Consider the following 72,089-nt stretch of genomic DNA (forward strand, 5'->3'; position numbering starts at 1 on the left):
ATACAAACATTAATTACATTAAAACAAGACACAAGATAATCAAACAACAAATCACTCACAGTTCTCAGACCTAATCAAACGCCAAAAGCTTGATTAAATAAATAAGTCTTCTATTCCTTTTTAAAAATATCCACACCTGATGAGGTTTTTAGGGATAGTGGCAACACATTTCTAAAGTGCAGGAGCCGCAACAGAAAAAGCACGTTCCCCATCGAGGGAGAGTCGATGTGTCGATAACGCTTTGGGAACGCATTCTGCGTGAGTGCGTCTGAAGCATCCATGTCAACTAGTCCAATGGCGAGAGTGAGCGTCAGGAGTGACGTCACAACCAGGAATTGATAAAAACCCCAACCGGAGCAACCGGTGTTAGCTTTCTGTGCCTCAGCAAGCGATCTGTGTCAAACCTGTCTGTCATATTTACTGTTGTCTTGTTCAAAGTTTATATATCATGGCGAAGCAACTATTCAAACCGTGTGCTTCTCCCTGCCCGCGTTATTTAACGGGTGGGGATACACACGAGCTTTGTGTAGTTTGTTTGGGAGTGGAGCATGCGTTATCAGCCTTCGAGGAGACTGATTGCCCGCATTGTGAGAAGCTTTCGCTTCGCATGCTCCGCTCCCGCTTGTCACTCTTTGATGAGAAGAGCGGCGAGACTCGCGCTCCTCAGGGTACAGGACCCGCTTCTGCCGAGGCAGAACGGAGAATGCATTCCTGGGGTTCGCAAATGGATCTCTCAGCGGGGTTGGAGACGGGTCTGAGGGCTCTTTCTCCTCCCTTACCTGGGAGATCCATAGCTCAAACTCCGGTGTCGGAAGCCCGCCCCGCGGCTTCTTCCGCCCGGGGGGAGAGCTCATTGCTTCGTTGCTCTAGCTCCGAGGAGTTAGATGTAACGGGCAGTGAAGGTGACACAATCAGGGGGGAAGAGGATTCGCCATCTCTTTCCCCAGCATATGAGGAGTTGGTTGATGTATTAACATGAGCTGTAGATAAGTTACATATATCTTGGCCATCTGATAAACAGAGCGCTCGTCCTAAAAGCAAATTAGACGAGCATTTTCTGTCTTCTAAAACATCTCCTACATCACGGGGTCTCCCTTTTTTCTCTGATCTTCACAGTGAGCTGTCTAGATCGTGGAATAAGCCATATTCATCACGTCTTTTCAGCCCTCAAGTGCGCATTTATTCTGATATAAGAGGGCTGAAAGAAAATGGTTATGAAGCGATGCCCCGGGCGGAACAGACGCTCGCGAGCTATCTTTCCCCTGGTTCAGCGTCATCTATTAAGAACCCGACTTTGCCCACGAAGCCTTTAAAGATCACATCTAATTTAGTGGGTAAAGCTTACACAGCAGCAGGTCAGGCTGGAGCTTGCCTTCACTCGATGGCTTTGCTTCAGGCTTATCAGGCTGAGCTGCTGGGGGAGTTAGATAACAGTGAGGGAGTCAGCCATGACGAAATTCGCGAACTTCGTCGGGCTACGGATTTATCTCTCAGGGCGACTAAAGACCAGCACGTGCTATTGGTAGATCTATGGCTGCTTTGGTTTCTACAGAAAGACACCTTTGGCTTAATCTTTCAGATATTAAAGATAAAGATAGATCTTTTCTTTTAGACGCTCCCATTTCTCATGAAGGTCTGTTTGGAGATTTCAAGAAAATAAAAAGCAATCTGAAGCTTTTAAAAGTTTTCTCCCTCACTGCAAGGCAGCCCCAGCCTTCATGCTCCTCATATCGTGTTTTTCAAAAAGAGAGTGTTGCGTCTCGCGCTCCTCCTCAAAAATCACGGGGATCGAGCCAGCACTCACAGCCAAAGAAATCTAAGCAGAAGCCGGATCTGAGGACCGTTCTTCTCGCTAAGAAAGCTTCGGCTCAGAAGAAAAGGTCCTGACGCCAACTGGGTCAGACCTGTGAGGGCAGCCCCAACCGAGACGGTGCGGTGTACACCTCAGTATATGTGCCCGTCCGGTCTCGGTGCTCTCACGGGGCCGTCATGCCAACCCCGCCACCCTTGGTGCTTCGGGGCGCAGCGGTCTCCAGCGGGTCTCTGGCGCTGTGTCTCTCAGACGCTGCGTCGGGCTCGCTCCCTCTGAGGGGGGTTCAAGAGCAGTTAGCTCGGGTGGTTCCTGCGCTTCGGCTTCAGGTCCCCGCACTAGCTGTTCAAATTACACCAGAGGCCAGCCTCGAGAGGCTGGTTCCCTTAGTAGAATGTCTGACAGAATGGAAAAGTCTGCCGAATATATCTCAATGGGTCCTGCAGATAGTAGAGAAGGGTTACAGAATCCAGTTCGGTTTTCGTCCCCCTCGCTACAACAGGGTGTTGCTCACAGTAGTGCATCCCGAGCAGGCTCTGGTCATGGAGCAAGAAGTGAAATCTCTTTTAGCGAAAAATGCTACAGAGCAGGTGTATCCTCCCGACAGGGCATCGGGTTTTTACAGCCGTTATTTCATTGTTCCAAAAAAGGATGGAGGGCTGCGTCCCATTTTAGATCTTCGTCTGTTGAATCGTACAGTTCAGAAATTAAAATTCAAGATGCTGACACTCAAACAGATCGTGACTCAAATCAGATCCGAGGACTGGTTCGTCACGATAGACCTAAAAGATGCGTACTTCCATATCTCCATCCTCCCTCAGCACAGGAAGTTCCTAAGGTTTTCTTTTGGGGGCAAAGAATACCAGTATCGGGTACTTCCCTTCGGTCTAGCTCTCTCACCCCGCACATTCACGAAATGCGTAGATGCAGCTCTGGCCCCGCTCAGGCTGCATGGCATAAGTATTCTGAATTACTTGGACGACTGGTTGATTTTAGCGGAATCAGAACAGTTGGCGGTTCGGCATCGAGATGGGTTTGAGGCTCAATACCAAGAAGAGTGTGCTATCTCCATTACAGAGGACCACTTTTCTTGGGGTGGTATCGGATTCGGTCACGATGCGAGCCGCTCTTTCGCCCGCTCGTGTAGCCAACATCCTCACAGCCACATCAGAGCTAAAGCTAGGCCAGTCACGCACTGTAAAACAGTTCAAGAGATTGTTGGGTCTCATGGCAGCAGCGTCCAATGTGATCCCCTTTGGCCTGCTGGGCATGAGACCTTTACAGTGGTGGCTCAGGACCAGAGGGTTCTCCCCGAGGGGAAACCCACTTCGTACGATCAAGATCACGCGGCGGTGTCTCCGCGCCTCGGTCATATGGAGAGAACACTGGTTCCTGTCCCAGGGTCCGGTATTTGGAGCTCTTTGTCATCGGGTTGCCATCTCGACAGATGCTTCCCTTACCGGCTGGGGAGCGGTAATGGAAGGCCGCTCAGCTCAGGGTCTGTGGGAGAACCATCATCGCTCTTGGCACATCAACTAACTGGAGATGATGGCGGTCTTCAAAGCTTTGAGGCACTTCCTGCCAGACCTGAGGGACCATCATGTGCTGGTCCGCACAGACAATACATCGGTGGTCTCTTACATCAACCGTCAGGGGGGTCTGCGCTCGCGCCCACTCTGCAAATTAGCGCACCAGATCCTCCTGTGGTCCCTGGGGAAATTACGCTCTCTGAGGGCAATGTATATACCAGGGACTCAGAATATTGGAGCAGACACCCTGTCGAGGCAGGTGCTGAGGTCAGGGGAATGGAGGCTTCACCCCGAGGTGGTGGAGCTCATATGGGAATCTTATGGCCAAGCAGAAGTGGATCTGTTTGCGTCTCAGTACACGACGCACTGTCCACTATGGTTCTCCCTTACTCATCCAGCCCCCCTCGGGTTGGACGCTATGGTACAGACGTGGCCGAGGCTACGTCTGTACGCCTTTCCCCCTGTTGCTCTGCTCCCAGGAGTTCTGGAGAGAGTCCGCCAGGACGGAGTAAGTCTACTTCTCGTAGCTCCACACTGGCCGAGTCGAATCTGGTTTGCGAACCTGATTCATCTCCTCGACGGTCCTCCCTTGGAGATCCCGATCAGGAAAGACCTTCTATCTCAGGCCGGGGGCACTATTTTTCACCCCCGGCCAGAGATTTGGAAGCTTAGGGTGTGGCCTCTGAGGGGGCGCAACTCATAGAGAGTGGTCTCTCAACTGAGGTTGTGGAGACCATTCTTAGCTCCAGAGCTCCAGCTACGAGGAAACTTTATAGACTCAAATGGAATGTTTTTTTCTTCTTGGTGTTACCAACATCAGTGTGACCCCGTCCACTGCTCTGTTGGCTCAGTTCTTGAGTTTTTACAGGACCGATTCACTTCTGGTCTTTGTCCATCCACCTTAAAGGTTTACGTGGCGGCCATTTCGGCTTTCCACGCCCCAGTGGGTGGTGCATCTCTGGGTCGTGACCCTCTTATCTCTCGTTTCCTTCGTGGCACCTTGAGGCTGAGACCTGCAACTCGTACTAGAGTGCCGGCCTGGGACCTGGCTATAGTTTTAGAAGGCATTTCTAGGGCTCCTTTTGAACCCCTAGATTCTGTCTCTGAGAAGTTTCTTTCGTTTAAGACTACTTTTCTCCTTTCTATTTCGTCCCTAAAAGGAGTCGGAGACCTTCAGGCTCTCTCGGTTTCTCCCACCTGCCTTGAATTTGCACCTGGGATGGTCAAAGCATTTCTCTACCCTAAGCAGGGATACGTCCCTAAGGTACCGACCGTTGTTCCGAGACCTATTGTTCTGCAGGCTTTCTGTCCTCCCCCGTTTGCATCATCGGACCAGGAAAAGTCTAACCTCTTGTGCCCGGTGCGAGCATTGGACACTTATGTTCATCGGACTTCTTCTTTTTGGAAATCCGATCAGCTGTTTGTTTGTTTCGGGTCACCTAAGATAGGTCTTCCTGTCACTAAACAGACACTTAGTAAGTGGATAGTTGGGGCTATCCTTCTTGCCTATGAGTCTTCTGACCTACCGTGCCCTTTGGGGGTCAGAGCTCATTCTACTAGGAGTATGGCGGCCTCTAGAGCCTTATTATCTGGGGCCTCTCTTCAGGATGTTTGCGATGCGGCAGGCTGGTCCTCGCCACTCACATTCGTCAGGTTTTATAGCCTAGACCTGGACGCTACTCCCGGGTCTCAGGTTTTTAATTCTTGAGCCGTTGTTTTTTTCTGGCTGACACTCAGGCACTTGTAATATGGCGGTTTGGGTATTCTCGTTTCCAAAGCGTTATCGACGCATCGTCTCTCCCGTTTTTATCAATTCCTGGTCGTGACGTCACTCCTGACGCTCACTCTCGCCATTGTAGTAGTTGACATGGATGCTTCAGACGCACTCACGCAGAATGCGTTCCCAAAGCGTTATCGACGCATTGTCTCGTTCCCTTCTCGGGGAACCGAGGTTACAGACGTAACCGAGACGGTCTCCACTACTCCTCAAGCGAGACCGTGTGATGGTTAGGTGCATATTTTCCGAGAGGAACAAAGGTGACATTGAGACTGATAAGGAATTAACATATCTTTTATGTACTCAGAAGCGTGATCATGTAGTGCTTTAAAAACAAACATCAACACCTTATATTGTATTCTGTATCTAACAGGTAGCCAGTGATATCAATAAAGGTGTTATGTGATCCAGTTTTCTGGTATTTCAGGCTAAAATATCAGTGTTAATAGAACCCTAGTATCTAGTATCATCTGAAGAGGATAGATAGACATATGAATATACAAAATCTAATGTTCATGCTTTCTATTAGTGTTCTCAACTCAAACCACCTGGTGTTACAACCCACCTGGTACTTTACATTAATTTCCATGGTTTAGATTAAGTTGTAATTTTTTTTAAATTACATTCATTTGTAGATAAAATGGACACAATGCAAGTTTGAGACAGTCTTACAGATTAAAAAAAAAAGTGTTGAATTGCTTATTTCCACAGCATGATCGGCTATGGTGCAGTAAATTATGTGATTTTTATCACCGGGTTTTGGAAGCTATGATTTCCAATATGTATCTGTGCACTGCACAGATCCTGACATGGACAATATTTTTTTTACATATTCCTTAATTGCTAAGATGTCCCTTCTTATTTCCTTTAGGTGCAGCTGTATGGATATCTGATTCATGTAGTGGTGTTTGTGTGTTGGTTTTTTTAAAAGAGTTTTTCATAAACTAAAATTCCCAGAGGCTTCCGCTGGTGAACATTTGAATCCCCTACAGTTTTAAAATAAAATATTCCATTCAAATTATCTATAACAAGATTATTAAATATTCTCTTCTTGGCTTGCACAGTGCTCATTTTTATGCCATTGTAAGTTTGGCTTTTCTATTTCGTTGTAGCCAGTGCTATTGTTGAATATAATAAGTGCTTTAGTCAGAGGAAGCTGCATAATTCTTCCAGTGGAGGTTCTAATGATATGCTGTTTGATGGGGCGTGAGAGTGCATTTGCATAATGCTCTGTTGGTGTGAGTAATGCGTAAATAACATCCTTTTTCTTGGTTTTCGTCATTACTTTCAGTATTGTATCATTCTGAAGAAGAAAGAAAAGAGATGAGGATGAACATCCTGATGTTTCATGCTGAGCTGAATTCTCTTGAGGGTGTTTGTACAATTGTTCTGAATTCACATGCATGGTAAAGCAGCAGCAGACAGATTTCCGAGCTGTAGTGACTACCAGTCAAAATTTTGGACATACTTCGACTTAAGTTTCTTATGAGCTTTAAAACCTATGAATGTGCCATGCCAGGACCAGCTGGAACCAAAATGTTTTACCAAGATCGTGCTTATGGCCATATACTGTATGAACAAGTCGTCTACTACTGGCTAAACAACAGCTCCACCTTCATGCTTCAAAATGCTGGACAGACTGCAACTCTTCCTTTCTCACTTAATGCTGGTGTGACTAAATGGATGGATGCAAACTTTTACTGACACCAGTTCACAAATCTGACTTGTGATGTACACTTCATTTTGACCAGAGGAGAACTGGTCCCCTGACTGAGCCTGGTTTCTCCCAAAGCACTGCAAACATGAAGGTGACTTGACTTAAAAAAAAAAACGTAGCTTAATTAAAATGTCGTCACCATTTACTCTCATGTCGTTTCAAACCCTTACAGAATGTTTTTATCTTTGGAATACAATTGAAGATATTTTTATCAAATATGAAAGATTTTGGTGGCACTTTATTTTACAGTACGTGTACTTGTATGTACTTACAATGCACTTACAGTGTACCTACATAAGATAGTTCTGGTAATATAAGGTAACTACATGGGGTAGTATTAGGTTTAGGAGTAGGTTTCAGGGTTAGTACCTGTTTATTGTAATTACTATAATAAAGTAGGAAGTATACATGAGAAACAGGACTGGAAAATAAAGTGCTACCAAGATTTCTGTCCCTCCATTGACAGTCTGTTCACCCAAAAGTCTGATGCATCAAAACGTTTGTCGAGATCAATAAATCCATATGAATTTATCCGTTTATTCCAAGTCTTCTGAAGAGACACGATCAATTTGAATTTAGCAGCTTGAAATCACATCACATTTAGCCTGAGAATCCACAATTTATTCAGATGTAAGTTATATGATTTTAGCTGCAACAGTTTAAGTACTAAATAAAATATAGTTTTGGTAAAAAAAAAAAAAAAACATTCTTATGTAGCAGGATGAGTGAGAGTCACGGACACAGACAAGGCTATTGAATTGCCAGACAAATTCCCTGGAGGGTGATTTATTGAACAAAGTGAGAGAATACTGTGATCGGTGCTCTGGAGTGGCCGTGCTCAGAAACCAGGCTTCGTGCAGGGTAGTCTGTGTTCGTGGGAAGTGAAGCATTGATCCTCAGTCGCTGGAGGCTGTAAGCACACAGAGAACACAACATAAGTTCTGGAGACCTAGCTCACCCTTCCCTTCTCTTTCTCAGTTTATATTGCCGCCTGCCTATTGCCGTGCAGGTGTACACAATCAGCAGTTGTTCCTCGTTGAGGGTTCTGTGAGCGGTGTATCCTTGGCGACGCTGATTCTGTCCTAATTGGCTCACCACACTTACCTTTTTTTTTTTTTATCTGCATGTACCGATTTAGAGCATTGACAATCATATAGTATCTGGGAAGAAATGGATAAAAAAATTAAATTATCATAGGACTCCTAACTTATCCATTATTGGTATTGTTACATCTCTCCCCATGTAACAACCATACTAAGTCTCTCCCATGATGAACAGATTTAGGCTTTTTTTCTTATATAATTAGCAAACATAAGCTCAACTAAACTTGCTTTTCGCACAAGAACAAACCTCAATGGTTCTTGTGGAATCATAAACGTGATGCATATCTCATGAGAATGAACTTTTGTGGTTCTCAAACATCAAGTAAACATTCATGAGCTTCTGTAACTATTGAATACTCACTACATATGGTTTAATTCTTAGATTTTTTTTATTAACATTTTATGTAGAGTTTTGGATGAACAGATTTTTAATGGAGGGACAGAAATCTCTCAGATTTGATTAAAAATATCTTAATTTGTGTTCCAATGATGAACAAAGTTCTTATGGGTTTGGAACAACATGAGAGTGAGTAAATGATAAAGAATTTTAATTTTAGGGAGAACTAAGTGTTTAATTCTAGAAATTGAGCTGTCTATGCATCTGACATCACTCTAATTATGGGTAAACAATAAAATCAGCAAGAACAACAACAATTTTGCATGTGTGATAGTACAAGAAACTAAAAAATATATATATATTTGTATTGTTTGGTTAATTTTTTTGTGGACGAAATCCTGTCATTATTAATAGGAACGCTGAAAGAGGAAGAGTGGTCCTCCTTGCAAAAGCATCATAATTTTTGCCTGTCTTTGCCACCGAACAGAATCTCAGCTCGACTCTGAAGATGACATACAGTATAAGATATTTGTGATTTATTTTTGGTCACTCATTTCTACGCTTCCATTTGATTTATTCCTTAGATCTGATGGTGTTATGTGAAACGTGAAACATAGTAATAATAAATAATTAATGAGGTGTCCTGCCTTTTGTCTGGCAGAGACGTTTAATTACAGAGATGTTTTTTTTTAAGTTCCTGCTAATGTGTTTAATCAAAATCACCCACGTTTTCCCACTTCAAGGTTGTTGCAGATGAGATAGTCCTCTATTTTTTAAAAAACTGGGTGCATCTCGCCCGAAAGACTGTTTCACTTGCATACAATGCCAGATAAATGTTCTTTCAAACCTAACAATAGTCCTCATCTGTTTTACTTCAAGGACTCCAAGTCTTTGTCACGATTGTTTTGTATTGTGGCCCATTAATGTGACAGAATTCACTGAATATGTAGTTCACAGCAAGGGAGCTACTAAAACACCCAAGTATCACCATCCGTCTGCTGCACACATGCTTGTGTGTGTGCCTGCTGATTGCTATATTTTCTCTTCCCTGTTTGTGTGACAATTGCAGGACATCACTGACATTCCTTTAAGCAATGGTTTTATTCAAGGATATGGCAGAATGACTTGGAACCCAGTGGTGAAAATCCAGGCAAGACATTCTTTCCTGTTTTTGCACATCTTTTTTTTTTTGTGTGTATCGATCATTTAGGCTTTTAGCAGTTTTTCAGCTCAAACTGTTCGTTAAAACCAACCCATGCCTTCTGCCCCCAGGGAAGCATCTAAACCCCAGCAAACAGAGAAAGCCAATTGAATAGATTTGTTTGCTTCAGCCCCTCAGTGTAAAAGCAAGTGTTGATGTTTCAAAATGGAAAAATAACATGGAATAATATTTTTGGTCTTATTGCATTTTCTTCTTGATTTCTTTCAACCTTTCCTTTTTTCTTCTTTTTTTTTTGAGAGAAGATACAGCCTTTTAAGATGCATGTAGGGGGCTGATACTCAAATCTACAGATATTTAAAATCTTATCAAAAACTATATATATGCACATGTACAGTATCTACAGTATAAATGTCACATCATTGTGACATTCCATATTTCATAGATGACTCTTTGTACTTTACCAGCCTCAAGAATATTCAAGCAGTGTTTGGGTTAAGCTCACAAAACCTGTCAAGATGATATCAGGGTCATATTTCATCCCAAAAACCAATGGAAAGAAAGAAGACATTATATTTTGCTTAATGAAAATGGATTTTTTTTTCTTTTCATTGCAGCTATTACATAATGCGCAAAAAAAAAAAAAAGGATAATATAATAATATCTTAAAAAATCTGTTTAAAAATGGAAATGCTTTAGACATTTGTATTGCATTGTAATATTTATTTTAATTAATAAATAATGTTTGTATTATAGTAATAAAATGTCATGAGAATTTCCATTGAGAATATATATATATATATATATATATATATATATATATATATATATATATATATATATTAAATGTGTGTATAGATCTGTGGACTCTGAATGGGATATTTGTTTTCTCTCTGATCGTGATGCATACTTAATTACATTGTGATATTAGCATAACGTTAGGTCCGTATTGAAGTCTTTCATCTTTATAACTAATTGGTACTTGCTTGTTCTTTTCTCAGAGCATTTTCAGAACAGTCCACATAGTCTCCATTTTATCATTCTGTGGGTTTTGTTAGTGTTGTTATTCAGTAGAACCTGTGTCAGTCTGTATTGTACTGTCATTATGGGTTTGAGAAATGTCAGTTTTGTGGTCAGCTTAATCTATCAGTTGCTTGCCATCTTTTGATTCTGTATGTTATTTTCACTGTTTTTGTACTCCCATACAAAAGATGTGAATATTTTTGTATGGGAAAAAATGAGGTGTGTTCAGGTGAATTGTTGCCGTGTTGCTATTTTGAGGAACTGACAATAGACTGCGCAATAGACCAACTCAAACCTGATCTAAAGTCTGGCGCAATATTTTTTCTTTGTTATTTAAAGATCGCGTTAGTTATATGCGCCTATAGGCAGTGGAAAAACACATGCATACTTTGCTTATTACACACACAACATTTTTAAAACTGAAAAATTACATTCCACCATGTAAATGGCGAACCCGCCATGGTGTGAGCACAACTGGCTTTTAAAGGGGATGGAAGATAAGACTTACTGAGACATTACGCCCAAAAAACACCCATTACTCATTAAGAGAATAAGGACAACCCGTTTAGGCCATTCGCCCGGGCGCACCGACCGTTTACCCGTCATTAAAGTAGCTAAATTGGATCCGGACACGCCCTGAGTGCACCTGCGCCGTGCTCATTAGACCATGTGCTTAGATTGTTAAAATAGGGCCCATTGTAGCAAAAACCATGTTTGTCCTAGTAGCAAGTAAAGCCTTCTTTAATGTAGTCGGGTTGGTAAATGTCTTATACCTGTGTTATTTCAGGGGGCAATAACATGACACCTTTTCTCAACGTAAACATTTTTTTGCATTTGGCTATTCATTTTCATTTTATTTTTGTGGGCCTGAAAATACAAACATTTGAAAATGGGTTTCAAAGTGCAAATTTTGGACAATGATACCATTGTCTTTATAAACTACTCAAACACGAAATATGTGAAAACAGTGAAAACTTCAAAAACACAAAGGAAATACATTTTAGTACTACATTTCTCGAATTCTTAGTATGGGTCACCATACTTGGTTGCATGTCACGTCACTTTCACTTTCACATTTTGATAATGAAGACGTCACACCAGCCAGCCATGTTGACCTCTGCCTAATTTGAATAGAGCTTCTACCAAATGATAGATGAATGTGTTGCAAAATGCCATAGAGCTTAATTGAATGCACGGCCTTTGACGTTAACAAGGAGATATTTTGCATTTTATTATTTGTATTTAGTGTTCTTTTCCTGCTGTCCATGACCCTGTCAGATCAGACTTGCGGCGAACAACCTCAGACCACTGCACTTTCATGATTTATTCCAGCATTTTAGCATGCCATAATTTTTCTGCTCGTACCCACAATGAACCGCATTGACACATTGGAAATCTGGTCACCTTATGTGGCAACACGAGTCACGCTTGTCTGCGAGATAAAAACATGAGGAAATTTACTTCATAAAGCTGCTGTCAATCATGATGCAGAACTCTGGAGCAGCAGATGGTTTCACAGATCCAAAAAAAAAATTCATCTGAACCCCAGCAGCTGAGATAAATCGCTCTGAACAGACTCCTGCAGCCGTGGAGAAGGATCTCAGATAATGGGTCCTGTCCAGGGTGTCAGCCTTTCAAGCACCGCACGTCTCCATCTCTTCAGTGCTCATCCATCACACCAGGAGCGATGACGGAGCAGAGGACTGGGGAGGTCACTCTGTTCATCGTTATTCGCCTGCCGATAAGTGCCAGCACTTGTCTCTTGAGGACCGTGCATTTAGGGCACTAAATCTGCCACAAATAAAGTAGGAGGAGACCATATGCTGTCAGTCTTTAGGGGTTGTTAAGAGCCTCTTTGCATGTTCAGGTGTGATGGAAAGTTGAAGGATGAGTTGGAGTATGACATGTGAATTAGGCAGGAAATAATGTTTATTAATGACCATGTGACTGATATTTCAGAAGCAACTCTGCTTTTGATGTGGAATTTAAAATGTGTCTCAGGAAAGGTAAGAAATTGAATACTGCTAAAGGCATGTCCTCTCCATTGACATATGTACTGTATGTATTTTAGCAAATTCATTTGAATATCCTGAGTACACCTGAAGGTAGCACTTGTTTGTCTGCTTCACGTGATGTCTTTATGGAATAGATCCAACCAAATTCAATTGGAATGTCACATTTGAAGGAATAGCTGCACCTCTGCTGTCAGTGCCGATGGAAATGCTCACTGGTGTATTTCAGTAGTCTCTTTGCAAACTTGTGTACAGTACATGTATAGCATTTATATAAATGTAAAGCATTTATAAATCATGGTAGAATAAATCAATATGCTTATTAATGCTGTTTAAATAAATCATTGTATATATATATATATATATATATATATATATATATATATATATATGAGTAAATAGAAAAGAACATCATACACAGACTCCTTAACAAAACTCTAATGCAAATATCTACTGTGAATAATAAAAATGGCAACAACAACAAAACATTATACAGTATATACACCATTCAAAAGTTTGCAGTCACCAAGGTCGCATTTATTTGACCAAAAATACAGTAAAATGGTAATATTGTGAAACATTATTGCAATATAAAACAACTGTTTTCTATTTTAATATATTTTAAAGTTACATTTACTTCTTGTGCTTGCAAAACTGAATTTTCAGCATCATTACTCCAGTCTTTAGTGTCATATGATCCTTAGGAAATCCTACTAATATGCCAATTTGAAACTTTCGGTGAAAACAGTTGGTGCTTATTTATTTATTTATGTATGTATGTATGTATGTATGTTTTACGTAAATATTTATTTGATGGACCAAAAGATAAAACAACAACAACAACAACATTTATTTGAAATATAAATCTTTTGTAACATTATAAATGACTTTACAATCACTTTTGATCAAATAAATGCATCCTTGCTGAATAAAAGTAATCTCACCAACCCCACTTTTTAATGGAAGTGTATAATATATGCTTGTACATTATTTATGTATGTATGTATAACTTTTATTTTGGGGTAAAATATGACCGTGACATGTTCTTGAGGAGTTACATTGGGTTCACTTTTCTAAATAATGTGAATGGAAAGTTTTCTGCTTTATATTAAATAAATAACGTTTTAAAATGTTCCATTGCACAGTTGAGATCCAGCCAACTGCAATTGAGTGTGCTACAAAAACATAACAAAAAGTTTGGTTTCTTAAACTACGTCTTTTTTGTCTATTTTAATTAATTCAAACATGGCAAAATTGATACAATTGTGCAAAATTTTGTTTCATCTTAACTACCATTTGAACCAAAGACATCAAACATTGAACAGTAATGACTTCATATCACACAGCACAAAACAGTGCCCCTCCCCCTCCCCCCATAAAGGAATTTTCAGTTAAAATTAACTTCTCAGCGAAAAAAGCAAAACATCAATGGCAAAAATAAATTGGTTTGCTTTCTAACTACAAAGTTTTGCAGCTTCGTACTCTTTGTAGAACGGCTGTTTGGCACTAAAAATCTGCAGTGTGGTGAGTATTCTCTGTACCTCGGAGCTGGACAGTTTGAGTCTATGTCGAAGTAGGCAGGAGAACAGATCTAATGGCAGTGGTCCAGGAGGCGACAGTCTATTGACCCGATATCGGATCTCCATTAGCTGCAGCAGAGCAGAGTCTTGAGATCCCTGAGTGTACGGATAGTCCAACTGCAGGATCAGATCCTGGATAGCCTCGGGATCGAAGTGCATGCTATAACCATACAGCTGCATGCTGTTGATCTTCATATATCCAAAGTTCTGAGTGGCATCCGTATCCTCCAGAGGCTCGAAGTAGACCGTATCGTTCCCCTGTGAGGACTCGGTCTGAATGCGGCTCCTCAGGTAGAAGTGAACAGTCTCAAAAAAGCTCTTCCACCGGTTTCCCAAAGTCAAGGTCCAGTTGAAGCAATCCAAAGGAATGTCCAGCTTGTTTTTTTCCCAGTCCGGGTAGCTATTTTGATTAATGGGCATGGTCCAGCTTTCTGAATGGCTACCGCCAAAAGGGTTGACGTAGACGGACAGCACAGGCTCCAAGGTGGAGTTCTTGGTCATGCAGATCTGCAGCGAGATGCCCAGGAGCATATGGATGCGATTGGATTTGAACTTGTTGCTCTTTAGAGTAAGCAGCATCCTCTTTCTCCAAGATGGGTCAAACCAAATGTTGAGGCGAACGTCGTTGCTGACGAAGATTGCGTTTGCAGTGATGCGGCTGTCTCTGTGTTGCAGTAGGTAGCGTAGCTCCAGGTCTTGTAGGTCGGTTTCAAAGCCCAGGTAGTGGTCTGTAGGGTTGGGTACGGCATATTTACAAATTCCATGACTGAGAACATAACCTGGGTTGCAGCTGGAGCAGCGGGTGAGGTTGTCCACCGAGCAGGAAGAGCAACGGTGGCTGTCACCCACCTCGCACGGGATGACACCTTGGCACGAGGGGCTTCCATATGGACATGCGCAAGTCTGTAATTCCTCTGTGTAAAACCCCAGTTGGTTATTCTCACTGCAGTACAGGATGGACAAAGTGAACTGTAGCCAGTAGTTCAATGGCCTGTGAAAACAATAAAAAGAGTGAGAAAACAAGACTAAACAAGATTTTATAGCTTGTAATGTATGCAAATAATTGCTGGTTTCATAAGGCAGTGATTTGCAACAACCAGTGTCTGTCAATAAACAGTTTTATTTAAGCAACAGAACTAATTGGTTTTTAACCTTGAGCTCTGCTAATATCTGCCTTTGAAAGCACTGTTAGGGCAAAAGTAATCCATTAGTGCAACAGTAGCCTCAGAGGCTGTAGTGGGTGGTTAAACAATAGATTACTCATTAGTCTTTTTCACCCGCTTGGAGATCGGGCTTGGCTAAACAATAGCGCTTTTCAGTAGTGTAATAATCATCCCAGAGGAAAACTGTATTGCTCAGAGGTTACCCTTTCAAAGCTCAAAAGACTTTAGAGATTTTAATTTTGTGTAATTTACATGTCATGAATTCATTAAATAAAACTTTCTGATGCCAAGTACCCCTAATATGAAAGACTCCCTTTTCTAAAATGTAAAGACAGATCTATTTTTAATATGTATAATATAAAGACAAATGTTGTTTGCAAAATTAAATAACTGGCTATTTTTGTGTCATTTTCATGAAGCCGAAATAGATTATTAAAATATCTGGAAAATACTGACTTTGTTTTATGAAATTGAAGAGATATTTTCAATTAAAATGTATTTACATAATGCTTTTCACAGTAAATATCATTCCAAAGCAGTTTAAGGCCTGGGACACACTAGATGATTTTCAAATCCTAACCAATTTGAAAGCCATTGGAGACCACAGACATGACAGTTTCAACTGATTTTTAGCCTTTTAGTCCTCTGAATGCGCAAACTGGATGATTCCACCAGACAGTGAGACCACACATTTGTTGATTGTAGGAACAATTTTACAATGACTAGAGAAGAAAAACACAGTCAACCTTGTCAGCTAGCTTTCCTGATGAGCGTTCTGTTGTACAGTGAAAAACTAAATAGAAAAATAATAATAATAATATAGTTCTTTCTCAGTACTCTACTTCCATGGCATGTTTGTGCCTGCTAAGTTTCAAGAAGCATCTGGTAGGTGACGTTTGCTCAGTCTCATTGGCTATCAATGTATCACGTCAGAGGCAGCCCCATCAACAGTCGTAAATATCTAATGTTTGATATTTATGAATAGAGTTTGGGGATCGCGATTGGGAGCAGTTAAATGATCCTAATGACACCACACAATAGAGGATTTTTGACAAAAAATTGTTTGCGATAAGCCTCAAATCAGGCCATGTTCACCGAAAGATAGACAGAAATAAAATTAAGCTAATTTGGTAAACTAAACTTTTCAAAATATCTACTGTGTTCCACAGAAGGAATAAAATCATTGAAATGAATTCTGTCATCATTTGTCATTTACTGTCCTTTCAATTTCATCGCTATCTACAAGAAAAAACTGAGAGATTAACTGAATCTTGTGACATTTCTTTACTGTGAGACTGCATGGAAAATCATACAATTTCAACTCAAATCCTGTAAACCTCAAACTTTTGCTGTTTAATGATGCACAAACATTCAGAATTCCTTATAGACTTAAACTTTGCAGCCTTTCATGTATCTTAATTTGCATAGCTTGCATAATTAAATAAAAATATTCGGATTCACAGGTTTAATGTGTGCCTATAAATATGATTTACCTCTCCCTTAGAGACACTATTTTGGGCTGTGTGCGGCATCTCTTGCTGAGGCTGAAGAGCTTGTTAGCAGTTTGTCGGGTCTTGGAGAGCAGGAGGCTAATACGACTCTCTAGCTGCCTGTAGCGTTGCTGTAGAGCACTGTCTGTCCTCCACAACTGCTGGATTCTTGAAGAATTTAGAGCGCTCTGTGTTGGTAATTTACCCAAGAAGTTCTGGAACTCATCTGATGAAAAAGTAGATCTGAATTAACACAATTTTTTCTGAAGATTTTCAAAAAATAGTTGTCAGTAAAAGACCCATACTAGGACCTAACCTCTTAGCATTAGCATACACGCACCATAATTGGTTTCAGATTAGTTGAATACTAACTGTTCATCTTAAATAAATATATAAAAAAGTAATACTTGTTTGTATGTCCTATATGACAGGGTCTGGACAGGGTGTGAGACTGTCTTGCACACAATTGTCAATGTTATTATTGTCAAAATATGACACACATCTTAACCATACCATATTGGTGAAATGACACATAATATAATATAATATAATATAATATAATATAATATAATATAATATAATATAATATAATATAATATAATATAATATAATATAATATAATATAATATAATATCCAGAAAAAAAGAGCAGTGGAAAACACAAAGAAAAATGTCTCAGGTTATGAATGTAACCATGGTTCCCTGAGTAGGGAACAAGACACTGAGTCCTCTAGGGTGCGCTATGGCAAACACCTCGTCGTGACCCATGTCTGAAGCATACATTGAAAAAACACCAATGAGTTAGCCGGCGACAGCCTCTGACATCACTAGAATAAGCTATAAATAAGCGTCCGGAGAATATGTCATTCACTTTTTCATCTAAAGCTTGCATCCGAAGCATGGCAGGGAGCTAAAGGACGCAGTGTCTTGTTCCCTACTCAGGGAACCATGGTTACATTCGTAACCTGAGACGTTCCCTTTCAAAGGAACTTCGAACTGCGTCCCTAGGGGTCGCTATGGGGAACAGTATACCCACGCCGCCATGCTGAGGGGAGTTCAGGCCAGAATCATGGCAAACACTAAGTACCAACTCTACCATTTCCATAGGAGTTGCCCCTGGGACGTTTAGACGGCAGTTCATGACATTATCCCTTATGGCCAAAGGCCTAAGCTACATACCCAGTTATTTGTTAGGGCATCGGCCCGTGGAAGAACTAAAGGCTTGGAATCAGGAAGGATTCCTTTAAAGGGATACGGCTAAGAACCCAGTATTTATATAAGGTCTTGCCTGTCACACAGGGGCTACTGCTTGCTTCCGCATAAGCTTGCTGAAGGAGCCGTCTCAACAGATCCCTAGTAGCAACAACCTGTTTAGATAGGTATCCGAGGATACATAAATGGAGTGGCGCCCAAGATGAACGGGGCTTTTACCAACTCAAGAAAGGGCATGAAGCAACCGCGCGAAGCCCTTACTATATAGAATTTTAGAAAGAACGCAGAGACACTAGTGTGCGAACTTACTACAGTGTGGATTTCAGAAAGTGTGCAAAGACTTCTCGTGCAGACTTACCATGACATGGATTTTCAAATAATGTTCTAAGGAGGGGCTCCCATGGCACTCTGATCGAGCAGCTCACAGATGGAATCGTGCATCTCAAACAATATGTGGAGTACTCTGGGTAAAAAACAGAGAACTCAGTCTCATATGAGAGGAGAACTCTGGATCCAGAGTAGCGCACTCATAGGCAAACCTTCCTGGAAAAGGGGAGTGCTGCTAAACTACCACGAGAATCGCCCAGATTGCCCCTAACGATGAGGGAAGCAATGCTTGAAATGTACAACAAATACATGCTGGCTGAATGGAGCCCAAGGAACCAAGGCCTAACCATCTCGAAAAGGGAATGAAGCTGGCGCGTAACCCTTACTGTACAGGATTTCAGAAAAGTGTGCATGCACACTTACCACTTACGTGGATTTTAGAAAGTGCACAGAGCTTAGCGTGTGTACTTACAAGTTCCTAAGCCTCGCAGAGGCGCTGGACCGCAAGGGAGAGGCAAGCTAATATTTTGCAAACCTCTGGCGAGGAGAGCATCACCCGAGGCAGTATATACAGGAAAACTTCCGTAACTACTACCTCCACTTCCCACTGGATTCGACAGCACAACTAAGCAGCAAGGAGGCCCCTCAGGGTGACCTGGCCGGACATCCATGAAATTCCCTGCAATGCTGTGCCAGGTCTGATGATCAGCGAGGCTCCCGCAGAAGCCTGTGATCTTGGCCATCAGTAAGGTGGTTGCTATGAACATAGAACCAGCCAAAAACATCATAGGTCCAGCATAGGAGACTGTTATTTGAGAATTTTCCTACCTAACCCAGGTGGAGAGCTGGTGGTTACAGGGGAATTAGGCAGGGAAAGATAAAAGCAGAAGTTAAAAACACCCAAAAGGAATGAGTAGCTACCTAGGTATCGCTCTGATTCGGACGAGAACGCTGCCTCATCTGAATCACATCCCTAAGGTCCTGCTTATCTCCTCGTGACCCACGATTCCTCTTAACCCTGCCTGTAGGTGGGGCAGGAGAGTGAGCCGTGACCCTAGCCTTCTGCACCCATCTTTGATCCTCAGATCGAGACGGTCCAAGACCCCTATGTTGTTTGGGCTCGGACCTGGACCTTCATGGAATGAAGGATTAAAGGGCAGTTGAGCACGCCCTTGCCTCCCTGAACTTCTCGACCACCATCTCGACGGAGTTACTGAAAAGTTTGGAAGGCCGGAGCATCGAGAAGAAAGCCCCTTTCTTTCCTCTCGATGTCTGCCAGGTTCACCCACAGATGTCTCTCTGTTACCACCATGGCCGCCATAGACCTACCCGTGGCGGAGGTGGCCTGCTTGGTAGCACGGAGAGAGAGGTCTGTGGTGCGGTGCAGCTTGGCTACCTGGTCAGCTGAAAGGCCCTCGCCTTTATCCAGGTCCTTCAACAGATCAGCTTGATAAACCTGAAGCACTGCCATCGTGTGCAACGAAGCCACAGCCTGACCTGCTGCTGCGTATGCTCTGCCATTTAAGCGGATGTATCCTGTAATGGCTTAGATGGCAAAGAGGGAGGTTTAAGAGAGAATGTTTCCCCCACAGAGAGATAGCTAGCCAGCGTCTCTTCTACAGGAGGCATCCCCTCATAGCCGTTTTCGCACATCGCCTCGATATTGTCATAACTCGTATGCTGAAACCGATGGATGCGAGAAGAAAATGGTCTCTTCCATTCTTTTTCGACTTCTGCATGTAAATAAGGCAAGAATGGAAGGTTCATCTGGGCTGGAGGGCTATGGTCAGACAAATAAAGCTTGTCAAGGCGACCTTGCGGCGTCACTTTGCTGGCACGGTTCAATGGCAAGTCCAACTTTGCCGTGGAACGATCCATAACCTTGAACAGCTCCACATACGCAGGGCAGGAGGATTGAAAAGGCTAAGCCTCAGCCTCAGCTTCTTCACCACCCTCAGACATATCCTGCTCTTCCTGGGCAGAACCCAGCAGAGCACTAACTTCAGTATCAGAAAGTGTTAATGACAACACATCTTCCTCCTGAAGTTTACTCTCGTCTGGCGCTGAAGAGCGCGAAAGGGAAAGTCCCTCTCTAAACTCCTCAGCGAGATCCACTTGCGATTTCCACAAGCTCACTTTCCTCGGTGCCTCAGCAGTGGCGGGGCCTGAACCGCGGGAAGCAGATGGCTGTCCCTCTTTCCTCGAAAAGAGAGACAGACGAGAGCGGAGCTTTTTAATCAAAAAACGCAGATCGCCCCCTCAAGGACATCGCGTGCGTGCTCTTCGCCCAAACAAGAGACGCAAAGAATGTGTGTGTCATCAGGTGTTAAATAACGCAGACACGGATGTACACACTGTCAAAAGGCCCTGCTAGTGGATAACATGATAAACAGAGACAGATCGCTCTTACTGTGGTCGTTTCTCAGATGCACGCTTTAAACAAAACAGTCAATGAAGACGAAGAAGAGAATGACATATTGTAGTGACATCAGAGGCTGTCGCCGGCCAACCCGTTGGTGTTTATTCAATGTATGCTTCAGACACGGGTCACGAAGAGGTGTTCCCCATAGCGGCCCCTAGAAGAAGCAGTTCGAAGTTCCCTTGAATGGGAACTAAATAAAAAAATACACCACAACCAGCTATGCTGCCCACATCTCATTAACAGCATTCCTGTACATATTTTTGGTCTCTTTTCCATTCTAAATAAACATGAATGAAACATGAATGAAAATGTAATTATTATTTATTTATTTAGTCTAAAAAATATATATATTTTTTTAACTTGTAAATAAAACAGATTACTCGAGTACGTTTTTACAAGAAAAATCAATTTCAGTTTTTTACTTCAGAATTTTATATTTAATTAAATGTTTTGCTTGCTCTTTATTTGTAATTGTTTGTGAAGTTACTAACAATATCTATTTTTGTAATGTAGGTCGATTGTACAATGTAATAAAGTATGTATTTCCTAGTGGACTAAAGATAACATATAGGTGAAATAACACAATTATAATTGGCAAATAATTTATATAAATATTTAGATTTATAAATGATTCAACTTAAATCAAATCAATATTTATTTATTTTCATGAGAAGCCATCAGTGCTATTTTGATTAATATCTTAAATGAGCTTTAGTTTTTATATTTAGTTTTTATTTAAATTTCAGTAAAAAAAAAATGATTTTTTTTTTGTGCTCTTGTAATTTTTTAACAAATATTTCTATTTAGCTTTTAAATTGTTTTTTTTTTGTAATATAAATAATTAAATTTGTAATTAATTTGCAGTCACTTACATTTACTTTATTTTAGCCAGTTGCCAAAGCAACATTTCTAATCTCCATTTAAGTCTTCCTCAATTATATATAAATTTGTAATTATTTTATTATTACAATTTTTGGATTTAAAAAATTACAATTGTTAGCTTTACTTCATAACAACACTGGTAGATGTGTAACGAGCAGAAAAATGTACAGTCAGCTAGTTAGTATTGCAAAATAAACCCTTTATATAAGAGAATAATTGGTCAATGAGGATGTGTTTAGTAAAGTTGGTTGCTGGTTAAACTAGTTAAGCAAGCTAGCAGCCTAATGGGGACGAAAATGTCCCACAAGAAAAAGAGAAACACAAAAAGTTTTGGCACCTGACTCTTGAAATTCTTGGTTCTCCTGCTTCCAGGCCACCCTCATGCGCTCCAGGTAGTTTTCCTGGGAATGGATATCAGCCTCAGGGCAGTTACACTGTGGAAACTCCTTACTGCATTGGCACCAGCAGTCATTGTCTTTGCACACAAATTGGCCTTCAGCATTGCAGCCTATGTAGCCTAAGGCAGCCTGAATGAAGTTGCTCTTTAAATAACTAGGCAGAATAGCTTGAAGTCCTGTAGAAATACAGAAGTGTGAGATAGACCACACATGCCTCCACTTATCCAGTACAGCAAGCACAGTCAACTATCAACATTCAAGATTTGTATATAATTAGCAGGCTAATTATAGACAACGGCAGCATCAAGGCTTTGATCGTGTAGCTACCATGGCTCATCACACAAACACATCCTCTGGAAAACATTTTAGAATTACTGTAGTGTCGGAAGTAGTAAGTGTGGGAATGTCTATCTCTCTACCTTGCAACTGAACTTTGTTCTCCTGGCTGTGAACCAGAACAGAGCTGACAGAGTCGAGGTTGTCATAGTTACTGCAGCCCAAAGGACCAGTCCTGGTCTCTGTTACCTGGAGAGAGAGACAACAGCAATTACGTCTTTGTCTAATAAATTAATTAAAGTGACTGGTAAATCTCAAACACACCTGACCACTGGGTGAGTCATTGTCAATGTAACCATAAACCAGGGATGTCAAACTCAATTCCTGGAGGGTCGAAGCCCTCCGGTCCTCCGGGAATTGAGTTTGACACTGGGATCCTACACTCAGATTCAGGGATTTTCACTCAGAAATTGCTAGTAAATTTCACAAACAAACCAACAAATACTAAATAACACACTGACTTAAAGAGTGTGCTTTTTAGCTTTTAATTCATCAAATCCTGAAAAAATTATTAAAAAACTAAAATAAAATAGAACGATTTCTGAAGGTTCATGTGACACTGAAGTAATGATTACAGGATATTTATTTAATTACTTGCTTTTTCAGCACTGGAATTACAATTTTTACCAAAATTCCTTATTTCCCTCATATATATTTTTATATTTCCGTAATAGTCTTGCTGCATTCATTCACCTTTTAAAACATTATCTAAATTACTTTATTTTAAAAAGTTTAGCCCGCTCCCAAAACAACAACAAAAAAAGTCAGCACTTTTTTACCTTTGCAACTGCAACAACAACTATGTAGGCCTACTTCTGTTTGTGTAATGATGCAGGAGTTGGTTGTATCTGGTCCTAATTCATCATGAAACTAATTAGGTTAACACCACTGTATTTAATTAACATTTTATTATCTTTGCATCTTTGTGCAGTCCAGCGAGCACTGTTCATATCTGTATTCTGCTGTGGCATAACATTATGGATTTTATCCAGCAAAATAATTCAAAAGCTGAGGTAGTTTATCATTTATGAAAAAAAAAGCTATAAAAAGTATTCAGATGGCATGAAGTCAAGGGCAAGAATCAGCAGATTGTGAGAGAGACAAAAAGAGAAAAATCACAACTTCATTACACCCGCAGCAGACTCTTAAGCTTCTGTTAATGCTGCTGGAGGGCAATTCATTAAATCCTAAAACATCTCTCTGAGGTACGAGCCAGCTCATTGTCCCTGTCAAAGGCCAAAAACACAATAGGCCTGTTGTTGCACTCTGCATCTAATTGCACATCAAAGAAAACACTGAGAAATACAGTATTGTTTTCAGGACCTAGTAAAAGATAGAAACAGAAGGTTTGTTGTTAATTGTCAATATGGAGGAGATATTGTTGAATATGAATTATTAATTTATAAACAATTAATTAGTATACATTTTGAAGGGATTTTAACAACATGATATTTTACAAACTGATGTGCAAAAGGTAAAAAGGTCATAAAAATAAAATTATCTGATATTTCAGAGACTTATTGACTTTGACCTGTACAGTCATGATATAATTTTGCCAGGCCCAAAATGTTTTTTATTGGGCTCATGAAGTATTCTAATTTGTTGAGAATCATCAAAATCATCTAAATTAAAAGAACCAAAGACTTAATCTACTTCAGTCTGTGTGCATTGAATTTATTTAATACATGAGTTTCACAATTTGAATTGAATTACTGAAATAAATGAACTTTTCCACAACATTCTAACTTATTGAGATGCACCTGTATTTAAATCACGATCAAAGCAAAGATGCTGCATACATGCATTATGAGCAGTTTTTAATCCAAATCACATTTTATAGTTTCAAAATTTGAAGCAAAAACAGAATGGTTTAACTTCAGTTTTGTGAAATTATGCATAAAAAATATCAGCATGAAACAGAAACAGCAGATGAGCTGAATGAGACGCATATTCACTGTCTGCCAGCAGGTGGCGCTTAAAGCGTTTCCTTGGTTTCCGCTGTAGACAAAGCAGCGCTGCACTTATGAACTTTAATATGCATTATACAGAGGCAAGAGGAAAAGAAAAAAATACCTTGAAAGGACAGTAAGTTCCCCTCAGACATACATTCATATAAACTCCTTCCCCTAATTGAATTGTGATTTATTTAGCATCTCAACCGATTTTAATCGTCACATATCGATTTTCAACCGGCTCGCAACCACAATCCTTACATCCCTAATAGAAAATGTCACTGATGTCACTGTATGTATAAATTGCTCATTTTAAATTACAATTGTATTTTTATTATTATTTTATTACTATTATTATTAATGTAGCTATCAAAGCGTCACATCACTGACCCTTGGAACAATATGAAGGTGACTAAATAATGGCTGAATTAAAAAAAAATTGTGAACTGTTCCTTTAAAAGCACTGATTGACATCAGATGACAACATTCAGCCAGACACTGGGAAAACAACACCAAAACCATATTTTTCCCCCGGCGAACTCAGAGACACTTTAGTAGCAAAAATTGATTTTCGGTATCTAAACGATGGCATCCTGTGGTCAAATTTAATTTAGGTGCCAGAAAGAAGCATCGTGAGTTCATGTGAAGGTTAATGTTCTTTGGCCTTATCTTTTCTGCTTTACTGAAAAGTAAAAAAAAAACTTTTAATAATGCGACTGTGCTTAATGTCTCTCTCCAAACACTCCAAACATGCAGAGCGAGTATTTCATCCCTACTTTTATGGTCAATGTAAAAATTAAAAGCCAATACAAACAGCAAGAAATCTCCACCTGATAATAAATAATCTATAACATTAAAACCTATTATTGCACACATGCACATAATTATTTTTCAAAACACATTTAACACCATTAATTAGTGTAGAGACAGATAATTGTTCAAACCACCGCTGAGGTCAGTTACTGATGCCATCTGCGACTCAACCGAACACCCAGCTAAACTAATGAGGCAGAGAGATTCAGCAGCAGTGCATCACAATCAAACCTCTAATTTATGCTCTCAAATACTCTTTGAATACAGTCCTCCCTCACCTGCTTCTCCATAAGACTAACACTGAAGAATCACCCCACTAGCTCCATTTAACCTTATAATGCATCTTCCATACATCTGTTTTCTTGCCTCAGAGCCCACTTCATGCTAGATGCAACTAATGAGTTGAATTAGTCAATGCAGAAAGGTATCTAAATGGAAGAGCCAGGCTGATCCATCACCGTGATGCATGTTGTGACTAACGCAGAAAGGCGCTTTGTCCTCATTAATAGCAACTTAGCCTGGGATCCTCTTAGCAAACGGGCTCAGACCCCAAAACGGTTCGCCTGGCTGAGATTGTGAATGACTGAATGTGGCAGGACAGAGTTCGAAAAGGCTTTTGGATGTAAAACTGCTGCCTGGGATTAAGTCGCTGCTTTACTGATGACTTTTTGAGAATTCTTCAAAGGAAACCTTGGGTCATTCGAATCTGAAGCACTTGAGTGGTTTAAGTATGGATTTATATTTAAAGGCTGTACTTGGCACTGATGCTTTGAACAAAGCCTGAGCAAATGAGATCAGTGTGGAGTCTATCATGAACGCCACAGGCGCGAGGTTATGCTGCTGATAACTGCGCATTGAATAATGAACTCACCTCCAAGGCATTAATATTTTATGCAAGAGGAAGGCGTTTGCTCGTATTGCCTGTGGTTGTACGCATAAACCTAATGTAAATTCACATAATTTCCAGTTTTCCTGTCTTAAATTACAAAGATGTTGATGTGAGACTTGACTTGAACTCCAATTTAGAGACTTTTGCAGGATATGAGTCTTTCAAGAAAAATATTTTATCTGAATTGTGACACTGTTTCTATTGAATTTACAGCCTGATCTCAAAATCAAAACGTACATATTTAGACGTAAATTAAAACTGTCCAATACGTATGTGCCTTTAAATATTTACAGTGTCGTTTAGGTATTATCTGGACGTAATTACAGGTTCGATACATATCTAAATTTACATAAAAACAACCTCAAACACGTACTGATAGAATGTGTTCTCTGACCAGTCAGTTATCCATTAAAATTTGCTCATGAAGCTGCTTTTCAATGCTTATCTGATTAATTTGTTTAATACTTATGTATATTTTCCCTTTTTATAATTTTTTTGATAAATGTAAGATCCCTAAACCCCACCCGCTCCTAAACCTTCCCATTTTATACAGAATGTTAAAAGAATAAAACATAATGGACAGAAATTTGTAAGAAAATGACAATTTTAGTAAAAATATAACATTAAAACTTTATTTTGAGCCACTAATGTTAATCCTACACCTACCCCTAAACCTACCCATAACCATTTCTTAAAACTACATAACGTTACTGTTATAAATAAACGAATAACAGACAAACAAACGTAACGTTAATCATTTATTTTTTCGAAAATATCAAAAGTTATTATAATAAAATAATTATTATAAATAATAATGAGTTCCAGTTGCAGTCCTCTCTGGAGGTAATCGTTTTTATAGGGTACAGAGCAGAATTTAATTTATTAATCCGTGAAATTATGAATCTGTCTTCTCTCCGTGAAGGTGTACTGGCGCAGTACTGATTTCAAATGTCTATTAACTGAAACACGGCATGTCGCAATCTGTGACGAATTAGATGAGAACCAATGAGCGTTCGATATCAGTGCCATAAACCATGTCGTGACGTTTGTCGATGGTGGCGCACTGGCGCTATTTTCAAATTCGAATCATAACGAGTGCAGGCTTTGACTGTGACAGTCGCTGTTGCTGAGAATGAAGATGAAGATTGATTGATAAAGGGCTGAATTTGGATATGCTCCTTGCAAACATCTGGATTTTAAAGATATGTAGTACATCAAACAAATAAAATTGATGTGATTTGTAATTTTATGCTGTGCTTTTGTGTATCTATGGTTGTATTGTCAGTCTTTGGATAGAAGAAAATCGCACAGCAAAATATTACAAAATGGTTAAACAATTACATAAATTGTATTCAGTTTAAGGTTTCAAAGTTTAGTCTCGCAATGTGCATGTGCTGTGAGGATTTGCAGCGCGTTTCGTTATATGCATGTGTTGTGAGGATTTGCAGCGCGTTTCTTTATATGCATGTGTTGTGAGGATTTGCAGCGCGTATCGTTATATGCATGTGTTGTGAGGATTTGCAGCGCGTTTCTTTATATGCATGTGTTGTGAGGATTTGCAGCGCGTATCGTTATATGCATGTGTTGTGAGGATTTGCAGCGCGTTTCATTAAATGCATGTGTTGTGATGATTTGCAACACTAGTGTTGTCAAACTAATGAAGATGTTTTCTTCATTTGCTGGTGTTTTTTCAATTTGCATGTGTTTTCTTAAATTGCAGCCTGTTAAGCTCTCTCAGCCACCATACTTTTGACATGGAACAATACAAGAATTACAAGAATTAAAAAAAGAAAGAAAAAACAAAACTTTAAGGTTCCCATCTTTGGTTGATCGATTTTCTGTCAAAGAAATCTAAATGTCTTAGTGAGGCAATTACAGAATGGACTGAAACTACAGGTCCTCGTCTTTATACTGTATGTTAAGAATGAAGTTACAAATTGTTTCAATTTCTGACTATGTTGAACAGATGAGTTTACTGCATTTTGTCAAATTGTAACATTAAGGGCTGGATTTACTAAGCAGGGCAAATTAGCATGAAATTGCAATCCCATAAAAGTGCTGATGAAAGTGTAAATTTCTGCAGTTGATATACTGACAATGGACAAATGAAAGAAAAAAAAAAACGCACCCAGATGATTTCCATAATGACCAATTCCATCTACCAAGACAGAGCAAATTAGCCACTATCTCAGTTATGTCAAGTGCAGAATGGGTTAAGAAACTTTATAGACGTTAACCCTCTGGAGTCTAAGGGTATTTTTGGGGCCTGGAGAAGTTTTGTCATGCCCTGACATTTGTGCTTTTTTCAGTTTCTTATAAATATCTAAATGGGTAAAGTCCAATCTCACTGTAATGACCTAAATACTGTACCAATAAACTGACTAGCGCAAACATTAGTAAATAACGTGGATTCAATGCTCTCCTCTGTCTGAAAGAGAAACTCCTACTAATGCAAAATCAATAAAGTTAAATACCTGTGTTCATGCCTTTTCATCCCTAATTTTTCACTCCTCTGTAGTAAATCCTGATAGTAGTTTTTTAATGCCAAAAGAGGGTTTACACCGGCACGAGCTGTTAAAAAATCTGGCTCATTGTTATGTACAGCTAGTGCATGATTAGTGCATGAGTCCTCTGATGATCTGATGTCAAATAATGCTGGGTACGCACCAAAAGATTTTTTACATCTTATAAGATTTTCAAAATGTGATAAATCACATACCTGAGGATAAAAAAATCCTAGATTTAACTGATTTGCTCCTATAGTGTGTAGTGTGCCTTGATGTGACAAAGACAGCACACCACACGCAAACAGATTTTCAACCAGTCTCGACTGTGAACACAGGAAATCTTGAAAAATCTCGCGAGACTTCAGAACAAGCATGGTGGACGATATGCAGGAAGAAATTACAATGATAGTGTTTGAAATTATTTTGTACATGACATGTTGTATAAACATTCGTGCTGTTGCCACAAATCAACAAGCTGATCCTCCATCTCTGCTGTCCACATCAATTTCACTTTGTGCTGTGCCATGACTGCTTCTGTCTTCCATCATCTCGCTTTCTGATTGGATATTGTCTCCAGAGCATGTGCGCGTTTGTCCTCGGGGTTCCCCCCACACATCAGGATTTCTGATCGGAAATATTAAACATTGATGTAATGCATTAAAACTTCCTATTCATCCGGAAGAAGGAGGCGGGAGCCGGCGGACAATCAAAGGACATTTTAATAATACAAATTAAAGACAAAACAGCGCGTCAGCCCCTCACGGCGACTGACGCGCACAAAATAAAAACACAACTAAAAGCCCAGGCCTAGTCCTCTCTCATCCTTCACTGTCGTCGCTCCAGTTCTATATCCTTCCATCTCCTACGTGGGACTCGAGACCGGTGGTGGGCCGCAGGTGCCACTGATTTGCCCAATCATTGCCCGGTGGACGGCGACGGCTCCTCCGGTTTTGGGCAGCCGGCAGGAGTCCCCCGTTCCCTGCTCCTCCCCGTTCAGGCGGACGGTAGCAGGCTCCGGCTCTCTGGCGAATGGCGCCGACTCCTCAGCTCCCTCACGGACGGCAGCCGCCCCTCCAGATAGCGGGCAGTCGGCAGCGAGCTCACCCGTCCCCGGCAACTCGCTCCAGCCCACCGCCTCGAGCGTCCATGGCGGCATCCTCCTCGCCTGCTCTGAGGCACCGCGGATTCCCCACAGTGGCGAGGGATCTTCAGCAGCGCGTCCCTCCTTCTCCCGGGTTTCGGCACCACTGTAATGCATTTAAACTTCCTATTCATCCGGAAGAAGGAGGCGGGAGCCGGCGGACAATCAAAGGACATTTTAATAATACAAATTAAAGACAAAACAGCGCGTCAGCCCCTCACGGCGACTGACGCGCACAAAATAAAAACACAACTAAAAGCCCAGGCCTGGTCCTCTCTCGTCCTTCACTGTCGTCGCTACAGTTTTATATCCTTCCATCTCCTACGTGGGACTCGAGACCGGCGGTGGGCCGCAGGTGCCACTGATTTGCCCAATCATTGCCGGCCTCACTCCTTGTTCCCACGTCCCTCGGCCCCGCCCCACTCGCCACAGTTGAATATTTCTGATTCGCGATGGGGGCTGCTCCGACGTCCTTCCGATCAGGTTCGGACACTCTTAACACACCTCACACCAAGGGAAATTCTGATAAAATAATCTGAAGAACCATCAAGATAATCGGGACATAGATAGGATTGTCGGAAGGGGGAAATCGGCCCAAAATCAGCCCGATTATCTTTTGGTGTGTACCCAGCATTAGACAATCAGTAAGAGCACTAATTAAAATGAAGCTAAGACAGACTAATGTGTTAATATGTACTAATGTGGGATTTGACCCCAGGATGATTTGATCAGGAGAAAAATGTCCACCTCTGGTTTGACTAACCACATATTTCTCATGATTCACTAGAGCATGGAAAAAGTAATTAGTAGATGTGTGTTCTTCCACATTTTATTATTTAATATTATCTGATTAAGACTGTGTATAACTGATATATTACAAGGGCTAAGCGATACAAAAATATTAAATATAAAAATATACGAAAATCATTTTATTTAATTTTTTTTCCCTAAAAGAAGTTGTGGTTGCTACAATGCCTGAGCAAGTTATTTTAAGAACAAACAAACACATGAAGAAGAAAGAAATGCATTACATATTTAGGAACAAGTACGGTGGCCGAGAGAGTTCAACACACTGCAACTGAAGATAACACATGCAAAAAACACCAGCTAATTAAGAAAACACCATCAGTATGACAAAACATGTACTGGAAATTCTCTAAATGCAAAATTCTAAATTAATTAAAATGCACTGAAAATACTCACTGCAACCAAACATACTCATAATGCAAACACACACACGTTTGTTTCTGTGAAAAGTGGGGACATCCCATAGGTGTAACGGTTTTTATACTGTACAACTGTATATTCTATGGCCCTACACCAACCCTACACTTAACCCTAACCCTCACAGGAAACTTTGTGCATTTTTACTTTCTCAAAAAAAAAAAAAAAACTCATTCTGTATGGTTTATAAGCGTTTTGAAAAATGGGGACATGGGTTATGTCCTCATAAGTCACCCTCTCCTTGTAATACCTGTGTCATACCCATGTCATTATACAAAGTTGTGTCCTGATATGTCACAAAAACACACATATTTATAATAAAACATAATGCAAGCAAAGACAGAAACGCACTGCAAATACTTATAACACAAACAAATACAGAAACACACTGCAAATAGCATAACCGTAACAAAAATACGCACAACGGGTTTTAAATGGGAGCCCAAAAAGTGACAGTGGAGTTGTCACAGCTGAACTTAAAAGTGAGTTTTAAGTTTATTTATACATCAGTAAATTCTGTATTGCTTAAGTAATGGTTAAAATCAAGTCAAAATCGCACACTGACAGTATAAACAGTGATTCATTGTTGTGGTCTGTGCTATTTGCAACACGTTTCTGTATTTGGTTGTGTTGAGTATTTGTATTTTCAAACTGTATATTTATATACCTATATAATGTATAAGCTTTCTTAATTTGTGTTTGTTTGTTTTTTTTATTTTTTTTTATTTTACATGTGTCTTCTTCATTAAAACAGCTCTATCATCCACCCTAAACAAGTGTCAGGTCTATACGTTTGTTTTTAGACTCCAAGACTTTATGCACAGATGTATTTTGACATACAGTCTTATGCTTTATGTCCCCTTTATTGCCATGGTTATCGCTGTAAGTCATCAGATTTTTTTTATTCAATCCTACATTTAAATGTGGTTGTCAGTCCAGAAAGCATGACAAATAAAACTTTTATTCAAACTGCGAATAGATTATAACAGAAAGTGTGCAGAGAGAAATTTCGAAAGCAGCCACCTATTAGCTATGATAGTCAATATAATTATATACAATGTATCTGATTGGGTACCATGGGGGTCGTACCTTAATGGCGGTGGAGGCAATCTGGAGGTGATGGAGCTTCCGGAGTGTGCTGTCTCTGTCGATGAAATAGGAGGCTGCCAGTTGGTGGAGGGCTTCGAGGGTCAGCGAACCGGCTGTAGCATTGGATGCACTGCCATTCTGCTGACCTCTGCTAAGCTTACTTTTGTCCACGAAAATGGTCAAGGACTCCTCGCCTGATCAAAAGCCAGACAAAAATGATCATCTCAGCTGGAGAAGCTAATCAACCCTAATCATCTACAGCATGAGCTCGCCACATCTCAGGCCGTCAGGGCCCACAAAGCCATGCAGCTCTTTCCCATCTGATGCGTCAGCTCTCATTACACGCACAGTACAGATGAGAGTATCCTTAATCTCCGAGTTAGAGGGATCCTATGAAAATCAATTGACTCAGCTGGTGGGTTTATTTGGAGAGAATAAACATCTAAGAAAAAAATGGTAGAGACAAAAGGTGTCCTGTGGAGCATGACCTTCAAATAATCTCTACTTTCAGCCTCAGTCATGGTATAAAAGCAGTTTATTTATGGAGTGAGATATTGACGAATGAGAATGTTTCTTTAAAAGAGATGTGTACTGTAAACAATCTCCCAGCAGGCAAGGTATAGAGAACCGAGAGACTACTTCTCTCCAGTATATCTACAAATGAAGATGAGTTCTCAGAGCTGAAAACCAGTTTAACAAACAGAGATGTCCCTGTCCACACTTTTCATCTTGCCTGTAACAGCCCCTCGGCGTCGACAAACGAGACAGAGAGTTTCGACGGGTGCTTAATCTTCTTTATTCCGCTCGCTTTGAGCGCCATTAACCGTGACTTCGATAAACGTTGTGTTGTAGCACCGTGAAACTACATAAAGAAACAATATACTCATAAATAAAAAACATATGTACAAATGAAAGATTACTTAAACAAATACACATTTACAGATACCCAAAAGGCAAATAAATTAGTACATACATGAGAAATTAACCAAAAGAGCTCGACAAATAACACGTGCCATACAAAGTTATATATTACTTTAAAATACAACATGCAAAACACACAATAAAGACACATACCTCGCTCCGCTTGCCAAAGGGTACTAAATGAACCAAAACGTAAAGTGCATCCACCTTTTACAATATATATTTCAAACTTTTGTAAACACCACGTGAGAACCACAATGTGCTCCTCGTCCGCACCTCTTTCTTCTACCTGAGTTACAGCTTACGTTACGTAGAGAGCGTGCGTGCGCGCACACAACACATTTAAAGTGACACACACACATACATATTTTTGCGGTCATTTACACTCCCACCAATTATGAAATGATGAAAGAACAGAACAAACTGTGAATGAATCAGAACATGATTTCTGAACATCAATACGACAGCCTTCAAACAGTTTATATGCATGTGAAGTCTAAAATGTTAGGTTTTATAGAACTTAATTACATGGTCTGATGCAATGGTATCACAAAGCAGTCGTTGATTACTCATTTTCAATAAGTACCACCAATTTTTGGATGGGCCTTTCAATGACTGTGGGCTTGGAGCGTTGATTTTGTTTTCGCTCCCCTAACTGCAACTTGACTCGCCTTACAAGACCATCACTTCCTTCACTGGTTCCCACCACTCGGCCTAATTGCCACTGACCTCTGGGAAGCATATCGTCTTTGATGATTACAACATCATTCACTTGAAGGTTACGGCGAGGAATATGCCATTTCTGACGTGCTGCAATGTTGAGAAGGTATTCCTTCTTCCAACGGTTCGAGTGAATTTGGATCATTAATCCCATCTACCGTTAGAGGGCGGCTTTACAATGGCCATTGCTTCATAGAACAGCGCTCTGAGTGATGCGTCATCAAGCCTGCCTGGGCATAAAGCAAGTGTGGTATTGAGTACATTTCGCACAGTTCGTATCTGGCGCTCCCAGACACCTCCAGCATGGCTTGCAGAAGGAGCATTAAAGACAAACTCGCATTGCCTTTCTGTAAGAAAGATCTCTAAGGCGTTGGTGTCAATCTCTTTCAGTGATTTTGCGAATTCATTTTTAGCTCCAACAAAGTCAGTGCCGTGGTCACACTGAAGTTTGCGAACTGCTCCTCTGAGGCTGATAAAGCACCTTAGGGCATTGATAAAGGAGTCTGTAGATAGGTCCTCAATCATTTCAATATGGACTGCACGAGATGATAGACAAGTGAATAACAGGCCATATCTCTTAAGCTCCTTACGAGCTCTCTTCACAATAAATGGCCCGAAACAGTCCATACCACAGTACGTGAATGGAGCGGAAACCTCAACACATTCTCTGGGAAGTTCTGCCATACGCTGTTCTTCAGCTGGTCGTCTGAGTTTCCGACATTGCACACACTTGTGTATGAACTTGGCGACGGACTTACTGCCTCCAATGATCCAGAATCCATTCATTCGTGACAAACTTTGTTGTGGTAATATGACAGAATTAGTTTAGTGATGTGGTTACCTTTTGGAAGTATTACAGGATGTTTTAGATCTTGACTGAGAGATGAGTGTTTTAGCCTCCCACCAACACGGAGGATGCCATTGTCCAAAATAGGATCCAGAGGGTACAGTGCGCATGAATTTGGTAGAGCTTCTCCTCTTTCAATTATTTGCATTTCTTTTGAGAATGCTTGCTGCTGTACAAGCTTGATGACCACCTTAGCAGCTCTCTCACGTTCTTCAACTGTCACATGATCACCGTTGTACATCTGTTTGTGACTCAATCTGTTTATTCTTGCAACCACCCTTAGAAGCATAGACCAAGAAGAGAATCGACTTAAGCGACTGAGGATGTCTGCTCCGTCTCTGACTGAGGTCACAAAGGTTTGGACTAATTTAACTTCAGGATCACCGACAAGCAGGTTCACAGGTGTGTATGGTGTTGCATTTACTTCCGGTTCCCACAGGAATTTGGGTCCTGATAACCACATTGATGAAGAGATGGCAGACGCATTAAGCCCTCTAGATGCATAATCAGCAGGGTTATCTGTTGTATTTACGTAACACCAATGACTAGGATCTGTGACATCTCGTATCAGCTGCACTCGACTTGCGACAAAAACATGAAACCTACGGGCTTCATTGTTAATGTATGCTAAAACGACCTGCGAGTCTGTCCAGAAGAACTCTTGGTCAATCTTCATTTCCAGCTCATTTTTCAGCATGACACTCATTCTGGCAGATATGACAGCGGCTGAGAGTTCTAACCTGGGAATGCTTATGACCTTTGTAGGTGAGACCCTGGCTTTAGCCATCACCAGACTGCAGTGGACTTCACTCTTGTCATTTTTGAAGCGGAGGTAGGAACAAGCACCATATCCTACATTACTCGCATCAGAGAAGTGGTGTAACTCTGTTCTGACTATGTCACTGAAGGTATGTGGGTGATAACATCTTGGTATCAATACTTTCTTGAGTTTCAGAAGATCGTTTTTCCAACCCACCCATTGAGGACGCAAGTCATCAGGAAGTTTGTTGTCCCATTCAGTACCTCTACGACACAGTTCTTGTAGGATACACTTTCCCTGTAGAATAAATGGGGCGACAAACCCAAGAGGGTCATATAGAGAGGCTAAAACAGACAGAATACCACGGCGAGTCAATGGTTGATCCTTAAGGTCGATGCTGAAACTGAATGTGTCATCCTTTGTTGACCATTGAATGCCGAGTACGCGTCCAGCTGGTGTTGCTTCAAGATTAAAGTCAAGAGGCTTTGATGTTGTTGCCTTTTCTGACGGGTTTAAACAACTCAGAACGTCTTCCTTATTTGAGTTAAATTTGTGAAGCCGTAAACCTCCATGTTTACACACTCTTTGAGCTTGCATTATTAGTTCTTTGGCTTCACTGGTTGAGGGAACACTGGTTAACCCATCATCCACATAAAAGTTCTTCTCAATGAATGCTGAGGCTGAAGGATAGTTAACCTTGTGCTGCTGTGCCAGGTACTTTAGGCCGAAATTAGCACACCCAGGTGAAGACGTGGCACCAAAGAGGTGGACTGCCATGCGATATTTTTGAGGCTCTTTCTCCAAGTCTCCACCCTCCCACCATAAGAATCTCAGGTAATTGCGTTCATCAGGTGCGACGAGAAACTGGTGAAACATCTTCTCTATGTCACAGGTAACTGCAACTGGCTCCTTTCTGAAACGGCACAGCACTCCCACCAAGGAATTGGTTAGATCAGGCCCAGTCAGAAGTGTGTCATTTAGAGATATACCACGAAACGTTGCTGAACAATCAAATACCACCCTCAGCTTGTTTGGTTTCTGAGGGTGGTACACCCCATGGTGTGGGATGTACCACACTGTCTCTCCACTTAGTATAGCTGGAGCTTGTTCTGCATCACCCTTGATAATCATCTCTTCCATGAAAGCCTTGTAGTGGTCATAATACTGTTTATTGGACTTGAGCTGTTTCTTTAGGTGTTGTAGTCGAGCAGTTACTAGCCCTTTGTTGTTGGGTAGTGAGGGTCGGCTGCCGCACTTAAATGGGAGAGGAAGCTCGTAATGTCCATTATCCTTCTGATGAATATTGGCACTGAGGTGCTGTATGAAACGAACATCCTCTTGTGACACACATTTATCCTCATAAGCTTTCTCATTGAAATCTGACTCAATAATTTTCAGGATATCATTGGGCGATGGGACGGGTATTTCCTTTACTGCAACACAGTGGACAAAACTATGATTTCCTTGTCGGTCAAGGTGTGGATTAGACAGGCCTATAATACTCCACCCAAGCACAGTTCTTTGCGCAAAAGGCTCATTTTCACCACCTATAATGGCTTCCAAGGGAGCTAGAGCAGATGGGCAGTCAAATCCAATTAAAAGTCCGACTTCACAGTTCAAAAGTGGTGAAAGCTGACTTGCTAAGTGTCTGAGGTGACTCCACTGAAGCGCTGTGTGCTTGGTGGGAATATACGACTTGTCCACTGGAATGAAGTCTCTTGTGTATGCTTGCTGTAGTGGTATAGAACTTGCAAATTGTAGTCCTCTTACTTTAAGTCCACAGACTCTCTTACTGGCGGTGATCGTGTCAGAAGCTGTCATGGTGCTGAGCCTCAATTGCACAGGTTGTGAGACAACATTCAAACTTTCAAGAAGATCTTCCAAGATGAAACTTGAGTTGCTCTGTGTGTCAAGTAGAGCATAAGTTAGTACTTCTCTTTGGGGTTCGTCCACTGTAGAGATGAAAACTGGCACAATGCTGGAAGTAGCAGGAGAACATTGAGTGAGTGCGTGGGTCATGACTTTATGAACTTCCTCACTTGCTTGAACATTCGTAGATGCCCCTTTAGGGTCCTTTGAAGGAGCTTTATCCCTTTCTTCATGTAAGCAGGTAGGATGACTTCGACCACACGTACCACATGTATGTCTTCTTCTACAGTCCTTACTCATGTGTCCCTTTCTGAGACATCCGAAACAGAGGTGGGTTTCATGAATGAAGGCTTTCTTTTCTTCAATAGTCTTTCCAGCAAATGTAGAGCATTGAGCAATGTGATGTTTTTCATCCTTGCAGAAAAGGCACGATGTCTTTGGCTTAAAGCTGTACGTCTCTGGTCTTTTTGAGCTTAAGTCATTCACCTGAACCTTTGTACTGAGAGCCTTAGCACGCTTGGGGAACCTTTCATCTGTGTTCCTTTGATTCACAAATAGCACAGAGGTTATAGGGTTACAAGCTATTTTTGCTTCCTTTTGCAGAAAGTCTGTGAAGCAATTGAAACTTGGATAGTCACCTGATGTGTCTAGCTCTTCCACCACAATTCGGTTCCACTTTCTCACAATCCATTCGGGGAGTTTCTTTAACAGCTTGTGGTTTTCTTCAGAATCATTTAGGATGGCTAATCCTTTTACGTGAGGAATTGCCTCGACACAACCTTGTAGGAAATCTGTGAAGTCTCGTAATGCCAGTGGGTCATTTGCTCCAATTTTGGGCCATCTCATCAGCTTGTCTCGAAACGCTCTTTGGATGACGAACAAGTTCCCGTACCTTTCCTGTAACACTTTCCAGGCACCTTGATACGCATCCTCAGAATTTCTATAGAAATATCCCTCCACCGCTTTGCGAGCTTCCCCAGCAAGGTAATTCTTCAGATAGAACATTTTTTCACCAGAAGGAAGAGGTTTTCGATCAATGAGGGCCATGAATGACATCTTCCAATCTATGAATTTTAAAGGGTCACCAACAAAGACAGTGGGTTCTGGAACTGGCAGCCGATGTGTGCTTAGTGAGTTTGCTATTGCTTGAGCTAGATTTGCAGTTTCCTGAGGTGATGTAACTTCATATCCTTCACATGATGCTTGCTGAGGTAGGAACAACTGTGCTTCCGGGTTCAGGTGAGATGTAAGCTCTGTCCTTTGGCAGCCAGTGTGAATGCTAGGGCCTTCGTCATCTTCACAGCAATGAAGGTTGCCTTCCAAATCGTTATACTGCTGCTGCTACTTTAACTTCTTTGTCAACTTGTAGCTGTTGTAGCCGTTTCTTTTCCTCAACTAGCCTTAACTGCATTTCAGCCTCCTTCTGCTTTATCTCCGCTAACATTCTCGATTCACAAAGCTTCCAATCATGCTCCATCTTATCAAGCTTAGCTTGTTGATTGTGAATTTCTTGTAAAGCTTTAGCTTGTTCCAGTTCCGCTGCAAATTCTGCCTGTGCATCAGCATGCTTACTTGAGACTTTAGAAGTCTTTGATTGGTTATCGGATCCCAGTGATGACTCTGGATGTACAGTAACAAACACAGTGGTTTCAAAGACGGATCCATATTCATCCTTATTCAGCACCTGCCTTACTCTTTCCTTCACAAGTTCTTCGTTGTAACATTCATTAAATGTTTCCAGTCGTTTACTGACAAGATCAGTGATCTCTGCAGTTAGTGCAGCGCAGGCATCCATACGTTTAACAATGTCTGGAGTAGTAGTGTGGTTACGCAGAATCGGTTCATAACGCTGATAGACTGAATCATGTCTGCCTTGAATGTCCTGCTGTATTTGATCCAGGTCTTCACGTGTACAGAATGTTTTCAAATTTGATCTAGCCTCTCTTGCAGCCTGCTTCCAGGACTCATATGTCTTATGAAAGGACCTTTCCTGTTTCTTTGCTTCGAGCTCATGCATCTCTCGACCTTTCTCTGTTAAGCTTCTTTCACGTGAGCTTGCTCTGATCTGTTGCACTGGTGGGTTACTTATTTCTTCAGCTGGAAGTGGCATCTCCTCAACTGATTCAACTTCCTTTTCAGGTGGGTTTTCCATGGCCTCTTTAATGTTGTTTGCTTCTTTAAACTGGGCAACTTAAGCTATAACTGATACCATTTCCATCAGACCTCTAAAATGTAAGCACTCAAAATATTAGCAACGAGAATCAACACAAACGCACAACTGTAAACACTTTAACATTTAAATATTTCCCTTGTAATAGATCAGAAATTTCAGTGTTTACAAACAGTAATAAAGTTAACTGTACTCTTTGTGTATGACTTTTTAAATGTCCAAGATAAACCTTCAACAATCAACGTTCAAATTTAACACACAAGTTTTCTCTAGTCTTTAAATAATCAAGTAAACTTGAATATTTTCTTGTGATTTGACTTATTCAATTTAAATGTCTCTTGTAGTTTTATCCTTCAATTTAATAGTCCAAAAAAAATTATCCTTTCCATTTGAACATGTCAACTTAAAGAGTTCCAATGAATGGATGCAGCTCACGTGGGAATACGATGTAACTCACAGTCTGTAATGTTAAATGGTGCCTTGCTACCACCTTGCGATCTTTCCCTTTAAGCAGTTATTATGACGTCACGATCAGCTGTGACTGCGCAAACGTCCGCAGCGCCGTGCTGATCCTCGTGCGGCGTTGTGATGAACTCTCTCGAACAGGGCAGCAGCGAAGCGATGCAGAGTCCCGATAAGCGTCGAGTTTCACTGTAGCAGCCCCTCGCCGTCGACAAACGAGACAGAGAGTTTCGACGGGTGCTTAATCTTCTTTATTCCGCTTGCTTTGAGCGCCATTAACCGTGACTTCGATAAACGTTGTGTTGTAGCACCGTGAAACTACATAAAGAAACAATATACTTATAAATAAAAAACGTATGTACAAATGACAGATTACTTAAACAAATACACATTTACAGATACCAAAAAGGCAAATAAATTATTACATACATGAGAAATTAACCAAAAGAGCTCGACAAATAACACGTGCCATACAAAGTTATACAATATTACTTTAAAATACAACATGCAAAACACACAATAAAGACACATACCTTGCTCCGCTTGCCAAAGGGTACTAAATGAACCAAAACGTAAAGTGCATCCACCTTTTACAATATATATTTCAAACTTTTGTAAACACCACGTGAGAACCACAATGTGCTCCTCGTCCGCACCTCTTTCTTCTACCTGAGTTACAGCTTACGTTACGTAGAGAGCGTGCGTGCGAGCACACAACACATTTAAAGTGACACACACACATACATTTTTATGCGGTCATTTACATTGCCTATAGAAACTGACAAGGCAGTGGCAATCCATTTTACTTTCATACTGAAGTATTTTTGTGAGAGAAACCGAATATTCAGAGAGAAAAAAATGTATTCCCGGGAAACTGATTGGACAATGAAAGGCGGGTGTATCCTACCAAGAACACCCCTCTCCTGATACGCCACCAGCCCTTTTGAGGGCCTTTTTGATGTTGGTGCTAATGTTACTGAAGAGCATCTCAACATAAGCCAAAGCAAAACGGTTCCATGTGCATCTGGCATTAGCATACATTTTCTGTGATCCTATCATGATCAGATAACACTTCACCACCTTAAAAGCCAGATGAAAGATCAGATCACAATAAATGCATTTTTAGGTGGTATGGAATGGATTTTGACTACATTTAAGGTATAAATATGAATGAATTTTGGTTAAACCTGCAAGCAGCGCTGAAAGTAACATCTGATGAGGTCATGCTGAAAGAAATTAAATTCATAATTTTTACACCCAGACACTGCACTCTTTTGCTCTCACCCAATTAAATCAACAATTTCCCGTTATTTATTAAATTATCTCTCTGGATTACACCTGGAATCTCATTTCTTTCAATTATGTCCATATAATAAGAATTTTAAAAACTAAAAAAAAAAAAAAAAACAATCCCCTCCCCTTATCTTTATTTCAAAGCCCTACTAACTTCTTGAGAAGTCGTATATGAGAAGTCACATAACATAACATTAACAAAACCATAACTATAATATATATGCATAACTTATAGGTGTCAAGAACTAAAGTTACTGAAAAGAAAATAGATTGTATGTCTATTTAACATTTCAATCAAGTTAGATTGTTTTAGTATATGAATAAGAAGAAGAAGAAGAACAGTGACACTTTATTTTAAGGAGAAATTCTCACTATTAACTTATAAAGCACATATTAATCTTATTCTGCATGAACATATTTTAGATCTCTTAATCCTCCTCCATACCTAAACTTAACAACTACCTAATTAACTATTAATAAACAGCAATTATGAGTTTACTGAGGCACCAGTTTTAGTTAGTTAGTGTGCACAGGACTTTAAAATAAAGCATGACCATAATAATAATAATTTTACTTTATCCTGCAGTCCCCTTGGAATATTGCAGAGGCCCCTCTAGTGGGCCCTGGTCCCCTGTTTGAGAACCACTGGTCTAGCTGACATCCACCAAAAAAAAAAGTGGTTAAAGGCAAAAATATTTATTTAACAAAACTGCATTTTTAAAGAAATTCTAATTCTTTTGAATAACATGCACTGATGAAATGCACATTAATAAACTTAAGCATGGTGAATTTTGAGTTTGAGTTTTAAGTTAATCCAGGAACTGAAGTTTTATGTGTCATATCCATTAGTTAACACTAATCCTGATGTTCAATAATGGACAATGTAATGTCAACCTCTACTGAGACTATATAAAGATGTCCTTGCAAACTCAGGAACAAGAATGAAAATCTATTTTGCAGGGATAATAACTAGCTCACACATAAAATAGTTTTCTTACCTCCCAGAGTGGCAGAGAGCAGGAAATGAGTCCCGTATTTCTTAATGATGGTGTCAGTAATTTTCTGCAGGCTCGGCCGTCTCCCCAGAAGCCTGATGTTATGGATAAAGTCGGGGTCAAAGGGCACGGCCACCCCGTTGCCTTCTTGTCTCTCCGCGGCAAGACTGTTGACCTTCCATCGGCCGAACTCCCTGTGAGTTCATAAGCATTTTTAGAGATTTTGATATGAGCTAGTATTGGCGCTCAAGTAATCAGCACATCCTCTCGCATTAATCATTACAGTCACATTCATGTTGTCCTCTCCTCAATCTGGCTCTTCACCACATCTGTCCCTCTCTCCATGTTTGTTTGCTCTATTCCTATTCCAAAAAGCTCTTTTTGGCTCAACAGAGCAGCCCGGATGGTAGGTGGTATTTCATTGTTTCGGGGCTTGAAGAGCCTCCATAGGGAGCCAGGTGCACAATCTGAGCACATTTCCACAAAGCACTGAGGATGTAATCCCTTAAGATCCTCCTTTAAACTCTGTGTGGTGCCTGTGCTTCTCATATTGCTCATATTAGTACACTGAACAAGGTAAAGCTTGTAAACCTCAGTTTAACCGCTCTAACAAACGCTGAGGTGGCTCGGTGTTTTATAATGTCGGTTCTTTCCAGAACCATTATCTGATTACGCCCACACACAAAACAACAGCAATCCCTTCCTCGACTACTAAAGGAAGTACTGTAAACTAAAATGCATACTGTACACCAACTAAACTATGAAATAGGCATTGGGATGGAGAACTGAATCTAGTGTCTTTCCATTTAAATACATTTGCATCTATTATTGCGCAGTGAGAGATCTCTGTTTCAAAGTTTAGTTATCTGATATTCAGTTCTAATCCGGTCTGACAGAATTTATAGCATTCCCTGAAGCTAACGCTCAGATGGTAGATCTTCAAACAAAGCATCCCACTCATGCGTCTCTAAATGCTGTACCAAATTTTGAAAGAGAATGTCAAACTTTTCTTTTTTTGGAAATATTTTTAAACAATTTTTGTGTGTGTTTGGAAACACACTCGTTTAAAGCATCATATTCCAGATTCATGATATTATAAATAAAAAAAATTTCATAACAGGGAATTAAGAATATATTAGATATCAAAAGTACTTTTTTGCTTTTGGGGAAAATATAATAATTTTTGAAAGCAATTAAATATAATTATTAGGGCTGTCCATTTAGTGTGTTAATTTAGTGTGAGTAATTATGGAGAAAAAAAAAACAATGCGTTCATGTTTTTTTTGTTTGTTTTTTTTACACATTTACATCACCCCGGGCCTGGCTTAGACCTGTAAGTCATCTTACATTGCATGCAGTTGTTTAATGACGAACATGATGCAGAGCCTATGAGAATGCAGTTATATGGATAAAATATAAAAATAGAGTTTAGCAATATCACACAAGCAAGAGTGCTCTTACACTGCAAAAAAACCTTTTATAAAAATATTCCTTTTTCCCATCACAAATTTCTAAACATTCGTGAATCAAGATTAATTTATCCAAGAAGCAATATAACTAATGATATTAAGCTTTGTTTTCTGGAAAATAAAAAATAAAAATAATAAAAATCAAAGTATCAAAAGGTTATTAGTTTTTGCTTTAAGTAAAAAATATATCCCAGTGGGGTAAGAAAAATAATAATAATCTTCTTTTCTTTTTTTTTTCAGGAAACAAGACATCATTTTGATTAAACAATGTTTAGATATTTTTTACTAAAAACATAATATATATATATATATATATATATATATATATATATATATATATATATATATATATATATATATATATATATATTATTTTAATTAATTTTTTTGCAGTATATTTTTACCTGTGCAATACATTTCTTTCTAAGGGTACTTTTTGTAATGTCTATTCAATGCTTTTCTCATTTAACATAATGAAGTTGATGTATTGGGGTAAGTCCTCGGCCAAAATTAATGTGCAATTAATTATATTAATTGGCACATCATGTAATTAATTTGATTGCAAATTTTAATAGCTTTACAGCCATAATAATTATATATAATAATGCATGGGGTCAAGTTTTGTCTCTGTTTGCACAGTTAAAGGGGTCATATGATGCAAGTTTTCCTTTCTATTTAGAGTGTTATAACCTGTTCATGCATAGATAAGATCCCTAAAGTTGCAAGGACTGAAGTCTCAAACCCAAAGAGATATTCTAAGTTAAGACTCGCCCACACCCCCCTAAAATGGCTCGTTCTAACATGCCCGCACATGTCTATGTCACTGTGTAGGAAGATTTGCATAACACTGCCCAAATGTCCACGCAAAGAAAGAAGGCATAACTTTGATTCTCGCTGTAGTATTGTTGCTGCCGCAACCATGTTGTGGAGACGCTGCGTTTCATTGTGAAAGTAGAACTACTTTGTTTGGCCTTCCAAACGAGGACACAACTAGAAATCACTGTTCCAGAAAAGCTCAACCCAAACATTTAGATCATTTTACGGAAGACTTTGTCCTGAACCTGGGAGAGTAGCCTACAATGCCAGCTGTTCTGACTCACAGCCTTTAAGTATGTTTTTTATATTTTAAAAAATTTGCCACTGACTAATAGCGAGTTGTTTGTCGTTTCTCTTATCACAAATACAGACATGGCTTTATGATTAAGTTTTTTGCCGCAGAATTCTAGATGATTATTAGTGTAATTTCCCTCTTTATGTCAACTTCATATGATCCCTTTAAATTCTTCCCCACTGCTAGATAAATGCTATTTAAAAGTAAGGAACACAACAAGTTCAAGAATTTGTCTTAATTTGTATTTGATACTAAAATACTCATTTTAAGTACTTAAGGATGAGCAATATCAATACGTTTTGATAGTTTGAGAATTTCTTGACTGGTTGTAGGCAAAAATAGAATGAGAACATATATGTTTATTTATTGATTTATTATTATTATTATTATTGTATGTTCACATTCCGCATTCCAAAAAGGTACAATATCTTGAGAAACATTCATTAAGTCAGTTGTCTTTTTGATTTTAACAGTTTGGGGTCATTAAGATTGGGTAAGGATGCATTAAATTGATCAAATGTGACAATGAAGACATTTAATGTTACAAGAGGTTTAGGTTTCAAATAAATGCTGTTCCTGAACTTTCTGTTCATCAAAGAGTCCTTTAAAAAATGTATTACTTTCCACAAGAGCAGCACAACTGTGTTCAATGCTGATAATAGTATTAAATGTTTCTTGAGCACCAAATCAGCATACGAATGATTTCTGAAGGATCAAGTGACACAAAAGACTGGAGTAATGATGCCGAAAATTCGGCTTTAAATACAGGAATACATGAAATGTAAAAATATATTCAAATAGAAAAATTGTAATAATGTTTCACAATATAACTGTTTTTATTGTATTTTTGATCAAATAAATGCAGCCTTGGTGAACATAAGAGTCATATTTCATAAATGTATACAAATCTTCCCAACCTCATACTTCTGAACTGTAGTTTATATCTATCTTTTCATGCATCACATATAGTAAAGGATCATTTAATATCAGCGTGTCAAATAAAAGCAAATTCGATTTGTAGCCAGTACTTTTCGCCATATTGGAAAATATCTCATAATTTATCTAAAAATCAGTTACTGGTATCCAAGCAGTGTACAAATTGCACCGCAAGCAAAAAAACATGCCTCTTCTTCTCAGGTTCCGGAAGATCACACCATTAGATCAATATTTATTATTTTCTTTCATCCTATTTCCCACATTCCCTATCTCCATTACAAGGTTATTACTCTCCACACCGGAGAAAATACAGGATGTTCTCCAACCTTGTTTGCAGATATCTGTCTTTGGAGATTAGCAATTAAACCACAGCCTTCTATACCAATGACAGAGTTTAAAACTCATGGGAACCAATCCAATCACTCACATGAAGAGCCCTATCCAGAGAACAATCACGAAAGGAATGGAGGATGTCATTATCACCAATCAGCTCAACAAAGGATGGTGTAAGTATCAGATGAGGTGCCTGATGAGCATTAGCGGTGAGCACCTAAGCCACTGATCACCACCGACAAACCAGAGAGGGCAAAACGCTCCTTTACTGGAGAGCTCTCTGAGAGCCTGCGGTGCAGACCTCAGGGCACCATGTAATCAAAAGCCACAAGCTATTTTGTAATCAGAAACAGAAACCAGAGGGCATAAATGAAGATGAGCTCAAGAGGAAAATGACTCTAATTATCATCTAGAATTCTGCGGCAAGGCTGTGGAGGTGTGTTTATGCAGTTTTACTTATTGTTTGGAGAAGGTACATGTATGTGTTAGTGATTTCTGAGGCACTATGCTGAGTTTATGACACTTGATGTCTTTTCAGCAGGGATGTTATATCGAAAATATGTTTTATTTGGTTATGGCTAATATGAGCCCATGAGAGCAAATACATCAGTAAACATTAGGAATGGTGTCACACTGGTGTGTTTTCTTATCATAAGAGAGAAAAAAGGCATAATATGGTTCCTTAAAATCATGCAAAATCCATTTGTTGCATATTGAATATGAAATGGCAAGTACTTTCTTGATCAGGCAAGCTCTAATCTAATTTTTCTGCATGGCTTTACATAATTCTCAGGAATTGTGATGCCCAGAAAGTCATTTTTGGAAGGAACAAGGTTGCTAAAATGAACTAATCACTCGAATTGCCAAGGTTTGTAAGGCTGTGGGATAAAATATTTGCAAGATATATGAACTTTATTTGAGGAACTTACAATCAAGTAAACTAGACATCTTTGACTTGTATATTCCAATTTGTCCACAATTCCAATATATCCACAATTCCAATGACTTAGTCTATGGCTATTTATTGGCATTGATGGTTCAATGAAGAAACTTTACCCTCAATGTAAACTTTCCATTTCGTGGTTCTTTATAGCAGAAAAGGGTTCTTTAGATTTTTAAAATGTACTTCTGAAAAGTTCTTTGCGGAATACAAAATGGTTATTTTATGACATCTTTATGAAAATCCCCCTTTAGAACTTTGTGATCTTTAAGATAATTTGTATTCATTAACATTTCTGATTATAATATCTATAATATCTTTTTTTACAGTCCTGTTCTACAGGTACATACTCTGTACTAACTCTGGATGTACCCCTGCACCTAACTTTAGCCTTATATTACCAGTACTTTCTTAGATAAGTTCCCTGTCAGCACAAGTAAGTGAATGTACTGTAAAGGAAAGTGCAACCCACATTTCAGATAACCCAGCTCGAACAGCTTGTAAACAAGTCCTGTGGTTGGTTGATTTTCATGTCAGTCAGACAGTCGCTTCTTTTTTAAGTGGGCAGCTCTTGGCTTAAATATCCTGCGTGGTTTTGTGTGGGGGGAAGCAAATCCTAATTACTTAACCATGAATTAATAAATAATACTGGAAAAAATATCCAGTAGATTTTGTATTTTTAGAAAGAAAATCACTCCACTGAAAGGCACATGCACCCACATGCACATGTTCGGATGTGTCCTTTCAACAACACACTCTTATAAGGAAACATCTCTCTAAAAATATGTACCTCTGAGTACGTTTCTGCAAGACCATTTTTACGTACCTCACTGCACGTTTTGCAACAGTTTCAAAGAGAAATGTCCACTGAGTGGCGCTAAAACACAGGTTTAATACGTGAACCCTTTTGCACGTTTTGATTACGTTAATCTTGTTACGTATTGCTGTGTTTTTATTATGTTGCTTCTGGTACGTATTGCGGCAGTTCAGAATTCAAAGATCCGGGGACCGTCGCTAAAATGTATGCCCTACACCAAACCCAACCCTAAACCTACCCAACAGTGTTAACAAATGCAAAACTGATATAAAAACGCTTTTGTTGATGTCGTTTCAACTAACTTATATGCAGATTTGAACGGCTTTGTCAAACTGTGGTTATATGGGATTCGAACTGGAGCTCCTCGCCTCTGAAGTCCATCTGCGAACTCCGTGAGCTATCGAACAAACCTACTGCCTCTGAAAACCCATAGATGTAAAGCTGGATATGTGCGATATTAATGTTCAAAAGCATCAGTTTTCAAGTCTCCCAACATATTAATATTGTTTTGAGGTCGCAACATGATATTCTACAAGTAATTCTGCGAAAAATAAGCTTAATTAATTGAAACTCTGTAAATTTGTGTGAAAAGGAATAAAAGGTGTCAATTTTACTGCCTCTAGTGTTCATTTCTTTTGGAAACTGCAGTAATACGTACTTATCGCTAAAATGTGCACCCAGGTACGTTTATGCCATGAGCCCGGGTAGAAAATCTCAATCTGGTACTCATTCCAGAGGATCATATTACTTTGGCTATTTTAATTAAATTAATTACAACTGATTATTACTAATTATTATTAACTTTTAGTTTTTCAGTTTTGTTTCAAAAGGTGGATTAAAAAAAAAACTGAGCTATGGTTCCAAGAATGTCAAAAAAAAAAAAAACAGATTAACATCACCATGAAATGATTCTAAAAGTAGTCCAATCAATTTGTGTAATTGGTTCTATAGCCATAAAAAAAGTCTATAGCCATAGCCAGGGTTTGAAAATTAGTGAGGTCTGGGGTGGGGTCAAGAACTGTGCTAGAATAACCCCTACAAATATAACTCATTATATACACTAAACACTTCAGAGACAGACATGTAGATGTTTGTGAAAGATGTTTTCTCTGTTTGGGAGGAATGAACATTGTACCACAGTTATACCAGATTTATGCATCAAAATGTGTTTATATTTTACTATAGGTTAGAGGTGGATAATTTTATCAGTTGTGTATTATCCATGCCACAATACATATTACTGTTATAGTTTTCATTAATAACCATTGCTATATAGATAATAACTTTGTCTAGTGCGCTTATGAATGTTTTTAGCATGCCTTTGTGAAAATGTATCTACTATACTCAAAGAAATAGCATAGACTTGTTCAGTGTTTGCATATTTCATTTCACTCTCTAACCCACTGATCTGCGTAGCCTACTAGTGTTAAATGCTACTGTTTTTATATCGTTTGTAACAAATAATATCATGATATATTTTTTCATTTGCCTTACCAAATGTGGTATCCTGTCAGCAATACCCTGTCTGTGAGCTTTTTTTTATTATTATTATTGTCAGTTTAAGTGCCAGATTACAGTGCTTCACTTGCACTGACTCTTATTCTGCCTGAAAGAATGAAAAGACCGAGCTGAAGGTGGAGCAATTCGACCAATCAGATGAAAGGAGCGCTTCAGCGCCGCCCACAAGTGCGAATGAAATATTGAAGCCATAAACCGAAATGATCAAAACGTACATGGACCAACTGTCTTGTCCATGTTCTCCCACTTGAATCCTCTTCTTGAGATTTGAGTCTCTGACCTTCTGCAAGCCCCGCCTTGTTCACGCAGTGATTGACATGGCGGGAGGGAGCGGACACGTGATCGGCTCGGAATGCATTTTCAATGTGCACATTGAATTTTGCTACATTCATTGCGGGACACTGAATGAAAATGCAATCGTAAGTGTCTTGACTGTGAGTGTTAATGCATTTAAGAAAAATAGCATTTAAATGATCATTTTTCCACAGTTTTTCCTTGAACATGTTATACATATCTAATCATTTCTGTAATACATTTTCATTTTCATTTTGCAACTTAGAAAGTGTTAAAATTAGTATTCATTTTACATATTAAAACTGGTGTATGAAATGGCAAATGAAAATTATGTAATTTAATTTTCATTTTCATTTTGCACCAAACGTTACATAAATGTAAATACAGAAATGCATTGCCATTTTACATATTGCATTGTCATTTTGCATATTACATTCCAAATTGAATATTGCTACCCATATGCTTCCATAGTTTAAACATGCAGATACTCATATGAGGAGTTTTAAATAGCAATAGTACATCTGTTATTTTGGCGACATTTCCACACCCCGAAACATGACGATGATCTAAACGAACTGTGATTGGTTGTTCGAGGCCATTGGCCAATGAAAGCTGCCATGGATTCCAGACCTTCAGCCGTCAGTCTCAAACAAAATGAAACATTTAAAAGTGTATATATATATATATATATATATATATATATATATATATATATATATATATATATATATATATATATATATATACACAATAATTTATTCAAAAAAATAAATAAAATCTTCTTTTTTTTTTTTTTTTTGAATAAATTATTGTGACCTATATTTATCTGCCTGTTACATTTTGTGTGCTATTAAGCTACTACTTTTTTATTTCTATTAAAATCCAAATCTATAAGAAAAAATAATTACCCGTGATTTGTTTTCGCTTAAAAATTGGATGGTATGTGAAGTAACACTATCTGTTATCATGTTCCATCTTCAAAGCTTGAAGCTTGAGCTTCGTATGGAACTATTTTCATTGTCAGAGAAGAAATACACGAACCAACTCAAGTTCTCATCTTTCATTATTTATCGAATTGTTCTATAAGAATGTGATACGAATATGAGCTCTTTCTAGTGAAAGGAATCAAAAGATTCGAGTCACCTGTTAAAGTGAATCAGTCGTGCTGATATTCAACACAGCAGCACTATATCCCGGGTTAAAAAAGACACCTCAGAACGGTTTGAAAGGCAAAACTAAGGGGCTTGGAATCTTCCCATGACCTTTATACACTTCGGCGACAGTTCACATCAATCGAATTAAACGCGTAAATCCATTCTTTCACATTACTGTTTGACCTATCGTACCTGTAAATTTTGTATCTGGTTGTAAAGCCGTGTTGGTATCTCTCGGTGAACTCAATGAATTCCTGAGAGCGATGGAAAGGACCTTTATCGGACAGCAGCCACTCGAGCGGTTCCGCGGAGCCCACGTAGACCGTCAGAGAGACGAGCACACAAGCCCAGCGGAGACAGATCACCATCCCCTCCCATAAGAGCATCAGGTCAGGCGGTCTAGGACCAATACTCCGAGCCCACATCCTTCAGCCATACATGATTCCTCCTTGCAAATCCCCTTTGTGTCCTGCAACTCAAAATAATAGGTGTTTTCAAACGGCCATCTCAAGTTAACATCACCATCACACAGATTTCGGAAAGAGGGGCACTACCTGACACGAGTTACACTTCGGGTATCCGAAACAGAGGAAATGCTCAAATACAACACTTGGAAATCCTCCGACCAACTGTCCGCAAAGGAAAGCGGACCTTCTCGGAATAGTTCTAAAGAATCTCGAAAATTTGGTTTCTAATATCAGGTGAAAGCAAGTGCGCGCGCGTTCCCAAATCCACGCTCGCGCGCAATGGAAGAAGTTGACGCACATCTGACAGAGGTAGGAAAAAAATTTCTATGGGAAACGCTTTCCGCTGGAATAGAAAGTGAGATTTCTTTAGATCCCTCTATTTTCTCGGGGGAGCAGGTTGGATGCTCTCTCGGTCTTGATCGGATGTAAAATATGATGGAGCATGAATGCCGGTTTCCCCACGAGTGCATCTCCTGCCTTCACACTTTCACACTGAGCAATACATATAAAGAATAACTCTTGTGCCCACACCCTTCTCTATTTCTCTCACCCTGTATGCCCCTCCTTTTGCGCATTCACTTCTTTTTGGAAAATATTCCTTGTAAAATGTACTATGATATAATACATGACATTTCAGTTAAGTTACAGAATTTAAAAAGGTAAGTCATTTGTTTTAATTTTATTGTAGGCTACAAGATGGTGTTACATTGATGTTCATGTACTGTTGAGGGTCTGAGACTGAGACTAGCTGTTTCAATAGCCCCAAGAAATGCTACAAAATGACTTTTTCTGATGAACATCCTCCGAAATTAAACAAAAAATAATAATATGAATAATGAAATGATTTTCTTGTATATACGTATACATTACAAAGAGACACACATTTACACTCACACAAATGTACAGTAACTCTCAACAGAACATGAAAGCTCTCTTTTCTGCTGTGCACTGTGATTATAAATAGTCTCAAAAGCATTGATTATGATGAGGAAAAATCTCAGAATATTAGGTTTGTGGAGAATAAAGGAAGTATTAGAGAAGAACTGTTTCATATTCACAAAGAGACTAAATCAATCATGCAAGAGATCGTAAGTGCTGGAATATCATGGTTCTATTTTAGTGCTACTCGTCTGTATATTTAATTGGAAATGTTTTGACTTCCAAACGTGTGATGCATTTTAGATACAGTGTTACCATATACTGTCTGGTATTATTTATATTTCAAGTGAGTTCCTGTCAGATGCAGTGGGATTTAAACATCTAAGACTACAATTACTCTATTTTGAATTTGTCTATTTTGATTTGTTATTTTCTTCAGGATACTTTGATGAGCAGAAAGTAAAAGCATTGATAAAAATTGTGTATGTATATGTGTTTTGGATGGAATGATTGCTGATGTACAGTCATCATTTAAATTAAACTGCGCAAATCTTTGTACATTTCTGTTAACGGCATTCTAGTGATATCTGATTCCTTTCACAGTGGAAAATTGGACATTTTAAAAATGAACGGCAGATAAAGTTGTGTCATGTTAATTAGTTTAAGAATCCGTGAACTATGCGCTGTTACCTAAAACTCCCAAGTGAAGTTCCAACCAATTACAAAAGCAATTACAACATTATTTAAAGAGAAATAAATAAATAAATACTCTGGGCACTTAGAAGTATTCTCCACCAAAACTTAAAAAGTGATCTGAGCTCTTGGGAATGTTTCTCACATTTAATCTTAACAGGCAATTCATTACCCTCAAGCTTCTGAAGATAATTTCAGATGTAATGAAAGTCTGTCAGCAGAGGCAGAACATCAAATGTTGGCTCTGTGTGTCTCTGACATTATTTCTGTGAAGAACAGAGTTGAAGAGGGGAAATGAGTTTCCCTTGAGGCTAAAGACTGTTATAGTTTCTAGTCTTCTGGGTCTTTGTTGTCTGTTTACACAGTAATTGAAATGTTCCTAAACCTTTGCCCTATCTTACTCTTCCTTTTTCCCTCTATTTCCCATTACTTCTGTCTGTTCATTTTGCTCTCTTCTCCTCACCTTACCCTCTACTCCCGTTCTTTCTCGTCTCTCTGTTGCTCCGTTCCTTTTGTTGTTTTCCTCCTGCTGCCTGCCGAGCAAAGGGATTCAGTCACTGTAGCTTATTTGTGAGGTAATCATCTCCTGCACCTCAATAGCCCAGCCGGCATAGATGAACCAGTCGCAGAGCTACATCCTCCATTATGGAGGAAAGTCTTTTTTTTTTCATCCAAGCCAAAAGACTGTGGAGATGCATGTATCCTTCAATCTCTAGGAAATATGTTTGTTGGTTTGGATCACCACAGGACTATGGCTGTGTGCATGACATTAAACTGAGTTCCTGAGGAACCATGGCAAGAATTCTCTGCAGCAATATTTCATGTATACTCTTATCAATAAAGGGAGTTCTCTGAGCGATTCAACAGAAGAACCATTTTGCCCCCCCCCCCAAAAAAAACTTAAACAACTTACTAAAACAACCATGTTTTCTTAATTTGAAGTATATTTTAATAATCTAAAGTATCTTTTTCCACTATAAAACACCTTTGGAATGAAATGGAAAGGTTCCATGGATGTTAAAAGGTCTTCATAGAACCAAAAAAATTTTGTTTTATAAATAAACTTTTATTTATTTTATTTTTTTTTAAAGAGTGTATGCAATTTTAATAAACAACACTTTTTTTTAGGGCAAAATATATTTCTAGACTGTGCTGGGAAGTATTGTTAAAAAAAATAGGTAAGTTGTCAGAAGGAACTTTACTTTACTATTAAATGTCTCGTGCCATTCCCAATGATAGTCTTTTTTTCTTGGAAACAAGAGTACTGAAGAAATCACTAATATGTGGAATCATTATTATGTATAATAATCCTGAACCCCCCCGCAGGTAGTCCAGGTGTCAACCAAAGTTTCCCTCCGCTTTAAATCGAGAAATCCACTTACATTATGGATGTGATAAAAATGTACATGGCTTTTTGAGAGATTACATACTTTTTAGGAAATCTGTGATTTGGAATGCACAATTTAGTTACAGTAATAGCCACATAGAAGACCTGGCCCTAGGAACATATAATTTATTAATTGACAATGGAAAAACAGCCACAGTAAAATGCTTTGAAGCAGATTTTGACCTCTTATTTACACTGAAATCATGAAATGGCATCACTCGATTACTAAATAGCTGATTATAAACTGTAATTGGCTTTCACTGCTTTTTTCTTTTTCTTTGGAGTGTTACAAGCTCTTGGTGCATAAAGAAGATCTGCAAAGTTGCAAAGAGATGTTCTCTTACGAGAGCTCTCTCGTACTGCGTCTTAGCTAAGACGCTACAGGAACAGTCTCTTTTCACGTCGTCCGAGGAAGTCGATCTCAGGGCCGCGTCGGGGGAAGAAGACACGCGCTCTCTGCTAGCTTCGGGCAGTGAGGGCTGGGCGAGCTCCGAGGATCTCGCGCCTTCTGCTCAGAAGCCCAGCAGACGAGCTGACATCGAGAAGGAGCCGGAGCGAGTGTTCACGTTGGCCGCGACGAGTCTCGGCCGCGAGTGGTCTGCACCAGCGCCCCCCCTCTCGTTCCCGGCTGGCGATAGCGACGCACCTTTGTCCGCCCTCTGCTGGACGGCGGCAAAAGCGGTGTTGCCATCTAAAGCCTGCTGTGTGACGCTGCGGCTGCACTACTCGCGATGGCTGCTTCATCGAAGCGCAGGTGTACGAGTTCCGCTGTGGCCGAGCTCTCACCCAAGCGCGCCGCTGTTTCAGTTCCAGGAATTGTGACTGTCTCAGCGTTTTCTGCAACGTGCAAGCCTGCACAGTTGCCCGCTTGCCTGCACACAAAAGCCGTTATCACAACAGCTTCAGCAACGCAGCTCGAGACCCCCGTTCTTGCTCTACCGGCCGTCGCCCCGCGCTGCGGGGACCGCGGCAGAGGATTACGGTGAGGCCGGGAGCCCCGAAGCCATCCTAGGAAAGCCATCTATGCATGCTGCATGACGCTGCGTCTGCACTACACACGATGGCTGCTTCAACGAAGCGACGGTGTACGAGTTCCGCTGTGGCCGGGCTCTCACCTAAGCGCGCCGCTGTTTCAGTTCCAGAGATTGTGACTGTTTCAGCGTCTTTCGCAATGCGCAAGCCTGTACGGTTGCCTGCTTGCCTGCACACAAAAACCATTATCACGGCTACCCAGATATTTCCCGAAAAAGGTGTAATTTCTGGTGTCCCGGCCACGGCCGATGGTGCTATAAATGTAGTGACGATGCCCACTCCTCAGTGCCCATCTCCACATGTAAGCACAGCCCTGCACGCAGGGCCCGCGCCCATAAAAGCGACTCAAGTCGATCACGCGCACTACATAGTAAATGTGCCCACTCCTCAGTGCCCACAATCACTATGTCACAAGCGTCATGTGGTTTCTGTAAAAACGAAACCCGTGCACGTTCGTCCGGCCACGGCCGATGGTGCTATAAATGCAGTGACGATGCCCACTCCTCAGTGCCCATCTCCACATGTAAGCACAGCCCTGCACACAGGGCCTGCGCCCATAAAAGTGACTCAAGTTGATCGCGCACACTGCATAGTAAGCGTGCCCACCCCTCAGTGCCCACAATTACTATGTCACACGCGTCATGTGGTTTCTGTAAAAACGAAACCCGTGCACGCTTGTCCGGCCACGGCCGATGGTGCTATAAATGCAGTGACGATGCCCACTCCTCAGTGCCCATCTCCACATGTAAGCACAGCCCTGCACACAGGTAAGATCGACGCAGATCGGTCAAGCGCGCCGCATAGTAAACGTGCCCACTCCCCAGTGCCCACATACACTATGTCACATACGGCGCGTGGCTCCTGTAAAAACGAGGCCCGTGCACGTACGCTCTGCACAGGCAGACAGCGAGTTGAAAGTGGTAAATGTGCACATATGCAGCCCACAGTTACTCGCAGACATATCGAGTCCCACAGGACCTGCTCAGCCTTCCCCCAGTCGGTTAAGCGCCGGGACGGGGTCGAGGAGGGGCGATCTGCCCGCTGTGATCAGTGCGCTCCCCGCCTCAAATGCGCAGCACACCCGAGCGCCGTCATTGCCCAGTCAACAGAGCGTGCTTCGCATCCAGCCCTTAGCCATTCATGCAGATGCATGGTCAGCGCTTCCAGGGGTTTCAGATTGGGTGCTAGGCATTATAAAGAGAGGCTACTCGCTACAGTTTTTTCGACGCCCTCCGCGCTTTTCAGCGCGCGTCGAAACTACGGTCAAAACAGAAGTAGCACACATACTTCAGGCCGAAATATCAAAACTGTTGAGCAAAGGGACTGTAGAGCCTGTGTCTCAAGCTCAAAGCGAGGGGGGGCTGTACAGCAGATACTTTCTGGTGCCCAAGAGAGACAGGGGTCTCAGGCCCATACTGGATCTAAGACAGCTGAACAAGGCATTGATGAAAAGCAGTTTCAAAATGCTTACGACCAGGAGGCTCCTCGCGCAGATTCGCAGAGGGGACTGGTTCATGTCAGTAGATCTGAAGGACGCGTATTTTCAAATACAGATAGCGTCAAACCACAGACGATATTTGAGATTCGCCTTCGAGGGCCAGGCATACCAGTTTACAGTCCTGCCGTTCGGCTTGTCCGTGGCTCCTCGTACATTTGCGAGGTGCATGGTGCAGCGCTCGCTCCTCTCAGACTCAGAGGCATGCGAGTGCTGAATTATTTGGACGACTGGCTGGTTCTGGCCCGATCACGAGCGGAGCTCGTGGACCACAGGGCCGTTTTACTCGATCACCTCGAGAAGCTCGGCCTCAGTGTCAATTGGGCGAAGAGTTCGCTGAACCCCAGTCAGACGATTCTGTTTCTGGGTATAGTTCTGAACTCGTGTTCCATGACGCCACGGCTGTCACCACAGCGCGTGATGGGCATTCAGCGCGCAGCGAGTTCTTTCCGCTGCGGCGCGACCGTGTCGCTCAAACACTGTCAGAAGATGCTGGGCCTCATGGCCTCGGCATCTCCGGCTCTGCAGCTGGGCCTGCTCCGCATACGCCCCCTGCAGTTCTGGCTGAAGACGCGGGTGCCGCGCAGAGCGTGGGCGTCTGGCCGGCTGCATCTCAAGGTCAATCAGAGCTGTGTCACAGCTCTGGCACCTTGGACAGCGAACGGCTGGTAACGATCAGGTGTAAGCCTGGGGACTTCCCTGAATGTGAAGATGGTGTCGATGGAGGCCTCCACTTCGGGATTGGGAGTGCTGCTCGAGGGCAGACCGTCCTTTGGCCTATGGTCAGAACGGGAAAAGCTCCATCATATCAACTGTCTGGAAATGCTGGCAGTGGAGAACGCGCTGATGCGCTTTTGTCCCCAAATCAAGGATCACCACGTCTTAGTCCGTTCGGACAACATGTCTGTGGTGTCCTATATAAATCGCCAGGGCGGTCTCGGGTCCTGAAACCTGTACAGGCTAGCGGAACGCCTCCTGGTTTGGGCACAGCGCAACGTGCGTTCGCTGAGGGCAGTGCATGTGCCTGGGCTACAGAATCTGGGTCCAGACAGGCTGTCCAGAGGCAATGTTCCTACGGGCGAATGGTCTCTACACCCGCAAACAGTCCGGCTGTTGTGGGAGAGATTTGGCAGGGCGGAGGTGGACCTCTTCGCGTCCCACGAAAACGCTCACTGCCCTGCGTTCTTTTCCAAGAACGAAAGCGCGCTGTCACGGGAATATGATGACAAACGAGATGTTCAATACTGCTTGTAGCACCTCTTTGGAAGAACCAACCATGGTTCCCAGATTTGATGCAGTTAGCAGATGTCGCCCCGTGGCCAGTACCGTTGAGGAGGGACCTCCTCTCGCAGGCCAGGGGCTCGATTTGGCACCCTCAACCGGAGTTGTGGTCCCTCCATGTGTGGGCGCTCAACGGTTACGCGCTGATCTCGCAGTGGGAGTGCTGAATATCACTCAGGCTAGAGCTCCGTCAACACGACTTCTGTATGCCTCGAAGTGGTCGGTGTTCTCCAGCTGGTGGACAGCTCGAGGATATTCACCCCTTAGTTGTGAGGTGACGGAGGTTCTCTCCTTCCTACAGGAGCTGTTGGATAAGGGCAGAGCCCCATCCACGCTCAAAGTTTATGTGGCGGCCATCGCAGCGTTTTCTGAAACAGCGCTCGGTCAGTCAATAGGAAGGAATGATTTGGTCATCCGGTTCCTCAGAGGAGCTAGGAGGCTGAATCCTCCCAGACCTCCGTCAGTCCCTATGTGGGACCTCGCGGCGGTTTTGGAGGCCATGAAGGGTCCCCCTTTTGAGCCTATCCAATCGGTTAGCCTTCAGCATCTGTCGTTCAAGACAGTATTCTTGTTGGCTCTCGCTTCGGTGAAGCGTGTGGGTGATTTGCACGCGCTCTCGGTGAGCCAGTCGTGCTTGCAGTTTGGGCCTAATGACTCAAGGGTCATACTCAAACCTAGGCACGGTTATGTGCCGAAATCCCTCAACACGCCGTTTCGGGCTCAGGTTATTGCCCTGTCTGCCCTGCCGGTATCAGGAGAGGATAGAGACTCGAGTCTTCTTTGCCCTGTCAGGGTTTTAAGAGCTTATGTGTCTCGCTCTGCTGCCTTTCGGCAGACGAAGCAGCTGTTTGTCTCGTTCGGTGGACGTTCCAAGGGAATGGCTGTTTCGAGACAGACTCTATCCAGATGGATAGTTGACGCCATAGCGTTAGCTTACGCTTCCAGGGGCCTTCAGTGCCCGTTGGGCATCAGAGCACACTCCACAAGAGGCGTCGCCTCGTCGTGGGCGTGGTCTACTGGGATCTCCTTGCAGGATATATGTATGGCGGCAGGTTGGGCCTCGCCGTCTACATTTATCAGGTTATATAACCTGGAGGTTCCCGCCTTGCAAGCAAGGCTGCTGTCGGTATAGTCGAATCAGGGCCCTGAGGAGAATTCTTAGTTCATGAGCGCTATGCGCTGCCGACTGTTATATGGGCAGTATTGCGTAAGACCCGCATTGCCACATTGGTCAGGCTTTGCCTCGGCTGTGTGATGTCATATTGCCGCATCTACGGATGCTGCTAGATATGGGACGGAGGGCTTTCCCCCTTTTCTGTCCTGGACTCTCTGTGAGTCCCTCAGGTGACTGTGCACTGTAAATCCTGGGCGTTGCTTCAGGTTTATTGGTGTGTGATCCCTGCGCGCACAGCATTTTACATTGGGTTCCCGTAGCATCTTAGCTAAGACGCAGTACGAGAGAGCTCTCGTAAGAGAACGTACTCGGTTACTAAACGTAACCTCGGTTCTCTCTAGAAGAGCGAACGAGTACTGCGTTCTCTGCCGTGCGCACGATTCACTCTGGTTCGCTTCGGCGATGAAATAAATCAGGTGAGTCAGCCTTTTCGAGCTCCTTTTATAGGTTGGGCCACACCCGTTTCGGCGGGAAGTGGCAAGAAGGGCGCGAAGCCGTCTCGCCTATGGCTGTGTACTGCTGCAAATGCGCTTTACAAAAATACAAAATTAAGGATAATTTTTTGCTTCAGTATTTCGTGAAAAGAGACTTTTCCCGTAGCGTCATAGCTAAGACGCAGTACTCGTTCGCTCTTCTAGAGAGAACCGAGGTAACGTTTAGTAACCGAGTACGTTTTTTTTTTATAAAAGTTAAGTCAACCACACCTACCTAAAATGGCTCATTCTAACATAACACAAAGAAGGCGTAACTTTTATTCTCACTGTTGCTGTCACAGCCATTTTGTGGAGAAGCTGTGTGTTTCGTTGTGAAAGTGAAACTACTTTGTTTTATTTGCAAAAGAGGAAACAACTAGAAATCAGTGGTTAAGTTGTATTTAAAACAATGTTCCAGAACAGTTCAACTCAAATATTCAGATGCATTTTATAGAGTACTTTTCCCTGATCCTGGGAGACTACACTACAATACTGGCTGTTACAGTCTGTAAGTACATTTACATATTTAAATAATTTACCACTGATGATTCAAACACAAGTTTTAAGCAGTGTAAAGTAGGTTTTTTGTTTGTTGTTTTTCTGATCACAAATGCAGACATGGTTTTATGTTTATATGGCGCTTTATACAACACAACGCGTAAAAAGGCAGTATAACTCATTATAATCAGTAATTATGTCCCCACTAGATGCAATATATGCCTTGTTTGTAATGGGTTTTAATGTTTTGTCTAGTCATGCTGAGAGACGGCATCACAGTATGGTGAGGGGCATAACATTTCTGTCACACGCTTGAGGTATTCGGCCAATCACAATGCACTGAATAGCTGGTTAATCACAGCACACGTCGCTTTTCAGAATGATGAGCTTTGTAAAAAAATGACATGTTTCAGAAAGGCGGGGCATAGAGGAGAAACAAGAATATGCAATACGTGGAAAATAAGTGTTTTTTTTTTATACCTTAAACCACAAACACACATTTCATTACACCAAATAAACAAAATAATGTTATTTTTAGCAACATAGTCACAGACGGGACTATAAAGTGACTATAAAGCTCCTGAGTAAAGTTTGGATTTTGTATGTATTTGCAAATCCACACTTTATATATTATACAGACAAAGGTATACAGTCGTGGCCAAAAGTTTTGAGAATTACATAAATATTAGTTTTCAAAAAGTTTGTTGCTAAACTGCTTTTAGATCTTTGTTTCAGTTGTTTCTGTGATGTACCTAAATATAAATACAAGCACTTCATACGTTTCAAAGGCTTTTATCGACAATTACATAACATTTATGCAAAGAGCCAGTATTTGCAGTGTTGGCCCTTCATTTTCAGGACCTCTGCAATTCGACTGGGCATGCTCTCAATCAACTTCTGGGCCAAATCCTGACTGATAGCAACCCATTCTTTCATAATCACTTCTTGGAGTTTGTCAGAATTAGTGGGTTTTTGTTTGTCCACCCGCCTCTTGAGGATTGACCACAAGTTCTCAATGGGATTAAGATCTGGGGAGTTTCCAGGCCATGGACCCAAAATTTCAACATTCTGGTCCCCGAGCCACTTAGTTTTCACTTTTGCCTTATGGCACGGTGCTCCATCGTGCTGGAAAATGCATTGTTCTTCACCAAACTGTTGTTGGATTGTTGGAAGAAGTTGCTGTTGGAGGGTGTTTTGGTACCATTCTTTATTCATGGCTGTGTTTTTGGGCAGAATTGTGAGTGAGCCCACACCCTTGGATGAGAAGCAACCCCACACATGAATGGTGTCAGGATGCTTTACTGTTGGCATGACACAGGACTGATAGTAGCGCTCACCTTTTCTTCTCCGGACAAGCCTTTTTCCAGATGCCCCAAACAATCGGAAAGGGGCTTCATCGGAGAATATGACTTTGCCCCAGTCCTCAGAAGTCCATTCACTATACTTTCTGCAGAAGATCAATCAGTCCCTGATGTTTTTTTTTGGAGAGAAGTGGCTTCTTTGCTGCCCTTCTTGACACCAGGCCATCTTCCAAAAGTCTTCGCCTCACTGTGCGTGCAGATGTGCTCACACCTGCCTGCTGCCATTCCTGAGCAAGCTCTGCTGAATCCTCTTTAGGAGACGATCCTGGCGCTTGCTGCACTTTCTTGGACGCCTGAAGCCTTCTTTACAAGAATTGAACCTCTTTCCTTGAAGTTCTTGATGATCCTATAAATTGTTGATTTAGGTGCAATCTTAGTAGCCACAATATCCTTGCCTGTGAAGCCATTTTTATGCAACGCAATGATGGCTGAACGCGTTTCTTTGCAGGTCACCATGGTTAACAATGGAAGAACAATGATTTCAAGCATCACCCTTCTTTTAACATGTCAAGTCTGCCATTCTAACCCAATCAGCCTGACATAATGATCTCCAGCCTTGTGCTCATCAACATTCTCACCTGAGTTAACAAGACGATTACTGAAATGATCTCAGCAGGTCCTTTAATGACAGCAATGAAATGCAGTGAAAAGGATTTTTTGGGATTAAGTTAATTTTCATGGCAAAGAAGGACTATGCAATTCATCTGATCACTCTTCATAACATTCTGGAGTATATGCAAATTGCTATTATAAAAACTTAAGCAGCAACTTTTCCAATTTCCAATATTTATGTAATTCTCAAAACTTTTGGCCATGACTGTATGTTTTAATTAGACCAATTGCTACAGGTGTATACAATCAATCACTTAGCCATGCAGTCAACAAATTAGGGTCATTTTGAAGAGCTCTTGTGAATTCAACAATAACATTTCCAATAAAACAACATAATTTATTGTCTAACCACCACAGTATTTTGCAAATTGAAGAAATTAACCAAAAAGCCACAAGTAGTAATGTGGTTGCATATCAGTTTGAACCATGTTGTTTTAATAACACAGTGTGTAAATGGCATACATTTAACTCATTTTACTGCAATTCTGCTGTAATGAACATGACATCTAAGGACTACTTAACGATTATCATTTTGTTTTATTTGATGTTTCAAGTTATTGGTAAGTTAGTGGCCATTCATAACTTCTACTAGCCGAAAAAAAAAATAAACACACACACACACACACACACACAAAAAACCCTCCACAAGCAAAATGTTTTCAGCACACATTTCAGCCTTTTTTAAGGAAAGGGATCAAAAGAGTCAAAAGTATCAATTATTACATTAATTGAAACAATTATTACCAATCAATTAATATATTAGTTTAATAACATATTAATATATCTTAATATCTTATTATTTAGATTATTTAAAAAAAATGCAATTAGTTTTTGCTGCACAAAAACTTGGACAGACTTTTGAATTTATCTGCACAAAAACAGCAGAAGGGCTGATCGAAAATGCTAATTCATCCTCTGCCAGCAGGAGGTGCTTTTGGAGCAGCAGAATATAGCAGTTTTCATGGTAACAGCTATGAACATAGCAGAAGCACTAGACTTTGAAATGTGCAGCGCTCATATTTATTGAATTAAATCATAGCCTGTTGAAGCTTGAAGCTGGGGGAAGTCGTGGCCTAGTGGTTAGAGAGTTAAACTCCTAATCCTAGGGTTGTGGGTTCGAATCTCAGGCCGGCAATACCATGACTTAGTAAGTAAGAAATTCACAGAGTGTCTGAGTCGTCAGTCGTTTTTTGAGTCTTCGCTATTGCTTCAATGCAAAGTAAACTATATATGTATATTTGTATATTAGCTTGCAAATTGTGGTCAAGATCATGATCTATATAAGTCATGCTAAGAAGAAATTATATAGTAAACACAGGTCGTGAGCTGTAGTTCCAGCCACAGAAGTTTGTGCTGGTTGTTGAAACATTTGTTGATTTTAGTCCATGCGCGTAATTTGCACGGGGGTTACGGGGGTCATGACCCCCCCAAAAATCAGATCCAGCTAATATAACCCCCCCAATATCATCACATCATTCAGATTAAAATAGATATGAAATATTCAGAATGAATACTTTTGTTCATTTTCTTTATTAATTTCATTTGCCAGCAAGAAAGATAGTATCATATTTTAAATAATCTGTAATGTACCCCCCGCCCACCGCACCGATTTGGTATTACCAAAGTCTCTGGTATTACCCCAACCCGCTTTCTGTACCAAGTTTGTTCACTATTTTGCGCAGTCGATGGGATGAATGGTTGGAGAAAGCTGACGGAAAGATGAAAAGGACACTGAAAGGCAGCCAGACAACGATTTTTCATTGTTTGTCGACACATTTAAATGTAAGCCTTGACGTTACTTAACCTCTTCACACGTAAGTTTAAAAGTATTTCAAGGCTACCGTTATTGATCGTAGTATCGCTTTATGGTTCCCATGGAGACGCGCCATTCATTGCTTGTCACACCGTAGCCACAATAGTGCTGAATGACTGATGATCTGCTTTTATTTCCTTTTTTATTCAAAGTTTCACAAATGTGTTAGCTATAGCAGGATATATCTGATATTCCGATTGTCAAATATGTGCAAGTGGATGTGTTTTGTTGTTCAAACACCTTTATAACGATCGCATTACTTGAGCTGTATGCGCAACGTATTTTAGGTATCTATCTTATTAAAATACCTAAAAAAAATACGTACATTATTAGGAATTTACCACCTCTGGTTCAATTTGAGATTATTTTTATTTTTATTTTTGTTTGTTTGTTTGTTTTTTTGTTGTTCTTTTTGCATGGATTTTGCAAAGTGTCAAAATGAATCAAAGCACAACTAGGTTAATGTTAGTCCACACTTGTATTGATGTTATCAGAGGCTAAATGCAAACACAATTATTATTATTTTTTAATCTAATTTTGAGTCTTATTTCATGCAAAGTGATAATATAATTGCACTTTCATTTTCTTTATTTGAAAATTTTTAATGCTGTTATTTGATGTTAAGTTTTTAAAATGTGATGTTAATAAAATACATTTTAACAGTTAAACTTAAAGCCTAGTTTATTAACATTTTGTTGGGGTGATTGGGGACAGGTGGGGCTCGAAACCCTTTCCTACCTCTGAAGTGGGGAATGGCAGAAAAGTTTGAGAAACACTGAGTTAGCTGATGATTTGTTTTGTTGACTGGAGTTGGCTAGCTAGATGTTCGTTTGCCAGTGTCCTATGAGGTAAAGCCAGAGGGTGCCAGGGACTGTGTAGAACCAATGTCACTGAATTGTAACTGCTGTTTGCTCCAATACAGTCACCCGTTTTGGGGGGGATTGCATAATTAAATTATGCAAATTAGCATGTTACCTTTTACACAAGAAAATAATACAATAAATTAATAAATAAATAAATATGCCGCGAGTTTAACCCCCCCAATGGTAGACCCAAAGTTACGCCCTTGTTTTAGTCAGTGAACATCTCTCTCCCATCATGAAAAACTCCTCCTTTTCCGTTTAAGCTTTGTCCTCATGAACACAGGACAATCAAACAAAATCATTTTCAAGCCCTCTCTTTTGACTTGGCTCATTAGCTATACTGAACAGAAACAGCACAATATGTATCAGAGCTCTGACACGGCACTGTTTTTCAGTTACTAATTTCTGCAGCAAGTCTACATACCCTTTGTTTCTTGAGTCACATTTCCACAGTAAAGAACTGACCTAGAACATTTTACTGTGGGCAGAGGAGCAAAACAAAAGAGCACATACAATAACTTCTTTTCTCTTCTGTTACACCACTTGACACAAATTCTTTGATTTCAATGTGCAGCATTCAAAATGGATATAAATGCACAGAAAAACCCTTTGTAGTGAAGTCTGGTATTGTTGATCTGGTGTGTTACCAGATCTGATGCAATCCTTTCAGGTAGACATATGCGGCTTGCAGTATTCATGAAGTATAGTACTGTAGGATTTTTTCTGGTATTTTAAGTGTGAATGCATTTGGTTGTTTACCTTGAGTAGCTGTCTCTAGATTCTTTGATTACTTAGAACTGCACAGCCAACTAAACCCCAGACAACATGCTGGGCTACTGTATCGATTTGCTTACTCAGCCTTCATTTCGGGGGCGAAATGAACACAGAGAAGCCTGGAGGAAAAATTGTATTATAAAAGTATTTTAAAAGTATTAAAAAGTAGTACTTTGAAATAGAATTATCCTTGTGGAGTACAATGCATTCTGATTAAATTCTGTGTGTTGTCTGCCACACATGAAATCAGTGGCTTTTTCTGACCTCTGATGTGTTTGAGTGCCATCTTATAAAATGAGCTGTGTAATTTTACACACAAAACAATCCCATTTTAATGAACAGCGCTTTTAGCTATATTGTGTAACAGGACCACGCATAAGGTCAGTTATTGCCATTGCATGTTAGGATAAATATTATGAGTCTGCGCTACATGGCATTAATGACAAAATATTTATAAAGTATTACTAAAGCAGTGGCCATAGGCTGCTTGTGGGTCAGCGTTCAACCATGGTGTTTAATCATACCTCATGGTAATATGAGTCAGTCACACCAATGCTAATATATAGACTGCTCATTATAATGCAGTTGAATCCAAACTAAAATATTTATACTGTATATACACATACTTTAATGTCATTATTTAGGAAAAAAGATACAGTTAATTGGGGCATGTTGTCACATATTGTAAGCTGTCACAATGGGAACTTAGCATCAATGAGCCTATTATAAACTTTTTACATAAACTGAATCAGAAAAAAAAAAACATATGATAACATTTCAAACATTCTTAAAAGTTTAAACATTTTTTGATATAGTTTTATACCTGTAACCACACATTTCAACACATTTGCTCAAACCCTTTAGTTATGAGTCGTTACTGGTCTCATTCAAATTATTTTTATTCTATTTATCTGTATATTTATTATTATGTGTAATGTATTTATTGTCTTATATTTTTATTTTATAAATAATTTAAAATATGTTATTAATAAAAAAAAATATAAGATTAAACTTAGATTTTTAACTTATAAGGAAAAATTCTGAACTTTAGAAAGTGCCTGCCTTTTAATTCATAAAGATGATTTGAACAAAGGAAGAAGATTTTACAAATAATAATAATAATAAGGGAACAGAACTTAACACAGGTAAAACATTCTTCTAATTTATTAATTATGATACATAAGCTAAATACATAACATCTATTGTTCTTTTGCTATTTCAACTTTTTCAAGTATTTCAAGGCCTATGAACACATTTTAGGACTTTTCAAACCATTTTTCTTCTTCTAAATAATTAAATTTAAATTCCATGCAAATATAAGAACTGAATTATTTTTAAGGCATTCTCAATTTAATTCTGAATGGCATACAAACTTTTTATTGTAAAAAAAATAAAATACAAAAATATAGAGGATTTATTTTCCTTAAAGCCCCACAGCTGATATGAATTCATTTTTGCCTATGGGCAATGATTGAAAATAATATTTAGCTCATATAAATCCAACATAGTGTTAATCTATTTTCTTACAATGAAACTGTAATTTCACAATGTGTGATTTGAATTAATTCACAGCCCATATGCTACATTGCTTATTATTCAACACACACATACAGCCATATTCTTCTTCATATCAGTGCTGACCACATTGTAGGATGGCTGCTGACTTTCCCAAGGGACGCGTCTATCTGAAGATAACAACTTCATGTAAATGCAGTTATGTCAAAATAGAGGTCAATATGTAACACAAGAATGATTTACAGCTCAGTGTCACTAGAGGGAATAGTCATCTGTAATTCTCAATGCTATAACTCTTGGATAAGCTCACATTCTATGCTAACAGGGATAACAGGATAGCTTGATTACAGTATGTTTGGTTAGCAAAAATCTGAGGACAAACAGTTGGACGACCATTATCATTTTGTTTTTATCATTGGTGTTTCTAAAATAATTTGGCTTCTACATGCTGGATAATTATTGGTAGTAATAGTTTTCTCTGCAGGTTCATAATGTTTTGCACTAGAATACTGCCAAGTCCCAGTTCTTTAATTATAACATATGTAGTTCCATGGGATGTTATTAACCTTTGGCAGGGTAAGCGTCACTATCGCAGCGTGTGGATGACTGTAAATTAATACTTCACTATTATTTTCTCCCACAGTACATAGTCTGCTTTTGAATAGATACATAAATAATTTATTGCATTAGTTTATCTTTATTCATTTCATATGTGCTATTTGAATGATACAGCAGCAGCTGGGACATCTGGAATCTGATGTGATTGTATCACACAATCAACGCAGAACATGGCTATTCATTACAGCGGCGAATGGTCTTTGGAGGTGACTAGGAATGAAATAAAAAGCCATGCTGAGCCGAAAAATCCAAATACATCTGTTACTTGATTACTTTAGATTCAGAAGAGGCTTTTTATTAACAGCTGTAGAGTGATTGAGAGCCTGGCCCCTTGGAGCAGGCTTTTTAAATGTATTATTATTATTATTATTATTATTATACTTCCAAATAAATGCCAGGCATATCCAAGATGCCTATAAAGTCTTGTGGAGTTTGGCAAGGGGTTTTGGCATTGTCGTAAACCCCACAGGCATTGAGGGGTACAATACCATCCCCCCACCACCCACCTACCTAACGCATGTAGGCATATTCAAGATAATCTGTTGAAGTTCAGAAGAAAGGGGATTTTAATTAACTTTTAATGGGGCATGGCTGTTGGTGCCAGACAGGCTTGTTTACTTATTTCAGAAACTGCTGATGTACATTATGGGAATTTTCACACACAACCAACCCTAGGGTTTAAAGAGAATGGTCTGAAAAGGTGATAATATCCAGTGAGTGGCAGTTCTGTGGGCAAAATTGCCTTGTTGATGCCAGAGGTCAGAGGAGAATAGCCAGATTGTAGAAGTTAACCGCTTTAGAAAAGTGATCCACCATGGTAAGGATCACAGTATTGCACTGGAAGGAGGGAGACCAGAAACATATTCAAGGGCAACATGCCACCAGGGCCGAGACGTAATGGGAAGAGTATGAAGCAGACCAACAGGAGACTGATTAGCACTGATTAGCACTGATTAGCACAAACTTTGGCTTGCACGCACCTATGAACCGACGGTTCCGGTGACCTCCTCACACCTGGATGACACATGAGTTTGAAGGAGTGGCCCCATCGCAGATGGTGGTGTGGACTGAATCAGGCACAAATAACCAAACCACTGGACAACCCAAAGGGGGTTCAACTCATGTCAGCACCTGTTTAACCTGTCTCCCGTTTAACCTGTCTCCCTGACAGCCCGCAGCAAACGATCTGAAGGCACGATCATATCAGTAAGGGGCATGTTGCCAGGGGTGACACTCAAGTCCACCAGAAGTCCACACCAGAAATTAAGTATCAATCCCCTCCAGCCAATGACACCCTTCACCCCAGGTGTACTGCCAGCAGCTCGCTGTTGCTGATGTCATAATTTCACTCTGAGGGAGAAAGGCAATAAGAAAAAAAGCACAAAGATGTAACTTATTATCCTGAGGGGACTTTTGGGAAAGTCTGATTTTGTGAATAATTTTGTGCCCTGCAAGATCTCAAAGGCCATAGACATCAAACGAAGGGGCTACCTGTTCTTAATAGTAATGTCATTCAGCCTCTGATAATCAATGTAAGGGTTCAAAGAGACATCCTTCTTCACCCAAAAGAAACCCGCACCTGCTGGAGAGGAAGAGGGATGAATCAGACCTGCTTGTTGATCTGGAATGAGGACCCAAATGCACAGTAAGTGACAAGGATTTATTTAGAATACAAAAGGGTTAGTGAGGTGCGTAGGTGAATCAACAGCAGGTACAGAGGGAACAAAGATGAAACAGCTAGAGAAGACTGCTGGAAAAGCCTCAGACATCTACTGGCAGAAGAGCTGTAGAGGAAGCGGCAAGATCGGTCAGAGGGGGAAGATCAAACAAGGCACCATAAAGCTGAGTTCAGATACTTAATGAACACAGACTCTGAAGCGGACCAGGAGCCAGGCAGTGGGGAACCAGTGGACAGGAAATCACAATAAATAAGTCAGGATAGGAACTCTAACAATAAACAAGACAGGACAAGGCTCCACAGGAACACATATTAATATTTGTCACGCTGTCTATTCTCTGTTTCCCTGGGTGTCCACTAGTAGGCTCACTTCCCCTTAGGCACTTCACCATAGGCACTAGAATTCCACTAGTCTTGTCCGTTCATCACAGTATTTGCACTCCTGCTAATTGCACCAGGTGCATTCACTTAATTGTCATTAGCCTCCCTATAAATACCTGTCTTTCCATGTTGTATGTATGGAGTCCTTACCTTTTCTGTGACGATCGTGTTCAGTGAGGCACAGGAGAGTGTTAGATCCAATTGCAGATGTTCTTTATTGAGAGGTAATACAAATCGTTGTCAAACACAAGCCAAGGTCAAAACCAAAAAGCCAGTCCAAAACAAACAAACAAAGGAAAGGGACAGGAAAGGGAACTCGGAAAACGAGGGGTCTCGGAGCACGAGAAGACAATCAAGAATCTCAGAGGACGAGAAGATTGGAAACATGAAAGGTAAGGACTCCATACAGACCACATGGAAAGACAGGTATTTATAGGGAGGCTAATGACAATTAAGTGAATGCACCTGGTGCAATTAGCAGGAGTGCAATTACTGTGATGAACGGACAAGACTAGTGGAATTCTAGTGCCTATGGTGAAGTGCCTAAGGGGAAGTGAGCCCACTAGTGGACACCCAGGGAAACAGAGACTAGACAGCGTGACCGTATTAAATCAGGCATGGGTATAGATAAATCTAAAGAACTGATAAGAAATAAAGTAATACAAATAAAAGATAAATAATTACTAATTAATAAAACAAATAATTTGAAAATAACAACAATATACAAACAAGAAAACATGGCTAAAAAAGCTAGATGAATACTCAAATCAAACCAAGAAGTCAAGAACAGAAAAAAACAACCAAGGAGCAAGATTAAAAACATAGAATTACAAAGGACTTGACAAGACTAAGGCAAGGCTATGGCACAAGACAAACCAGGCAATGGAGAGTAAACTCAGCCACATCCACAGACAGATAGGAACTATAAATTGAGAGGAAAGCACACGAGGAACAGGTAAGCACAATTAGACCAACGAGGACTAGACAAGGCCTAATAAGGGGGCGTGGTAAAGGGGAAACAATGAGGAGGGACTAGAAGGGCACATGACTGACAAAAACAAGCCATGTGCTGAAACACAAGACATAGACACAAAAAAACTAAACGGATTGTTAGGGCAGACCCTGACACTGCTTCCAGCGATACAGATATATATTTCTCCATGGCCTCACATTCAGGTGTGGACAGGGTGAAGAGACATCCCCAAGGCAGAGAAGAGTCCGGGAGATCGATAGTGCAATTATATGGTTGGTGAGGAGGAAAATAAGCAGCTTGGGACAGAAACAGGAGACATAGCAGAAAACAGACAAACAGCTTGACAGCGAAAACTCCAAGATTAAATAATATCGTCTGCCCAGTTTATGTGGGGATTATGAAGCGAAAGCCATGGGTGACCCAGCACAACAGGTACAGAAGATGAATTAAACAAATAAAACTCTCTCCTCTCTGTGATTGCCGGAGGTGATATCACTCACTGGACTGATAATGTGGGAGACAGCCATTAGCTCATGTCCATTAAGTGAGGATGGAGGATGGAAGAGCAAATATAGTAAAACATTGACAGTGAGCCCATGTCAAATCCATACAATTCCCCTCAGCTCCTGAATCAACAAGCGCAGAACATCTAATGACAGAATCATTATGCAAAACAATGGCCAGAATAGTGGTGCACGATCCAACTAGGGGAGCAATGTTAGTGCCGCCCGCCAGGACTCTCCTGTCTAGTGACAGGTGCATGCTTTTATCGGACAAGCAGCAGCAATATGACCTTGACCCCTGCAAATAAAAACAGAGCCCGTTGGTGAAACTGCATTGCCGCTCCTCAGCAGTTTAATGCATTCTTCCCATCTCCATTGGTTCAGGACTAGATAACTCAGTAACTTGCGAGGAAGAATATGAAAAAAGGTTAACTCGTGACCAACAGGTATTGATTGGTATTACCTCTATGTCTCACTTCCATGTGAGCATCCAGACAGATTGCAAGCTTCATGATTTCATCTAGATACTCAGGGGGATCACAAGCATAAATCTCATCCTTAATGTCCTACTCCAAGCCATCCAGGAACTGAAGTCATCACAGCAAGGAGAACGAGAATCCAAAAGAGTTGTGCCCCAATCATGAGCCTATCCCGTCAGCAGAGAGATGACATTTCATCCACTTTTCATCTGTCAGAAGCGTAAGTCTGGGTCTGGAGTGAAAACACCGCCTTTCTCACTGAATGAGGAAAGAGCAACAGTTAGTTGGTTCACCTGCATGGACAATATTATTAATCTAAGGCTCATGGCTGGTGGCTGGTGGTGTAATGCGACGCTGCCGATAAAGTGTTGTGCTGAACTGGCTGAAGGAGATGGAGTTGCTCCATGTCCTCCATGACCTGTACTGCCAAAGCTTTGATGGTATGGCATGCTTGGGTGAGTTCTCCCAAATGACAGCCCAACAACATCCCCTGCAATTCAACAGCTGTTCGGAGTAAGGTATGTTCTGTTGAGTCCATGCTGGTCAGTATTAGATGTCAGTGTTCTCTGGGATAAAGGACTCAAATGCAGAAATGCTATTCAAACTATTTAATTGAGTACTAGCAGAAGATCAGAGTTCC

General features: G+C 40.4%; 1 protein-coding gene across 1 annotated transcript; it reads right to left on the reverse strand.

Annotated features, from left to right (window-relative positions):
* Positions 1-13,881: 13,881 nt before the first annotated feature.
* LOC132154298 (BMP/retinoic acid-inducible neural-specific protein 3-like) lies at positions 13,882-51,436 on the reverse strand. The gene is made up of 8 exons (XM_059562851.1): positions 51,055-51,436; positions 50,693-50,969; positions 41,932-42,122; positions 31,892-32,085; positions 22,360-22,465; positions 21,880-22,116; positions 16,704-16,926; positions 13,882-15,038 (listed from the first exon to the last, which is right to left on the reverse strand). The coding sequence occupies exons 2-8, from the start codon at positions 50,923-50,925 to the stop codon at positions 13,922-13,924; spliced, it is 2,301 nt and encodes a 766-aa protein (XP_059418834.1). The 5' UTR covers positions 50,926-50,969; positions 51,055-51,436; the 3' UTR covers positions 13,882-13,921.
* Between the last annotated feature and the right edge of the window lie 20,653 nt (positions 51,437-72,089).

The sequence above is a fragment of the Carassius carassius genome, chromosome 12, assembly GCF_963082965.1.
Source record: "Carassius carassius chromosome 12, fCarCar2.1, whole genome shotgun sequence".
Classification (NCBI taxonomy): Eukaryota; Metazoa; Chordata; class Actinopteri; order Cypriniformes; family Cyprinidae; genus Carassius; species Carassius carassius.

What these genes read in the sequence shown, in the direction of transcription:
- LOC132154298 (XM_059562851.1), bottom strand. Translation starts at nt 50,925, where the DNA reads ATGTGGGCTCGGAGTATTGGTCCTAGACCGCCTGACCTGATGCTCTTA. An exon ending in ACCAGATACAAAATTTACAG is followed by an intron (nt 42,123 to 50,692) that starts GTACGATAGGTC and finishes ATGAACTCACAG; the next exon opens with GGAGTTCGGCCGATGGAAGG. An exon ending in ATAGTGTCTCTAAGGGAGAG is followed by an intron (nt 15,039 to 16,703) that starts GTAAATCATATT and finishes TTGTTTTCACAG; the next exon opens with GCCATTGAACTACTGGCTAC.